This window comes from Hyperolius riggenbachi, chromosome 2 (genome assembly GCF_040937935.1).
Source record: "Hyperolius riggenbachi isolate aHypRig1 chromosome 2, aHypRig1.pri, whole genome shotgun sequence".
NCBI lineage: Eukaryota > Metazoa > Chordata > Amphibia > Anura > Hyperoliidae > Hyperolius > Hyperolius riggenbachi.
The window spans coordinates 100196581-100265809 of NC_090647.1; the positions used below are offsets into that span (position 1 = coordinate 100196581).

Here is a 69229-nt window from a genome sequence, read left to right on the forward strand (position 1 = left end):
TTGCCTTTATGAGTCATGACTGTGGCTGTCAGACTCCTGCAATGCGTTGTGGGACTTGTAGTTTCTTAACAGCTGGAGGGCCAAGTTTGTCCATGCTTGGCTTATATGGACAATGTTTAGACTTGTATACGAGATAAAGCTGTGATTGTTATGTTGATCCTTGCTTGAGCATGCTGTGTGTCATAACACAGTCCTGTATGATGTAATCTGTATGTGTTATATTCTTTTTTTGCCAATAAAAAATAAAGAACACCAAGGTGAGGGGGAACAAAAATCTTTACTTACCTGGGGCTTCTTCCAACTCCTTGAAGTCCATGTGGTCCCTCGCTAAGGCTCTGGTCTCCTCCTGTCAGCTGTTTTCAGTATGCGGAAGCTCGCCAACCCAGGCCGAGTCGTGAGCTTCTGCACATGCAAGCCAGCCTCTGTGAGTGTTCTGCAGCCGCCCGCGTAGTACTATCGCAGTACTACTACGCGTGTGCAGAACTCTCATAATGGCGGGCTCGTAATGCATGCAGAAGCTCAAAACCCATCCTGGACTGGAAGCAGCCCCAGGTGAGTAAATAATTTTTCCCCGCTGACCTCGGTTTTTCTTTAACCCCAACCTATAGCTTCAATTAGTGATCCTCTCTGCACATAATGGTGAACTTCTTCTCTCTTTAGTACAGTGTGGTCTGTGCTAAAGAATATAATGCGCACAGATGGCCCTATGGGTCTTTATCATGGACTTTCCAGCACTCTGCTCAGAGAGGTCCCAGGCTACTTCTTCTTCTTCGGGGGATATGAACTGGGTCGATCATTTTTTACCTCAAGTGGGAAAACGAAAGATGAGTTAGGTATGAATTTTTACTTTTACCACTACCTTTCCTTTACTTTTCCCAGAGTTTTGACTTAACACAAATGGTGAATGTTTAACCTATTCTGGATTCTGCTGTTTGAAATCTAGGGATGGTCGGAATGCCAATTTCCGATTCCGCGGTAAATCCGCATTCCGTCATGTACCGATTACCGATTCCGCTTTCCGCTACCAATTTCCGCATTCCAATGCGGAATTTCCGCCGGAAATCGCGGAAATTCTGCCCAACTTTAACATCGATTTTCTCAAAAACTGTAAGGTCTTTTTGAAAACTTTTTTTTTGCATCTTGTTCACAAGATTCAGTTTAATAAACCCTGAAAATTTGGTGTGCCTAGGACTTAAGGGGGCTTTGCTATTAACCGCTAAAGTCGGCGGATTTTTACAGTAATGTAAAATGCAGAAAACCGGCAGATGCAGATTTTCTGCATTTTACATTGCAGTAAAAATCTGCCGACTTTAGCGGTTAATATCAAAGCCCCCTTAAGTCCTAGACACACCAAATTTTCAGCGTTTATTAAACTGAATCTTGTGAACAAGATGCAAAAAAAAGTTTTCAAAAAGACCTTATAGTTTTTGAGAAAAACGATGTTAAAGTCGGGTGGAATTTCCGTGATTTCCGGCGGAAATTTCCGCGATTTCCGGCGGAAATCCGCCTACGGCACTTGCATTACCGATTTCTGCATTCCGATGCGGAAATGCAATTTCCGATCGGAATTTCGGAAATTGCATTTCCGGGGAATCCGAATGAGCATCCCTATTGAAATCTACACCTGTTTACTGCCTCTTATCCCCACCAAGGCGTAGATTTCAGTCTCCCATTGTAGCCTGCGCCCAATGCTCTCGCCAATTTATTGGCTACTGACCAGCACTCGCCAGTACCATTTAGAAGATCTGGGCCACGATCATCTTCATGCACAGGCACAGTATGAATGAACTCCTACCTAAGGAGGTGTGCGGCCCCAATATTCAATCCGTCAAGCCTTTGTCTGATTTATTTAGGGGATCTGCAAGCGGCAACGGATGAGTGGAAGACTCTTCAGGATTCAGAGGTAAGTACGACTTACCCTGCTCCTGCACAAGTCCCAGAGGCATTAATTACTATTCCCCCTCTAGGTCTTCCAGGTCTGGATGGTGGGGAATAATGGCTTACAGCTATTGTTTGCGGACAAATTACAGTGTTTTAATAGTAGTTTGAGCTCTGTCTTTTGACGGCGCACAAATTACTTAATAAACGCCACTAGAGCCGTAATTCCTATTACAGTCTATGGAGGCGCCAGCTGCGCCCAAATCTCCTGCACTTACTCCTCAAGTACACTTGAAGGCTGTGTGGAAAATTCACACCGGTGTGCAGAATGGGTATCAGTTTATCCAGCTATTGAGTGTAATATAATCTTTCCTCACGCATATTATTTATTAATATTATGCATATTTGCATATTTCTTGTCAGTGTATCTACACACCATATTTATATATAAAAAATCGGATGTATGTGTGTATGTATGTATGTATGTGCCGCGATCACTCGAAAACGGCTTGACCGATTTGAACGAAACTTGGTATACAGATCCCTGACTACCTGGGATGATATGTTCTGGGGGTCTCGCGTCCCCCCTGCACACCTGGGCGGAGCTACAGACAGCCAATCAGATTCCACCCATTCATGCCAATGGAAAAAGTGGAAAAGGCTGCCATTCTCACAGTAATTGAGCCAGAGTCCCCACACTTGGCACAGTTGGTCATTTGGTGACCGAGGTTACAAATCCAGTAAAAGTGGGTGGAGCATAAAACAGCCAATCAAATTTCAGCCATTTGTTTTTAATGGGAAAATGTAAACTGCAGCCATTCTTAGACTGTTAATCGCAGGGTTCTCAAACTTGGCACACTTGGTTACTGGGTGGATGAGATTAAGATTTAGGAAAGTGGGTGGAGCCTACGACAGCCAATCAAAATTCACCTATTGATTTTCAAGGGGAATATTTAAAATGCTGCCATTCTTACACTGTTAATGGCAGAGGCTTCAAACTTGCCACAGTCGGTCATTGGGTGACTGGGGTCCAAATTCACTAAAGGGGTGGGGCCACAAACAACCAATCAGAATTACTTGGTGGATAAACTGCTTCCATTCACACATTTTTGATGCCAGGAACCTGAAAGCTCACAAACTTGGTCATTGAGTGACTGTGTGTCAAGGTTACAAAAAGTTGGCAGAGCCAAAAGCAAATTTCACTGGGAAAATATAAACTGCAGCCATTCTTATACTGTTAATGGCAGGGTTGTCAAACTTTGTACAGTTGGTCACTGGGTGACAGGAATTAATATTCATGAAAATGGGTGGAGCCTACAACAACCAATCAAAATTCACCTGCTGATTTTCAAGGGGAATATTTAAATTGCTGCCATTCTTACACTGTTAATAGCAGATGCCTCAAACCTGGTACAGTTGGTCACTGGGAGACTGGGGTTCAAATTCAGAAAGGAGTGGAGCCACAAACAGCCAATCAGATTTGTTTAATTTAAATGGGTATATACAAATTATTGATACCAAGGCCCCAAAGCTCATAAACTTGGTCATTGAGTGACTGCATGTCAAGTTTAGAAAAAGTGGGCGGCGCCAACAACTACATTTTTTACATGGGAAAATATAAACTGCAACAATTCTTACACTGTTAATGGCAGTGTTCCCAAACTTGGCACAGTTGGTCACTGAGTGACTGGGATTGATTGATTTTCAAGGGGAACATTTACATTGCTGCCATTCTTACACTCTTAATGGCAGAGGCCTCAAATCTGGCACAGTCGGTCACTGGGAGACTGGGGTTCAAATTCGGAAAAGGGGCGGGCCACAAACAGCCAATCAGATTTGTTTAATTTCAGTGGGAAATTGCAACTTATTGATGCCAAGGACCCCAAAGCTCATAAACTTGGTCATTGAGGGACTGTATGTCAAGGTTAGAAATAGTGGGCGGAGCCAAAAACAACTAACTTTTTCCATGGGAAAATATAAACTTTAGCCATTCTTACACTGTTAATTGCAGGGTTCTCAAACTTGACACAGTTGGTCACTGGGTGACTGGGATTGATATTCACAAATGTGGGTGGAGCCTACAACAAGCAATCAAAATTAATCTATTGATTTTCAAGGGGAATATTTACATTGTTACCATTCTTACACTGTTAATGGCAGAGGCCTCAAACCTAAAACAGTCCTTGGGTGACTGTGTTCCAAATTCACTAAAGGGGGTGGAGCCATAAACAGCCAATCAGATTTGTTAGATTGATTTCAGCCATTCTGTTATTGGCAGGGTTCTCAAACTTGACACAGTTGGTCACAGGATGACTGGGATTATTATTCTGAAAAGTGGGTGGAGCCTACAAAAGCCAATCAAAATTTACCTTTTGATTTTCAAGGGGAATATTGAAACTGCTGCCATTCCTACACTGGCAGAGGCCTCAAACCTGCTAGAGTCAGTCATTAAGTGACTGGGGTTCAAATTAACTAAAGAGGCAGAGCCAAAAACAGCCAATTAGATTTCTTTGCTGGATAATATGCTTCCATTCACACCATTGTATTGCCAGGAACCCGAAAGCTCAAAACTTGGTCATTGTGTGTCAAGATTACAAAAATTGGGTGGAGTCAAAAACAGATTTCCAAGGGAAAATGTAAACTGCAGCCCTTCTTCACTGTTAATGACAGGGTTCTCAAACTTTTTGCAGTTGGTTACTGAGTGACCGGGAATAATATTCAGAAAAGTGGGTTGAGCCTAAAAAAGCCAATCAATATTCACCTGTTATTTTTGAAGGGGAATATTGAAATTGCTGCTATTTTTGCACTGTTAATTGCGCAAGCCTCAAACCTGGTACAGTCGGTCATTGTCTGGGGTTCAAAGTCAGAAAAGGGGGCGGAGCCACAGCCAATCAGATTTGTTTCATTTCACTGGGAAAATACAAATTATTGATGTCAAGGACCCCAAAGCTCACAAAATTGGTCATTGAGTGACTGTGTGTCAAGGTTACAAAAAAGTGGGCAGAGCTAAAAACAAATTTTACTGGGAAATTATAAACTGCAGCCATTCTTACACTGTTAATGGCAGGGTTATCAAACTTTGCCAAGATGATCACTGGGTGACTGATTAATATTCAGGGAAGTGGGTGGAGCCTATAATAGCCAATCAAAGTTCATTTGATGATTTTCAAGGGGAATATTTAAATTGCTGCCATTTTTACACTGTTAATAGCAGATGTCTCAAACCTGCTACAGTTGGTAATTGGATCAAATTCTGGAGAGGGGTGGAGCCACAAACAACCTATCTCATTTGTTTGATTTCTATGGGAATATACAAATTATTGATGCCAAGGACCCCAAAGTTTACAAACATGGTCATTGAGTGTTTGTGTGTTAGGGTTAGGAAAAGTGGATGGAGCCAACACCAGCCAAATACATACCCGCCGGGCAACGCCGGGTCATCAGCTAGTTATTGATAATGATGGACATTTTAAGCAGTAGGGTAGCCTGGTGTACAGCATCTGTACTGAACACAAGAACCCCTTGACAACTAGGATTTTCTTCTTATATGACGCTTGTGTGGCTTCCATGTTCTTGGGTCATACCGGTAATAATAGAGCATTAGCTAGCTAAATGGCTGGCTGTACAGGACACCTCCCATAACAGCAACACAGGAACATTAAAATGGACGGTTTCTAATTTTTAGAATGATTGAAACCATTCTTGAAGCAAACACTTCTTTTGTCTTGGCACCAGGTGTTCTTCCCCTGATGATTAGTGGGGGATTCGGTGGGATCTCCTTGTGGCTGGTTGTATTCCCGGTGGATTGTGTGAAGTCCAGAATCCAAGTCCTCTCTATGACAGGAAAACAAGCAGGATTCATGAAGACGTTTGGAACCATCTTAAGAAACGAAGGTATGCTCCTGAGATAAATCAGTATAAACAGGTGTGTTTGTGGGTACTTCAGCAATCACATTCCTGTGTCACTCCACAAAGTCCCCAAAATAAGGAAAGCCCACTGTGAGAGTTCACAAGAAATGCTATAGAAAACCATAATGCACATTGTCGAAGGGGTGTCTTGATACAACCCTTCCTTCCACTCCAATGTGGTCATTAAACACCCTCCAGTAAAAGGACGAGCACCTGGGCGCTCTATTTTGCTTTTTTACAAATGGACCTCATTCATTGTGTGGGATTCAGGGAGGGAGGGGGGTTGGGGGAGTATTTTGAAGCAGGCATTTACTTACCTACAGGCTGCTCAGTAAGATTGTACACTCAACATTGTATCATTATTGGGTGCCTTTAGACTATTGTAGGGACATTAGTCTATGAGTATGGTAGGGATTAGATTGTCAATTCCGGTAACATGACTATGTACTATATAAAATGCTGCAGAGGAGATCTACACTGCATAAATTCATAATAGTAATGACAATGATTGTTTCAGGTGACACTCTAGTGAAACAAGGAAGAAAGCTGGCACATCCAAAATCAATCTTTATTAGTTCCATGTAAAAATATGGCCAACGTTTCGGAGCCGCGTAGGGCCCCTTTGTCAAGGCAATGTTTGCGCTGAGGCAAAGATCTACAGAAACAAAAAGATAATAAAAAGAAGTATAAACAAAAAAACAAAACAACCATTTGTACTATTTCAACCAGATAGTAAAGTGTATGTGCTATTTAATCAATCGAACACAATTCCAGAGTGAGAAAAAAAGCGGGGGATTCCCAAGTAAAACTAAAAGATACCGCAGCCATGTCACTAGCCACATATTAAAATCATGCAGATGCAAGCATGCAGACGTCCCAAACTTTAGCTTAAGATGTGTGACCCTGGAAGCCAGATGCAAGAACCAACCAAACAAGCCCAAGGTGTATAAACTATGTTCCTCATGTCACATGGCAAAAAAATGACAGAGCCCAAAATGCAGTTATGTGCAATTTTAGATTGAAAGCAGTGTCTCAGGCTAAAAGGACAGCGTGCATTGCATGCAGGACACTCTAGTGCAGCCCGGTCTTCAAAGCCCAACGCAGGTGCATGTTTTATGGAAATCCACAGAGGTTGTTAATTAACTCTGGTGAGGCACTAATTATCCCACCAGAGAATATGTGTGGTTTCTGTTGGTGGGACAGGGTTGAGAAACATTGATCTAGTGTGTGCACAGTTGTCCCTCAACAGTTCTGAGAGCAGGAAACGCATACAAAGTTCAACACATCAAGGATGGTTTCTATGAGAGATGAATAAACATTAAATCTGTTTGTTGTCACTTACCCGTATTTTTCGCCGTATAAGACGCTCTGGCATATAAGACGCACCCAGATTTAGAGGGCAAAAATCAGGAAAAAAAGAAAAAACTAAACCTAGGTGTGTCTATGATGCAGGGGTTTCTTAAGGACTTTTTACCTCCCCCTTTCCAGTTACATTACATACTATTACACCACATATGGGGACAGTGTTATGTGCTGTGTCCCCCTGTGCCTGCTGTGTCCCCCTGTGCTGTGTCTCCCTGTGCCTGCTGTGTCCCCCTGTGCCTGCTGTGTCCCCCTGTGCCTGCTCTGTCCCCCTGTTCTGCCTGCTGTGTCCCCCTGTGCCTGCTGTGTCCCCCTGTTCTGCCTGCCGTGTCCCCCTGTTCTGCCTGCAGCCCCCTGTGCCAGTGTCCCCCGTCCCCCTGTTGTGGCAGTGTCCCCCTGTTGTGGCAGTGTCCCCTGTGGTAGCGTCCCCTGTGCCTGTGGCCCCGTTGTCCGTGTGTCCTCCAGTGCCGGTGTCCCCCTGTGCAGGTAGTGTGAGTACACATACATTACCTGCTCCTGCCGCCGCGCTCCTGGCTCCCCGATCCTCTTCTTCCATCTACCGCTGCCCGCTGCTGCCCCCGCCGAACATCGCTGGCCGGTCTTAGCCGCATGGATACGCTATCAGCACACCACGTGCCGGGGTCACGCATGCCGCCGAACAACGCTGGCCGGTCCTAATTATCCGCGCAGGGATACGCTATCAGCGTGCGCCGGGTCACACATGCGTATGCGTGACCCCGGCGCATGTGGTGTGCTGATAGTGTATCCCTGCGCGGCTAATTAGGACCGGCCAGCGTTCGGCGGCATGCGTGACCCCGGCACGTGGTGTGCTGATAGCGTATCCCTGCGGCTAATTAAGACCGGCCAGCGATGTTCGGCGGGGGCAGCAGCGGGCAGCGGTAGATGGAAGAAGAGGATCGGGGAGCCAGGATTGGAGCCAGGAGCGCGGCGGCAGGAGCAGGTAATGTATATAGTGCTTCCCTGCGCACCTCTGCATCCCGAAATCCGTACCTTCGCCGCATAAGACGCACCCACTTTTCCCCCAACATTTTGGGGAAGAAAAAGTGCGTCTTATACGGCGAAAAATACGGTACCTGAGACAATCAAAATTTTAACCACTTCACAACTGAGGGGTTTTACCCCTTCAGCATCCGAGCAATTTTCTCCTTTCAGCGCTCCGTCCATTCATTCGCCTATAACTTTATCATTACTTATCACAATAAAATGATCGATATCTTGTTTTTTTCACCACCAATTAGGCTTTCTTTAGGTGGGACACTATGCCAAGAATTATTTTATTCTAAATGTGTTTTAATGGGAAAATCGGAAAACATTTGGAAAAAAAACATTATTTTTCAGGTTTCCGCCATTATAGTTTTTAAATAATGCATGCTACTATAATTAAAATCAATGTAACCTATATGCCCATTTGTCCCAGTTATTACACCGTTTAAATTATGTCCCTACCACAATGTTTGCACCAATATTTTATTTGCAAATAAAGGTGCATTTTTTTCAGTTTTGGGTCTATCCCTAATTACAAGCCCATAATTTATAAAGTAACAGTGTTATACGCTCTTGATATAAATATTTAAAGATTTCAGTCCCTAAGGTATCTATTTAAGTTTTTTTTTAATTGTAATTTTTTTTTATTTATTTTAATATTACAAAAAAAAATATTGGTAACAATTGGGGAGTGTGGGAGTTAATGAGTTAAAATTAATAGTGTAAATAATGTATGTATGTGAAAAATGTTTTTGGGTGTAGTATTACTTTTTGGCCACAAGATGGCCACATTTTTATTCAGGCGTCCTACAAGCGTCGGAAGGACGCTTGCAGGAAGGGAGGCTGGGAAACTGAGTTTTTTCACAATGGTCGCGCTGCTTCTCATAGAAGCATGCCGATCATTGCGGGGGCAGAGATCAACGAACGGGAATGGATTTTCCCGTTCATTGATCTCCGGGCGAGCGGGCGGCGGCGTGTACGATCGCGGGAGTGCGCGCACGTGCAAGTGGGAGCGCGGACAGCGGCGGCGGGGGGTGCGTATATCTACGCTCCGGGCGGGGAACTGAAGTCCAAAGGAGCGTAGATATACTGTACCCGGGCGGCGAAGTGGTTAAAAACAGATTTTTAACTTTTAAAGTCAAAATAGTGACGTATGGTCTGGTGTTAGTCGAGGAGCAGAAATGCAGACTTCAAACTAACAAGCGTTGATTCTAGTAATACCTTTAATGAAATGAGTCAGAACATGACTCAGTTCTGTATAATGCCTGAAGAAGAAACTTAAGGTTATGAAAGCTTGCAATAAATTATGTAGTTATTCATTACAAATATTACTGGGAATCAACGTTTTTTGGTTTGATGTCTACAAAGTCAAAATACAACTACAAATACAACCTGTCTAAGATTAGAACTGCATTTAGATAGTAAGGTGTGCATCTCTTGTGATATTTCTCACACTTCCAAACATATTTCCCATTTTACAGGGGTGTTTGCTCTCTATTCCGGACTGAAACCCACCTTAATCCGTGCCTTTCCAGCCAATGGAGCTCTCTTTGTAGCATATGAATACAGCAGGAAATTCATGATGCAGCAATTTGAAGTCTAGCTCAAGCCACGGTGGCACAAGTAGACCATCAATATACTGGAAGAGAAGATATACTTATCTTACAGCGTTATCAACATTTCAAGTGACGTGAACTGTCCAGTCAGTGTTAGGATGGCATTATAGTGTTTATGATGAATGTACATCGGTGGGAACCTGCATTTTATTTTATGTAATTGCTCTAACGTGGTATTTTATAATAAACATGATCTTTATAAATAGTTGCTGCTGCTGGTCATTTAAGAGTTTTTGCACTGTTGATATGACTGTATTGGGAACTGCTGTATTGATATGCCTAATGACGGCCCACCAGTTACTAGGGATGGTCAGTGAGATGCAAATAATTTTGAATTGATGCAGCATAGTGCAAATTTTGCATGCAAATTTATGCAGATTGAAAAAGGACCAATCAAGTCTTGCTGAGGTAAAATTTGATTGGTCCATTGTCAAGCTGCATACATTTGCATACAAAAATTGCATAGTCCTGCATCAACTTGAAATTATTTGCATCTTATTGATGGTGGTAACTGGTAGTGATCTACCAGTTACCACTGTCATATAAAAAGTAGAATACTTTAGTTTCAGAAACTCCAGTTGTGTAAGAAGATACTATTTTGTAGATATAATGTGGACAGCCTAACTGTAGAAATGTTTACAGTTAGGCTATCATTCATAAAGCATTTCCGCATGCGGAAATGCTAAAAACAGCTGACTTTACCGAACACTCGGCAAAGTCAGCATTCATAAAGGCTCTTTCCGCATGAAAAAATGACACTACCGAGCAGAGTGATAAATCACCGCCTTGTGCGGTGATTATCGGAACAAATGTAGCAAAATGTTAATTCATAAAGAATACCGCCAGAGGTGCAACGTCGGAAAGTCCCGCTCCCTCTGATGTGGCGATACCAATGTAAGTGAATGGAGGCACACAGACCTCCCAGGCAGCTGCAGCAGAGCGGAACACAGAGAAATGTATCAACTCGGCAGCTTCCGTGTCTCCGCAAGCCTATCGCCTGACTACCGCCAGCCTAGTTCGGGGAATCTCCGCACTGCTTCCGCACATGGATACTTCTTTATGAATGCCCACCCAGAAGTCTAAAACACCGCCAGCTGTGTTTTTCCGCATCGATTCCCCTTACCGACAGCCTCTTTATGAGTGATACCCTTAGTCTTTATCTACTTTGCTGTAAATAACGAGGTCGTGTCATTAAGTTCTCCATACCAGACATTCCCTTGTATTGTTTTGCTCCAAATCCCTGATTGGCCAGCCTGACAAACATTTACTGAGGTAAATTGCCTAGGAGTCGATTAAAATATCAGATGACTGACAGTCATGCTGATTAGAGTTGCTTGTGAGGTCATGGAGAAGAATTTGTTTAACAGATTTGTAGGGTTCCATTAAAGTCACAGCTGAACTTGTTGACTCTCATGTGATCGCTTCTTGGCCCTCCCTTGTGATGACTCGCACTGCCTTCTTGGAGAGAAGACAGCATGAGTAAACACAAGGTAGGTAGTGACGAGTGATCATGTAGTCAACAACATGTTTGAGATGGTTGCATGAAAGAGAAGAAAAGATATTCAATATAAAAAAACACATTTGTGCTTTTATTAGGGCCTTCTTCCACAGGTGGCTGAACTGCGCACTGAGTGAGCAGTTAACAAGCAGCAGACAGCAGTTTCCAGGCAGCAGCAAGCAGTTGCCAGGCAGCAGCAAGCACAAGCAATTGTGAGAGGTAAACAGTCTTTTTACTGCCTATCAACTGCTCATGGAAAAGGGCCCTTAAAATGCACCTGTAGAGAAAAAAGTGCCCCTACTGGGTACTCACCTTGGGAGGGGGAAGAGTCTGGTTCCTGGAGAGGCTTCCCCGATCCTCCTGTGCCCGCTGCCCCCTCCAGGCTACCTGGGGACACCTATGGGGGGGCTTTGAGGGGAGGAGGAGGGGAGGAGGAAATCTAGATCTCCCTCCATTTCTGTGTACAAAATAGCCTGTGAAGAGGGAGATCCGTTTTTGTATTGCCTTTTACTACACCTCCGTGTATCCGGGGTCCATGAAGTCCTGACAAATCTGGTCTCTCCGTTCGTTTTTTCAAAATGGATCCCCCGGATCCGTTTTTTTAAAGTGTGTAAAGACGGACGCTATTGTAAACATTGGTATCCGTGGCTCCGATTTTGCTCCAGGCCCAAAAACAGAGCCATTCGTTTTTAAAACAAATGTGAACCGGCCCAAAGTATACACTTGCTTGCCTTGCCTCCCAGGTTTGCTTTAAACGCTTTAGGATAAAACAGTGGGCATATTTGCTTATGTATAGCATGCAGCTTATTGTAAATGTTCAGTAAATCATTAGGCAGCTGTTACTACACTTATCGCAGAACGATTCACTTTCTAACTTTACTCAGAGATTGACATAGAGATTCAATAAACTAAGTAGGCTGCAGGGGTGATAGAGTCCAGCTTTGATCATAAGAACCTTGAGTTCCATTTAGTGTTTACCGGATGATTCTGAAATGACTGTATTGTCAAACAGGCTAATGCCAACGTGAGGTAAACGTGGTGTCTTTGAGTGACTGCTGAGTCAGAACATTTCATCATCCCCAAGCTAAGTCCAAAGTCCTGTTTAGTGTCAGGATTAGAAGGTCATTGTGTGATACCTACATTTTCATTGTCCTTATGTCACTCATTCACTCTGTTTAAATACATTTCAGTCGTGGAAAGTATTTTAACCTACATGCCCCGCAAATAATGTGAGAAAAGGTACAACTCAGTATGATAATCGTAATCTGCTAACGGTTACGCTAAATTTTGCGTAAAAATTCACAATTACGGGTACGTATTTACGATTTGTAAATTTAATTGAATTCACCCTATACATTCATAATTATGCGTAATTTTGTGCTGACTTTAGCATTTAATAGTAACATGCAATCATCACCAAAAACACACATTTTTCAAAAAGACCTTGTAGTTTTTAAGAAAAACTATTTTAAAAATAGTTTGTTTCGGGGTAGCGCAAATAAGTTAGTAGTGCATGCTACGGCAGTAGCGTGCACTACTTGGAAAATGTACTTGCGCTGCCACACTAAGCTGCACTGCTTGAACGGTGTAGCTTAGTGAATCAACTCCTACTGAATCGTCTGTGAGCTAGATGTAGACATCAAAAGGGCCACATCTGGCTCCCGAGCCATAGGTTCCCTACCCTGGGTCTAAGTATTTGACAGGATCCCTCAGTCAATTACTTTTCTGGAAGTTCCCCAAGCAGCGCCATGCAATTTAGAGCTGCCCAGGCACAAGCGCTTTCTTTTACTGCATATGCGCAGTTCAAAACATGTGCTTGAGCAGTTCAGAATCGCTTTGTACCACTTGGGGAAGCTTCCAGAGAGCTCAGGAGGTAAGATGACCAGGTACGGGGAATGGGAGAAACCCTGAGGACGATGAGCAGAATCTAGACATGCAGGAGGAGCTAATCTAGCGCACTATGGCCTTCACGGGTACTTTAAGAATTTTCCTTGTTCAATTTTGGATTTAGTTGGATTTTAAGACAATACAAACAGTTTGTACAGCAATGTCTAATAAGCTGGCACTGTACACTTTCTGCGTGTGTCATGGTATAGTACATGTCCAGTCGTGGATATGCTCATTGTATGTGTGAGATGCAATTGCATCCATCCTTAGCGTAAGTACTCAACTGAGATTGGAATTGCCCCGGGCCAGCGGGCAGAGGGGCTTACCCACATGCTTGTGGATATGTGGAAGCGACAATCTCGGTTTTTGGAGGTGTTGTTCTACAGTATCCGCCGACTATCTGTGAGTTAGGAGCCGAGGTCTCTTCAAAGTGTACCTGACATTAAAGAAATGCAAGCATTTATACTTACCTTGGGCTTCCCCTAGAGTAGACCATGGGTCTCCTTACCATCCTCCTGGGCTGGCCCATTCGTGCTCCACTGTGCATGCGTGGTCTCAGCTGCATGCCACCCATGCTCTTCAGCCCACAGGAGCTTTTGTCACATGTGCAGATCGCAAAGATTTTAACGGTGCAGGCCCAGAACACTCCCGGCCACGGAAGTGCGACCAAGGATGTATGTGGCCGGGAAACCACATGAGCCATAGTCAGCAACTTCCAGAGCTGGCTGAAGAAGAACAGTGAGGCCCTGGAGTATTGTGAGGGGGCCCATGGCCTTACAGGGGTGTACGTATTGTACGGCCGTTGGTGAGTTGGGTGCTGGGTGTCTCGGCCCGAAATTTACCAACATGCGCGATCAACTGTGTGGCCAATTTCTGACCCGAAATTGGTTGCTTTGTCGGTCGGGCATGCACTTGGCAGCACCAATTTTCATCCAATTCAATTATAATAATCGAATTGGATGGTCGATTGGTTGCTTGGTCGCCTAGTGTATGGCCCCCTTAATTCTTACTGTCACATGTTGAGACTTCTGCTGAGCAAGCTGTACCTGCTTCTAGTCCTGCCCATACACTTGTGTGATGTACATTGTACAGATCAGCTTCTCAGTACTCTACCAGTACCAATCACATCACTGACAGCCTCCTCCCCCGGCCCCTAATCTCCCAGGAATATGAGATATAAAGCGAGCTCCCCCTCCTCCCGCTCAGAGTACAGCACACACAGCGCTCTACAAGTACACGCCTCCCTATAGCATGACTGCTGATCCTGCATGGCCTGTGGGCGGGACCCGGTGACAGCTGAAGGCGGAGCTTCTTCCTGGCAGAGTCATCAAGTGCAGGTCGCCGGTGAGTATGGATGATGGCTTTTGTTTTGTAATGAATATTCGGCATGCACGCGTTCTCCCGTTCCCTCGCATTGCCGGGCTATGTATGCGATATGTGAGGTCACAGTTTCTGCAGAGATTGCTTCCCCCGCAAGGTGCCCTCCTGTGATCACTGTTCAGCCTACATACAGCTCCATATTATCACTCTGCACGTGTGACTGGGACATCCTGCAAGCTCTGTGCAAAGGGCAGCTCGCTGGCTGATGTAACACTGGCACCGGGGCCCCTCCTGTCCGCTGGAACTCGTGCAGCTGTTTGCTATGGCTGCTCTCTGGCTGGCAGCTGTGATCTTCATGCTGCCATGTTGTGTGTTATTTCCTGTGCAATAATACTTTCCTGGTTTCTGAAACTGGTCTGCACAAGCCTGTTAATGTATAGCCTGCAGGGTTGGATTTTACGCCCAAGGTCACTGTCACCAGCTGCCCCCCTTCAGTATAGGTAGCCAGATGACCCTTCCCTCCAGTATGGGAAGATGGATATCCCCTCCTTCCCCCCCCCCCCCCTTCCCTCTAGTATTGGTAGCTTGATGACCCCCCCCTTTACCCCCAGTATAGGTAGCCAGATAACCCCTCATCCTTTCCTCTAGTATTGGTAGCCTGATGACCCCCCCCCCCTTTACCCCCAGTATAGGTAGCCAGATAACCCCTCATCCTTTCCTCTAGTATTGGTAGCCTGATGACCCCTCCCCCCCCTTTACCCCCAGTATAGGTAGCCAGATGACGCCTCATCCTTCCCTCCAGTATGGGAAGCTGGATATCCCCCCCCCCTTCCCTCTAGTATCGGTAGCTTGATGACCCCCCCTCCCCCCAGTATAGGTAGCCAGATGACCCCTCCCCAACCTTTACCTCCAGTATAGGTAGCCAGATGACCCCTCATCCTTCCCTCCAGTATGGGAAGCTGGATATCCCCCCCTTCCCTCTAGTATTGGTAGCCTGATGACCCCTCCCCCCCCCTTTACCCCCAGTATAGGTAGCCAGATGACGCCTCATCCTTCCCTCCAGTATGGGAAGCTGGATATCCCCCCCCCTTCCCTCTAGTATCGGTAGCTTGATGACCCCTCCTCCCCCCAGTATAGGTAGCCAGATGACCCCTCCCCAACCTTTACCTCCAGTATAGGTAGCCAGATGACCCCTCATCCTTCCCTCCAGTATGGGAAGCTGGATATCCCCCCCTTCCCTCTAGTATTGGTAGCCTGATGACCCCCCCCCCCCAGTATAGGTAGCCAGATGACCCCTCCCCCCTTTACCTCCAGTTTAGGTAGGCAGATGACTCCTTTAATCCCTCCCCCCCCCCCCCCCCTTCCTCTTCAGTATAGGTAGCCAGCTCATCTCCAGTGCAGAAGCTTCCTCTTTCTTTCCGTCTCCAATGCTGCCCAAGTCCATAGCCGTCGGCCACAATGCAAACGTGCACAGAGAGCAAGGTGGCTGCTGCACAGGTGGCTGGCAGCAGAGTACCGCAGGAAGGCGCTTGCCTGATCTCCCTGCATTGCAGCTCTTGCAAGCTTCAAAATGCTGCACCAGTTTAGCCTGCTGCTTTGGTGCCCTTGCTCCTGTGGTGCCCTAGGCCATGGCCTAGGTTGCCTTGGCCTAAATCCGTCCTTGATAACCTGGTAAATGTACAACCTGGAACACACCATGCAATGTTCACATCCTATTCCAACAAGTGATCACATCTGGCATCCTCGGATATAGAAGGAAAGTAGCATACACAAATATATATATATATATATATATATATATATATATATATATATATATATATATATATATATATATATATATATTTTTATTCCCATCATTTTTCTGACTGAAAATTAATCAAAAGACCATGCACTCACAACCATAGCGATCAGTATTTCTTATCGTGTCCTATCAGCTTCCAATAAAGGAAGAGGTTGATTTTGAGCCTGGGGGATCAGTCTCTGGCTGTCAGTAGGCTGTTTGCTATTTTGCCCAATCTGATAAATTTTCTCGATTGGAAGTGAAAATCTGAAGTGAAAATTGCATGGTGTGCCAGACCTACTGTGCAGGGCATAGCAGACCCTGCCACTGGACCCCCTCCAGTAGGTACTGTAGTCTGCTCCTGAACTTCCCTCTGCTTGTATACTACAGTGTCTGGTCTTTGATTCAGGGCTGTGGAGTCGGAGTCGTGGAGTCGGGCAATTTTGGGTGCCTGGAGTCGGAGTCGGGAAAAAATGCAAGGACTCCGACTCCTAATGAATTTGTAACTGTAATTAAAATAGAAAATATGATAAAATGTTCTATTTCTCAGATAATAGTCATTAAAAATAATGTATATATACAGTAATAGCTGTGCTTAGTCCACAAAAATGAAATAAACCAATAAAAATTAGTTACTTGTGCTGCTTCAATAAAACAGTCCCCGTATTTTTAAGGTCAGATATACATATCTGATTGTGACTGTATATCTAATGTGTACACAGGAATCTCTTATATATACTAAATAACATCTATGCTGTAAGAATAAAGCCTGATGTGTAGCTGTGTCACTAATAGAGATGGTCAACGAGATGGAAATATTTCTGCATTGATGCTGATTTATGCAAATGTATGCACTCCCTTTGCTCATGAAATCAAATAATTTGATATGTTGTTAAAATTTGGTTTGGTGACTACAAATTAAAGGGTAACTGAGATGGATGAAAAGTAAAGGGTTTTTTTTTATACATACCTGGGGCTTCCTCCAGCCCCCTTCAGGCTAATCAGGCCCTCGCTGTCCTGCACCACCCGGATCTTCTGCTATGAGTCCTGGTAATTCAGCCAGTCAGCGCTGTCCGGCCGCATGCCGCTCCCACAGCCAGGAACATTCTGCACCTGCGCAATAGTGCTGCACAGGTGTAGTATGCACCTGGCGGCGGAGTGTGTGCATGTGTACTACGCCCGACTGGCTCAAGTACCTGGACTCATAGCAGAAGATCCAGGTGGTGGAGGAGGACAACGAGGGACTGAATTTCCTGAAGGCAGCTGGAGGAAGCCCCAGGTATGTATAAAACTTTAATTTCATCTGTCTCAGGTTTACTTTGTTACACAGTAGTACTATACTCTACATATGCACTCCCCACAGAGCTGCAGGGAATCCACTGAGAATGCTGTGCACATTGAACACAGAGGTGTTGTCTGTTTACAATCTCCTCATTCCCCTGCAGAGTACCTGCACATCATTCTTATATGTACCCACACTTACATTGCCTAGGGCCTGATAGATGTTCTTTGTTCCGGTTTGTATCTTTTACAAGTACTCTTACCAAGGACTAGTTTTAGTCTAAAGGGAATAAATATAGTAGTCTACATATCCTTCTCACTTCAGTTGTCTTGTAAAATTCCTAAGCGTTGGCAGTTAAGAGACGAATTTCATGTTACATACTTTTAATCAACAAAATTGTAATATGCAAATTAGAGGAGTCGGAGTCGGTGGAATCCTAAACTTCGGAGTCGGTGGATTTTTGGACTGACTCCACAGCCCTGCTTTGATTGGCAATGGAACTCCAGAATATGACAATCTGAAGTATATATGGACTAAAGTTTTATATAGGACCACAAATAAGATGGCAGTGTTGGATCTACCGGTGTCCTAGTAGGTCTTCTAAGACTGCCATACACCACTAGTTCTCCATATACTACTAGATGAAAAAGTCAATATCCATGTGATATAAGTTGTTTACCTAGATTACCTGCTTGTACCATTTGATGGGAGTATTTTGGGGAGTAGAGCCCTAGATCACCTGGAAAGCCATATGGGGGAGGGAAAGGGAAAGCACTAGACACCAAAGAATGGTATAGGGGAGGGAGGGGGGCCACTAGACACCAGGGAACTGTTTAGGGCCACGAGGGGGACCCACTAGACACCAGGGAACTGTATATGGGAGGGAAGGTAGGCCACTAAATAACGGACCTGTATAGGAGAGGGAGGGAGGACCACTAAACATCAGGGAGCTGTGCAGGGAGGGAGGACTACTAAACATCAGGGAGCTGTGCAGGGAGGGAGGACTACTAAACATCAGGGAGCTATATAAAGGTGGAAGGACCACTAGACATCGGGAACTGTATGGGGAGGGAGAATTAAACCACTAGACATTGCGGTTGGCCCACGGCGTGGTTCCAGTCAGTGTATAATTTCAGCCCACATTGGCCTCGATTCATCATTCTCTTTGAGATAACTTTTTCCATTTTGTTAAATTACCGAATTCGAAGTTTAGCGATTTCTAGTTGTATTCATCAAGGTTTTTCCTCATTCGGTGTGAATTCGATAACAATTCGGTAACCATTCGGTAACGTGTCGATATTTCCATTTTACAGTGGTACTTTAACACAAGGCCATAAGATTCCCATGGAATTGTGGGTAAAAGGCAGTCCTTTGAGCACTACGTAGCAACATTCTGAATAGGGCTTTACACCTGGACCAGGATTCTGGAAGTGGTTGGGACAATCCCACAATTTGATAGGAGCCTTTTGTAAAAAATTATAGTGCAGCTAGCAAATTAGTTAACCCTGACACTGCCTGTGTTCTCTTACAAGATGATTCAAGAGAAATGCAGATGTCGTGTTATAGCAAATAAATCTTTTCTCTTACAAATTTATATGGTTGCAGACCTTATTCTTGCCCTTCTGTGCCTTTGAATCACTCTCAGCTGATACATAACCACTTCAAATAGCTCCATATTCTCTGTCAGCAATGATCTGACAGGAATAACGACAGAGCAGTGAAGGAGATAACTAATCCTAAATGTAACGCTAAACCACGCCCACTTTCTTTTTCATGAATTGCACTTTTTTCCGTTTTAGCGAATCGTTACCGAATCATTACCGAATGTTCGCTAACAGCTGTAGATAACTTTGATGAATCCTGAAATCAGGGTTAACAAATTCGGTATTTTACCAAACTGTTGTTAACAAATTTGCTAAGTGTTGATGAATCGAGGCCATTGTATTTGAGCTAGACACCCATGCCCTAGAGCCTTTCCAGTCCATTCTCTGTGCCTTTGCTCCACTGCTGTCCCCCGCTGAAATTCTGCGCCTTCGGGACTTCTCAGAAGGTTTCAGTAGCCCTCATGCTCTCGAGTGCTTCCAAAAACCGGCACATTCCATACTTAGCACGGATTTGCGCATGCGAAATACAGATTGCTTGTCTTCTGAAGTATTTTTATATCACCATGGAGAGAGCGCTGGACCGAGGGCAGGGAGCGGGGACCTGATTTTTCACCCAAGAGTTTCCTCCTGGAAAGTTACTGGTTAACTTTAGCATATGCAGAGCGTCAAATTGAACCTGTAAGGAATGATGTAACTCAATGGTTAAAGTGACCTGAGCACTGGTAGTTTTTTTTTTTTTTTTTAAATGAACCTCCCCATAAGGGGCCCCTTTTCTCCACCCGACTGGCAGCTTCTGCCGGCTTTTTTAGTTCCCGGCAGTGTCACATGCGCGCACCGCAATGCACGCTAGGAGATGTACTGAGCCGTACTCCCATCCACAGACTACATCTCCCGGCATGCATTGAAGCCATCCTGTGCTTGCAACACGCAGCTGGGCTTGTGTAAGAATCTCATCATTTACTTGTTTGTGGAAGTTAATTTTAGAAGTTTCAATTTACTACAGTTTACTGATTAAAGTGTGCCGAAATAATAAAAGATTCATACATACCTGGGGCTTCCTCCAGCCCTCTCCACAAGGATCGCTCCCACGCCATCCTCCTCCACCCTCCCGGTCTCCCATTAGCAACCCGTAAGTCTGGCAAGTCGGGGCCAGTCGGCGTATACACAGTGCGGCTGCGCGTGCTCCTCGTCTCGCCCCCGTGGCTAGTACTGCGCAGGCGCAGAGCGCTCCCGGCTACAGGATATGTGGCAGGGCATGCGGCCGGCCCATACATACGCAGTGCACCCCGGCTAGCCAAACTTACAGGGCTGCTAATGGGAGACTGAGGAGGATGGCGTGGGGGCGATCCGTGCAGAGGGGGCTGGAGGAAGTCCCGGGTATGTATAAATCTTTTATTACTTCTCATCTCAGGGTCACTTTAAATGATGCAATATTTGAAATGCTTGATGTCCTCTAGAGCCTAGGTTCTCAACATGTGGTACCCGTACCCCAGGGGGTACTTTTGATGGTTTCAGGGGGTACTCGGCTAGATATACAGGGTCTTCTAAAAAAATTAGCATATTGTGATAAAGTTCATTATTTTTTGTAATGTACTGATAAACATTAGACTTTCATATATTTTAGATTCAAATACACACAACTTTTAAAAACACTTTTCTTTTATTGGTCGGATGAAATATGCTAATTTTTTTAGATAAAATTTTGGGTTTTCATGAGCTGTATGCCAAAATCATCAATATTAAAACAATAAAAGGCTTGAACTACTTCAGTTGTGTGTATTTGCATCTAAAATATATGAAAGTCTAATGTTTATCAGTACATTACAAAAAATAATGAACTTTATCACAATATGCTAATTTTTTGAGAAGATCCTGTACTTGACCAAGAATAACAAATTTAGAGTTTTAGAAAATGATACACCTTATTTAAACAAAGCCAAATTAGTATTTTAGCTGATTAAAACCAATCGTAAATGCTTGGAACTTGTTTAGAACCAATTATCATGTACTACGATAAAATATATATTTATCAAGGGGTACTTGTGACAATGTTTACTATGCCAGGGGGTACTTGGCGAGTACAGGGATTTAAAAGGGGAACACACCGATAAAATGTTGAAAAACACTGATCTAGAACATAACCCTGGCCTGTAATGATCACTGTGCTGAAATATCCTTCCTCTCGTTCACCTTTACAAAATGTCAAAGCCCTAGTTCAGCCCATTTTTTAATGTGTATGAGAGTAAAATTGCAGCCATTAGGACTTCACACTGTTCTGTGCATTGCATGTCATCTTACAGGTGAAACTCGAAAAACTAGAATATTGTGCAAAAGTTCATTTATGTCAGTAATTCAACTTAAAAGGTAAAACTAATTTATGAAATAGACTCATTACATGCAAAGCGAGATATTTCAAGCCTTTATTTGTTATAGTTTTGATGATTATGGCTTACAGCTTATGAGAACCCCAAAATCAAAATCTTAGACCATTATATATAATATAATATTTTGAAAATGTTCAATATTCTAGGTTCCAAGCATCAGACTCTAATCAGCTAATTAATCCAAAACTAGGGATGTGGAGTTTTTTTCGTAGCAATTTTGGGTACCTTGAGTCGGAGTCAATTTTATAAACTGAGGAGTCGGATGATTTTTGTACCGACTCCACAGCCCTGTCCAAAACACCTGCAAAGGGTTCCTGAGCCTTTAAAGAGAACTGGAGGTGGGGATCTTAGAGTTAAATCTATACACAGAGGCTGGGTCTGGCTATAGTGCCCAGCCTCTGTTGCTAGTTGAATATTCCCTAAATCCCCCCTGCGCTCTGCACTAGCCCATAAATTACAGCCGTGCTGGCGACACTGAGCCTGTCGCAGCTCTGTTTACCATTCTAGTGCCACTCATGCCGCTCCCCCGCCTCCTGCAGAGCGCCGATCCCCACCCACGTCCCTTCCCTCGCCACTGATTAGAGGGAAGGGACGCGGGGGGGGGGGGGACCGGCGCTCTGCAGGAGGCGGGGGGAGCGGCGTGAGTACCACTAGAAAGGTAAACAGAGCACTACAGCGCCGCTGTAATTTATGGGCTAGTGCAGAGCGCAAGGGGGATTTAGGGAATATTCAACTAGCAACAGAGGCTGGGCACTTTAGCCAGACCCAGCCTCTGTGTATAGATTTAACTCTAAGATCCCCACCTCGGGTTCTCTTTAAATGGTCTCTCATTCTGGTTCAGAATTACTGGCAACGTAATATCACTTCAGCTTTCCTTTAACATTTAATGTAGCAACATCTTACTATCTGTATATATTTAGATGGCAACATAGAGTTGAGCTTTAAAATAAAGTACTCCTGAAAAAAAAAAATTAATAAAGCCCATGGTAGGCTAGATTACCTCCTCCTGAGTGTCCTGATGCTGCTCATCTTCTGGGTCCATCCCATTCGCCATCCCTGGTTCTCTTTAGTATTCATCTGGATCTTTCTGTCAAATACTTTTCTGGCAGTTCCCTCATGGACCACCGTATGATTGAGAACTGCACAGGCACGAGTTCCACCCACACAAGCGTTCTCTTGCACTGTACATGTGCAGGAGTTGGAAGAACATCTAGGAGGCTGGGGAAAAAAAAGAGGACCAGGGAACGGGAGGGACTCTGAAGACACCGAGCAGCATCTGGACACTCAGTAGAAGGTAATCTAGCCCAGGGCTTCCCAACTCTGTCCTTAAGTACCACCAACAGTACCCGTCTTGCAGAAAACCACAACCATTCAAATGTGGGGCAATTAAAGGGAATCTGAAGTGAAAATAAACTTATGATATAATTCATTGTATGTGTAGTACATCTAAGAAATAAAACATTAGCAGCAAAGATATGTCTAATATTGTTTCCAGTACAGGAAGAGTTAAGAAACTCCAGTTGTTATCTATGCAAAAGAGATTATCTAAACTCCACGACTTTCGCAGAGAACTCTGTCTTCTGAAGCTTATTATCTCAAGTGTCTGTCACTGTATTTTGTTTTTTTTTCTGCAGAGGAAAGTTCAAAAGTTTACTAGCCTGCTCTGTGAAATCATTAAGCGTGCTGACAGTAGTGTGTAAACTGCAAATACAGGTAGTCCCCGGTTAACAAATGAGATAGGGACTGTAGGTTGGTTCTTAACCTGATTCTGTTCTTAAGTCGGAACACTGTGCCATCTCTGTCCCCTGTGCCTCCAGTGTCCCCCTCTGTGTCACCTCTGCCCTCTGTACCTGCTTATACAAGTTTGAAAGCCATTTTTTCTTTGAATTTTTTGAAATCAATTTCCTCAAAAACTACTAATCCAATTTGGAGAAAATTGTTTTTTTTACTTGTTCCCATGGAAACACAGAATCCATGCCGTTCGTATCGGCGGGTCGTTCGTAAGTCGGGGACAACCTGTATTAGAGAATGATGTAATGTTATAAAAAAAAACTATGTAACTGAAAATAAAAATATAAAAATATGAGACTATTTTTTTCTTTGCTGCTAATGTTCTATTAATTATCCATACTACACAACCAATTCATTATATCATCATTTTGTTTTTGCTTGCGTGTCACTTTAATGTCTTTGCAGAGCTGATTACCATGTATACTTTAGTATAAGCCGAGTTTTGGGGTTCCAAAAAGTGGGAATCATTGCTTATACTTGAGTCACACCCAAACTAACATTCTCTCCTGCAACCTGTATGTATATACCGCTAAACGGTAGAACAGAGCTGAGTGGTAACAGCTGTCCCCCGCCCGTCGTGGGATACGTGAGCTGTGTGTGTGTCCTGCCCAATCATCAGCCAGCCACAGTGCGGCGGCACGCAGAGCTGATGTTTTTCCCCTTCCCAGCATGTGTAGATCAGTGCGTGCTTCAAGCTCACTGAATGCTTGGAATCCTCCTGAGGTCCGCGTGTATGCAGCAACAAGGTCGGGGCCCGCCAGCTTTAGCATATGCAGAGCGGTGAGGGTTTCGCTCTCACCGCTGCTTTGGTTCTGTCTCCTGTCACTTTAGTCGCATTGTAATGATGTCTGCAGTGGCACACAGCCGCCACTAGAGTTTGTCATTACAATGTGACTAGAGTGACAGGAGACGGAACCAAAGCAGCGGTGAGAGTGAAACCCTCACCGCTCTGCATATGCTAAAGCTGGCGGGCCCCGACCTTGTTGCTGCATACACGCGGACCTCAGGAGGATTCCAAGCAGCACGGATCGGTGAGCTTGAAGCACGCACTGATCTACACATGCTGGGAAGGGGACAAACATCAGCTCTGTGTGGCTGGCTGATGATTGGGCAGGACACACACAGCTCACATATCCCACGACAGGTGGGACACATACAGCCCACATGTATCTCACTGCTGGGGTGGATTGATAGCCATTACCGTATAGCTCCACTCTGCCTATGTGGGTAATGCACTCGGGGTGGGGGAGATTAATACTTTGTTGTGAAAATTAAAAAAGGTTTCAGCCTCCCCGATTGTCTTTAATTTGCCAAAGCTAGTCTGTCACAGCTTGCTGTGAGGTGACAACCATCTGCAGCCCAAACCTCCGTGCTGATTGTCCTTTTTAAAGGGGTCTCTCTAGAGTGTGGATTTCCAGTCCCCTTGCCCTGTCAGGATCCTATACATCTCACATAGCATTAGGCCATCACAAAAATTTCCCTTGAAGTGACACCTGCACCGCGCCATTTTCTATACTCGAGTCTAACTTTTTTTTTTTTTTTAGGTAAAAGTCGGGGGGGGGGGGGGGGGGGTCGGCTTATACTCGGGTCGATGTTATAATCTAGTATTTACCTCTGTGGATTGCCACAAAAATGCACTGTTGGTGGTACTTGAGGATAGGGTTGGGAAGCCCTGATTTAGCCCATCATGGGGTTCAGGGGTACTTAAAGCATATTTGCAGGCCTGAGTTGGTTTTCAATTCTTTGACACCCCATCTCCATTATAGATTATGATGAAGTGGCTATAACTTTCTCTATCCTAGATTGAGACAACCAATCAGAAACATGGCACCAGACCCAGCCATCCAGGCTGCTATAGATCTCACGGCTGGAGCGGCAGGTGAGTCCTTGGTACTTTGTCAAGTTACCTGCACACCATGATAATACTCCCATTATCATAGGAGTTTTCTCATTGTAATGATCCTGAAATGCTGTTGTAGCAATGTGATAAAAAATAATAAAGGTGTCATCAATTTGGTTTGCATACCTGAAGCACTGATGTACCACTGTGACCCCAACCAAACCTAAAACTGAAAAAGCAAAGTCTGAAGGTACTATGTTGATTAGTGTAAATTATAAGTATTACCTTTTAAAATCTTACTTTTCAGCTTGGAATTGATTTGTAGTTGTGCTTAGTGCGCCTATTCACCAATGTATTCATGTTTAAGACCTCACCTGCTGCCTATTACCTGTTAGCAAAGTTGAGGTCCTGCAATTGCTGATACTCCCTGCGAGGTACAAAATCCCACCTCTGCATCTAGTCACATGGTTTCTACTACAATTCTTCCTGGTTTGGGTGTCCCATGACCTCACATGACTAACATGCCCAACACCTAAAACTGCAGAGGAGTGAAAGCAAGTCTTCTGCAGTTCCAAACAGGCGTGATCCACAAAACAGGTTGTCTCTCTACTAGCACATTGCTTTTTTTACACTGTTTATAATCACTTACAATCCTAATTACTTTTAGATTATTATTGCATTGTTTAATGCAGTGGCGGACAAGTCAACAGTGGGCCACGGTGCATAATTATAGGGGGCCCCATACAAGTGGGTGTGGTCATAAAAGATCCTAGATGGATCCAAAAAGTGTCTTTAATATAAAAGTATGTCCATGGGCGTTCTCAGAAAATTTTCCATGGTGGGATGGGGGGTACATTGGGGTATAACCGCCGCACTGAAAAATAGGCGGACAGGATGTGGGTGTGGTCACAGGTGGAGCTAAATTTACATGAATTTAGCAATGATGGGACATTAGACTAGGACTATGGAAGGGATCAGATTGTGAACACCTCCGACACAGGTGCCCCCCAGTTTAGTTAGTGACAGGGACCCCCCATGTTTAGTGACAGGAACCCCGCCTAGCTTAGGTTAAAACAGGTGCAAGTTCCCTTCTGAAGGACATGCCTCTGTGTACCCCTGCACCGATCTCTGTCACCCTGCCAAAATGCAGCTTTTGGCAATCTTGAGGGGGAATGGGTGTTCCTAGCAGGTGAGGCACTCCTGCAAAACGCCCACTGGTGGCCTTCCTAACGCCTCTTCCCCAGCTCTCATTGGACAGCTCTGCCTCTCCCCGCCTCCCTGCATGCAGGGTCTTGACCTCAGAGGTCACCGAAACAGAAAATAAAGGATTGCTGGCTGGAATTGAGGCTACCTGATCCGGCTAGCCCCCCGATTCAGGTAGCATGATTTTTTTTTTTTTTTTTTTTAGGTTTACTTTAAATAAGATTACAGCAGAAATCAGATTGAATATTGATTGGAACACTACCACTGCTGGCTTGTATGCAGTGTAAAGCTACTAGTACTCTATCAATTGCACTTCTCTAAAACCAACATGTTAATGGTCTTTCTTAAATCCGTTTCAATTAAAGACCATTTGAGAGAGCTTTTATTTATTATTATTTAGTATTTATATAGCACTGACCTCTTCCGCAGAGGATAAAGTCTTGTCACTAACTGTTCCTGAGAGGGGCTCACACTCTAATCCCTACCATGGATATCCATCATAGTCTAGGGCCAATTTAGGGGAGCCAATTAACTTATCTATATATTTTTGGGATATGGGAGGAAAACTGAGCACCTGGTGGCAACCCACACAGACACGGAGAGAACATAAAAACTCAGTGCAGATAGTTCCCTGGATGGAATTTAAATCAGGGACTTAGCTGCAAGGTGAGAGTGCTATCCACTGTTAAATTGAACATCTAATCAGATTCCTTATAGAGAACCCCAGGTGGCTTGTAACAATGCTATTTGCACACAGAGGCTGGGTCTGCATATAATGCCCAGCCTCTGGTGCTATACAGTGCCCCCCCCCCCCCACCAGGCCCTCCCTGCGCTCTGCCCCCATAAATCAAATGCCGTGCTAGCGACACACAGCAGCGTGTCAGCAGCAGGCTGTTTACATCTGCCCTATTACTCTTGCCACTCCCCCGCCTCCTCTATGTCTCCGCGCCCTGCCTGCGTCCCTTCCCTCCAATCAGCGGGGAGGGAAGGGACGCTGGTGGGGAGGCAGGGGGAGGGGCAAGAGTGTTATCACATAGGCAGATGTAAACAGCCTGCTGGCGACACGCTGCATGTCGCTAGCACGGCATTTGATTTATGGGGGCACAGCAGAGCTCAAAGGGGGGGGGGGGGGGGGTGCACTGTATAGGAACAGCGGCTGGGCATTACATGCAGACCCAGCCTCTGTGTGCTAATAGCATTCTTACAAGCCACCTCGGGGCTTGTACTTTCTGTTGCCCATACAGTTATCATATTTGTTTATGTGCATAAGTAATTTTGTCTGTTTACAAATTACATTTCCAAAGGACAGTTTATCTGCTCTGAAAGCTGCCATTGCATTTTACTGCATAGCTGCTGTATTTATATATTAAAGCCTACCTAGTGATCACTTCCCAGCTCTTTCTGCTTCTCAGCTCAGTACAGCTCAGTATCTGCAGTTTGCGAATGTTTACTAAATGTATCTAACAAAGGAATGTAAACAAAAGATAATGTTCTGACAAAGGAGTGTAAACAAAAGTTAATGTTATCACATCTTCGGATGAGGCCAGAAGCTTTCCACTGAAGAAAAAAAGTACTGTGTTTATCTGTTTCAATGCTGTTCTGCTACAATTTTTGTGGAAGTAGATTTCATACTGTAAATCTTTTAGAGCAAGGAGGAAATGCTGAGTTTCATACTATTTTAATGTGAAGGAAGTAAAGAAACATATTTGTGATTTTGGAAGCCTGTGGTTCTGAAGGTAAAATCCGGTGCATCAAGCTTGCAAGTTTTTCAGCAACATTCCAATATATCATACTACATAGTAATTTTATTTGTGTAGGTGGGACAGCATGTGTTCTGACAGGACAGCCATTTGACACAGCTAAAGTGAAGATGCAGACGTTCCCTAGCATGTACAGAGGGCTGATAGACTGTGGAGTGAAGATTTACAAACAGGTGGGCTTCCGAGGATTCTACAAAGGAACAAGCCCGGCCCTTCTAGCCAACATCTCTGAAAACTCTGTGCTTTTCATGAGCTATGGCGTTTGCCAGGGGGTTGTCCGGAAACTTGTTGGTTTAGACAGAAATGCAGCACTAAGGTGAGTGTTTAGTGTACCAGAGAGAAAGCACCATCATGTATTTTACCATATATATCAGTGGGAACATTAGAGAAAACACTTACCGTGCTCTCTTTCATCCTTCACTGCTCAGCCTGCTTGTTATCAGCCCTGATAAAATCCCTGAGCATTGTCTGGATTTGCTCAGGAAGCATTATAGCTGAGTCTGTCTTCTCTGATGTCTTTTCAAGTCCAAGCCTGCCCCCTTCTGGCTCTGCTTTCCTGTTCTGTATACTCGCAGCATCACAGAGAGCTGGGGTGGGATGGGAGGAGCTGCTGATGTAAGGGTATATTGAGAATTTTTTTTTTTTTAATCTATATGACTATCTTATAATAAGAGGTTTCTTGAAATGGTGATTTCATTTTGCACAAAGCCCACTAAATAATATGCTTTTCTGATGAACTGTGACTTGCATGGAATTTTAGTAAAAAAAAAACACAAAAGCTCCCCAGAAATTTGATAAGATTTGGTCGGGTTGGTTGGATACCCCGGGTCTGCCTGATTTTTCTCTAATCCAGGATAGATTGTTTGCTGGCCTAGGTTAATTTTTTAATCTTAACCACCCTGGCGTTCTGATTAAATCGCCAGGGTGGCTGCGGGAGGGTTTTTTTTAAATTAAAAAAAAACTATTTCATGCAGCCAACTGAAAGTTGGCTGCATGAAAGCCCACTAGAGGGCGCTCCGGAGGCGTTCTTCCGATCGCCTCCGGCGCCCAGAATAAACAAGGAAGGCCGCAATGAGCGGCCTTCCTTGTTTTGCTTACATCGTCGCCATAGCGACGAGCGGAGTGACGTCATCGACGTCAGCCGACGTCCTGACGTCAGCCGCCTCCGATCCAGCCCTTAGCGCTGGCCGGAACTTTTTGTTCCGGCTACGCTGGGCTCAGGCGGCTGGGGGGACCCTCTTTCGCCGCTGCTCGCGGCGGATCGCCGCAGAGCGGCGGCGATCAGGCAGCACACGCGGCTGGCAAAGTGCCGGCTGCGTGTGCTGCTTTTTATTTGACGAAAATCGGCCCAGCAGGGCCTGAGCGGCAGCCTCTGGCGGTGTTGGACGAGCTGAGCTCGTCCAGACCGCTCAGCAGGTTAAGACAGTTGTAAAGTCTAATACCACCTGTTATCTTGTATGTTTTGTGTCTGATAACTGCCACTCTTTATTATTATGAATAGGCACAATAAATGTCATTTACTATTTTTCACTTTGGTACGAAAACTGCTTAATTGTCAAGATGTGATTCTGAGGGGATTTTTGAGAATTATTTTATAATGCTCTACTGGAAATGTGATATATCTTCATGTTAATTGTATTATGCTATTATGTTTAATAAAGGCTGTTTTTAAAAAAAAAACAAAAACACAAAAACCGGCACACCAGAGTGGCGAAAATACCAGGTATAGTATGTATTTTGTAAAATCTATCCGGGGATATATTTATTTTGTGCCAAAGCGTTCATCTCTGGTTTCCTTTAAGAATTAAAATCCATTCACACGCAGGTAAGTAATTTTAATTTTTTAGATTTATTTAGAAGTCGCGGCCAGTCTGCGCAAGAGGAAGTGCGCGCTCTACGTATCTTTCCAGCGGCCGGTGGAGAGTTACATAGATGGCGCACTTCACTTGCACAGACTGGCCGCGACTGGAGGAAGTAACGGGACCCGGTGCTGGAGAAGACTGAGGACGGCGGTGTGAGAGCGATCCGTGCTGATGGGGCTGGAGGAAGCCCCAGGTATGTATACATCTTTTATTATTATTATTATTGATCTCTGGTTTCCATTAAGGTGGCCATAGACTTAAATATTTACAGCAGATTCGACCATCAGATAGATTTCTGGCAGATGCCTGTCAAGTCGAATCTGACAGGAATGATGTGTGCCACACACTAGGAACAGATTTCTGAAATCTATTTGGAAATGTACTGAAAATCGATCTAAATGCATTATTGGACCATTAGATCCAATGCAACTCTATGGGCCATCTCGACCTAGATCTTCCATCCTATCAGATCGATCGACAAATCAATCGCCAATCTATTTTCGATTGAATCGATCGAAGGCTGAAATTGACCAGTGTATGGGCCCCTTTAAGGCCTTCATTTTTAAGACTGCATTCTAAACAGCAGTCACGACAAACTGTTTTATAATCTGTTTTGCTGAGCTGCAAAACAAACAGATGTAAAAACCTTTTGAACATTTTAGTGCTAAACCTTATCGACAGGCTTTCCTCACTCATATAAAACTCTTTTGGCTTCTATTTACTTTTCAGAAAATGCGCTGAATTTACCAAGCTGCTTCAAGCTCATTTGCATAAACAACTATTTTTTGTTTAATGCTTACTGTACTAGTACACAGCAAAGGTATGACTAGTCCTGTATATGTGTTTATCACATCATAACACATGTCACTGTAAATTTGTTAATAGTACTGTATGGTGGGTTTGCTTTATGCAGTTTTGAAGGATTCTGGAATATTGTAGTGATATCATGATTAATGATAGTGTTACCTCATTGTATTTGCAGTGACCTTCAGAATGCGACTGCCGGCTCATTTGCCAGTGTCTTTTCTGCCCTAGTTCTGTGCCCGACAGAGCTGGTGAAATGCCGCCTCCAGGCCATGCATGAGCTGCAGATTTCTGGCAAGATATCACAGGGCCAAAAGTAAGTTTATATGCATAAATTGATATGCACACCTCAAAAGATCATAGCACAAATTTATATGTAGAATGTGTGCTTAACCAGTCACTGGCATAAATAGAAATGATGGGCCCCCTTGCGAAAATTTGGATGGGTATAATTACTACCCCATTATTGTAAAAAAAAAAATAATAATAATTTTTTTTGTCCTGAGTACCTGACAAAAGGTGCACTTGGGGGAGGGGTTGTATGGGGGTTGCAGGGGAGGGTGCGCAGGCAACAGGGTAAATCGTGAGGGGAATCGAATTGCCAGAACCATGTGGCCGCCCTCCGCAGCACAAGCCGTGTCTCTCAACCCCTCCACCTGCATAGCTGGCAGTCCTGTGCAAGCACACAATAGCAATATTTACCAACATGTCTGACTGGTAAATGGGAAAATGATTCAGTGGAAGAATTCACTCTTTATCAAATGACAATCTGATCATTTTGGAATATTGCACCAAGTGTACACTGTGTTAAGGTGGCCACGCTTGATACAATAAAATGATCCAATTTTACGGCAATTCAATAAAAGCGATCGGTTGTCCCGAAAAAAATTCAGTTTGGTGTTTTTTTTGTTGTTTTTTTTTCTTTATTCGTTCCTATTTTTATTCCATATAAGTTGATCGGGAGTGGTGGATTTTTCTGATTAATTTTGATGAAAATTGACTGGTGTGGGGTAGATTGTCAGTTTCCTTATATATACACCCAAGCAATATTCTCAGTTTTCAGTCCTCTTTATTTTCGTAATTGGGGAAAAATTGAACATGTGTATGTGGTACATTGGTCAGATTTTTTTAATTGTTACAATCTATCAGAAAAATTGATTGTAATAACCTTGAATTGAAAAGAAATTTTAAAAATTGTATCGTGTGTGGCCACCTTTAGGCTTCATATAAATAACTGGACATGTCTTTCCTGCAGGCATAAAGCTGAAATCAATGCAATAAGATAAATCTATTTGGGCCCCACCCTGAGGATTAACTGCCGGTGTAATCATGTGGCTGATTCTTCCTACAGGAGCAAAAGATTGGATTAATGGCACAGTTCCCCTGATTGATCTTACTGGTGCGGGCGTGTCTCAGCCCTTCCTTGCGGAGCAGTGCTTTTCGGCGCTGCTAGATTTGGGCACAGCCAGCGCCGCCAAAGACTGTAATAGGAATCGGTCTATAGCAGCGCTCAGTGAGTAACGTCGGCGCCGTCAGAAGACGGAGCCGAGGTTGCTTAAAAATCACAATAATTTGGCCTCCAGCAATAGCTGGAAGCCGAATTATTTCATTCCCCACCATCCATGGCGGCCTGGAGGGGGAATAGTAATTAACACGGCCCAGACTTGTGCAGAAGCAGGATCAGCCTTATACCGGCTGTATCCTGCGCCCAAGTCTACCGGCGCCGATTTCAAATGTACTCCTTCCTTGGCAGTCAAGGACCAGCAAAGTAAGAAGCTGTCAGCAATCACCTGACCCATTCTTTTCTAAAGGTGCATACACACGCTATAATAAAGTAGGCCTAGGGGTCTGTTTGTGGCTGTGTCCCTTGAGAATCCAGCTTATGTACAGGTGTCCCCAAAGATATGCACATTGTTTGCTTCCTTATTATTCCCACCGTAAGCTTCGCTGTCTTTCACCACAACATTGTCCATTCCTTCCTCATAGAAACTGTACACAGCATTCTGCTACTGAAGCAGGTTATTTTGGTGCTGAGCGCCAAACCCCGAACCTGGTCTCTGTCATGGCACCAATGCTGCGTTCCCCACGTAATGGTAATTCATGGCTGTGGTGGTTGCCAGACCACGAACCCTCTGAGTTGCGACAACTCAGAGGGGTTAATAGTATTTAACGCCACCAGGGTGTTTAGTGGCAGCCTGGCGCCAAAATGCCCGGCGCCAAAATAATATGTGCTCTTCTGCTTTAGCACAGCATTTGACCCCTTAACTCCAGCTCTAGGAATCGAATCCTGATCATTTCGGGTGACAACCATTGTACATGTGTATGCACCTTAATTGCAACCGTTACTTCAAATACCCTTTATATACTCTAGTATAAGCGACCCGAGTATAAACACACACACACACACACAATTTTTACCTTACAAAAAAAAAAAAAACCTGGAAAATTTTTTGACACGAGTATAAGCCAGGGGTGGCAAGAGCCACAACACCACTCACAGCCATGTCCGGCCACGACCATATATTAGAAAAGCAGCATAAATTCAGCAGATTGCAATAATAAGACAGAATTCAGGCCTACAATGGAGATGGACATGCAAATAACTCCTGTTGCGAAGTTTAAGCTGGCATAAAGATAAAGCAAGGAATGCAGAGCCACATAGTCATGTATCTAAAACTTGACATAGGAATGCAAGTATTCTCACCACTCAGTAGACACTTTCACTGTATGCCTTCCAAGGCTACAAATTGAGATGAGGTTTAGCTGGGACCTCCTCAGATAAGCACCACTGTGTATATAGTGGGGGTTACTCAGAGTAGTGACTCGAGTATAAGCCGAGACCCCCACTTTTTTGCCCCAAAACTTAGGCTTATACTCGAGTTTATACAGTATTTTTATTTTCCAGAATCCCATACAGATATTATTTGATTGTTGCATGATCTGATCATCTGTGGTCGGGCAACAACCTGTCCAGGTCTGATACACATCTGGCAATTTTTTTTTTTTTTCCTAGATGAAGAATTATTTCTATTGTCTGTATTATGTTGTCCCCATATTGCATTGGGAATACTTTATTCATTCTCTTTATATGCACTCTGATAACTGACCTGTAGCGTGTGTGTTTTCCCATGTGTTGGCTGCCTTGTAATGCCTGTGCTTGTGTCAGTACAGTGTGGTCGGTCGTGAGGGCCATTGTGCAGCGAGAAAGTCCCCTTGGCTTCTTTCAGGGTCTGACCAGCACGATATGTAGAGAGATGCCAGGATACTTCGTCTTCTTCGGCGGATATGAGCTTAGCAAGACTTTTTTTGCTTCAGGTGGAAAATCAAAAGATGAGCTGGGTAAGGAATGAATTGTAGAACTTAAGAAGCGTTGTGATAGTCTGGGGCGAAAATCTATTGTGTACAGCAGGGCTGTGGAGTTGGAGTCGGGGCAATTTTTGGGAGTTGGAGTCGTTGATTTCATAAACTGAGGAGTCGGAGTCAGATGATTTTTGTACAACATCCACAGCCCTGTTAAGTATTAGACTAAGGAGTTGTAGTCGGAGTCTGAGCCTTTTTGGGTACCTGAAGTCGGAGTTACAGTCGTGGTTTCATAAAACGAGGAGTCTGAGCTGGAGTCGAAGATTTGTGTAACGACTCCACAGCCCTGGTGTACAGGTGTCCCTCAACATAGCTGAGGTACCTGGTGGGCATTCATATATAAAAGGCACCTGTAAAAAAGGGCGTGGGGTGATTTCCGCTAGTAAAATACCTGTAAAATCTTTACCGATATTTTACTATGTCCTAACCTAACCCTACTCTCACACAGAACCTTCCCTCTACAAATGCATAACCCTAAGACCCCCCCCCCCCCCCACTCCCCTCTACAGATGCCTAACCTAAAGACCTCCCTCTACTGATGCCTATCGCTAAGACCCCCTCTGCCGATGCCTAAACCTGAGACTGCCCTTCTACAGATGCCTAACTCCAAGATCTCTCTCTATTGATGCCTAACCCTAATTCCTCCCTCTACCTATTCCTGGCCCTTACCCCGAACCCCCGCAAAGCCGTAATTTGCGTCAGAGTAAAGATGGGCGTACAGAGTTGGCAAAGGATGGCCACTATGCATTGACGCATATTTTATCGCAACTATTTTCCGACGTCTCCGTGTACCCACATTTTTCTGCTTTGCCACAAATCCCAGCTTTTATAATGGACATGGGGAGGTCACTCACACTGCACTTTACTTGATTCCAATACTTTCTCCTTTGGGCTTGGTATAATTAGATCCGAATGCAGGACCCCGAATATGAACATCAACACTACTGTAAAACGATTGGAAGTAGCAAAAAACATCAGCACAATGCCTAAAAATGGCTTACTGTTATCGGTTTTTAGGCATTGTGCGTATCCTATTTTGCTACTTGTGAACATTTTGGCTTGGCTAGCCTTGATCCTGCTCTCTCTGATTGGCATTTTGTAGGGGCAGAGCGGTGTTCACTTGTCTTCCTGAACAGCACATTTGCACAATGTAATTGTTTCAGTATACAGCTTTCAAAAGATCAGTTGTTTCGGGCAACAGAAACTGTAAATAGGTTTAGTACTTCCATACTCCTCTCTTCTGTGGTAGTCCAGGTAGTGACAGGCCTTCCTGTGCATTGATTCAGTGGCACATTTTAATGTGATGGCCTGACAGCACTGTGAACTGTTTTAAGGTATGTCCTGCCCAATTATACCTACATAACTTGGCTTCTCCCACATGACTAATTAGCTGCACAAAGCAGGAAGCATTGCAGCTCTGCTGTAATCACCAACATTAATCCAAAAAATGTCACATCCAGAAGAAATTGTCCTGTTTCTTATCCCATAACAAAGTTTTAACTGTATTTGCGGATTCAGCAACATAAAGAAAATGTTTGTAGAATGCCTTATAATGTACAAATCTGATTCAAGGGGTTTTTGTTTTTTTTTTACTCAAGAGAAGTGAATTGTCCCCTTTTTTTTTTTTTTTTTTAAGCACTCCCGAAATAAAAGGGATAGGGAGGCGGACATATGTATTTGCTTTTAAACAATGCACATGCCTGGCTGATATACTGTGCCTCATTTAACCATAGACCCCGAACAAGCATGATGATCAGATGTTTCGGACTCATGTGTGTCTTAAACACTACTGCAGCCAAACAGAACAGCAGGACTGCCAGGCAATCTGCATTGTTTAAAAGGAAATAAATATGGCTGCCTCCATATCTCTCGAAGTTCAGGTTTACTTTAAAGGGGGCCTGGACTCTTTCACAGGACAGAAGGAAAACAATAAGAAATGCACCCTGTATGTATTTAGAGCGTTTAGCCTGTCTAAATCCCCCTGATCTGTGACTAATCACAATGTAATTTGATCTCTCAGCTGTGCCAGCTGGCTGCCTCTGCAGATCAGTTAATTGGCAAACACAGGATGTTAACCCTATATCTGCCTCCATGAAAGCAGGAAGTAGAAACACTGCAGATTTATTGCTGGATTTGTATCAGCTGTAACAAAGATGTTTTTTATTTTTTTTAATGGGAACCCGAGGTGAAAGTGATATGCTGCCATATTTATTTCCTTTTAAGCAATACCAGTTGCCTGGCAGTCCTCCTGATCCTCCGTCTCTAATACTTTTAGCCATTGACCCTGAACAAGCATGCATATTAGGTACTCTGACTCAGCTCACTCTGTTTTTACTGGATAAGCCATATGCTTGTTCCAGGGTTTTGACGCTACACATGCCAAGAGATCAACTGGCATTGTTTACAAGGAAATAAATATGGCAGCCTTCATATCACTGTCACCTCCGGTTCCCTTCAAAGGTGGTTATGCTGCTGCTAATCTTTTAAAGCAGAGAGGAAGTTCTGAGTTTAGGTCCGCTTTAAGGTATCAGTATTGCTACATTTTCCAGCACCGTCAATGACATTCTTCCACTTACTGTTGTGCTAATCCAATGTAAACATGTATGTGACCTTTGTTGCAGGTCCATTAGCCCTGATGATAAGCGGCGGATGTGGAGGCATTGCCTTGTGGCTTGCAGTATATCCTATAGACTGCGTTAAATCCAGGATTCAGGTCCTCTCCATCACAGGGAAACAAGCTGGCTTCATGGGAACATTTGCAAGCATTGTGAGAAATGAAGGTGTGTGTAATCTATGCATAACCACTTAATTACCAGTGGTCTCTGCCCCTTTAAAGACCAGAGACCGGTGGTACAATAACGACGGAATACCGACGAGTCGCCGCACAAACCCGCCATCCACGATGCATGCCGGGATCCTCAGGACATCCACTCTGCCGTCTTAATGACGGCAGAGCCATATGAGCCGGTTAGGAGCCGCTTTCATTGGCTCCTGACCGTGTCTGTCGATGTAAGCCTATGGGAGTTGCTTACATTGATAGACAGGTCCAGGAGCCAATAAAAACGGCTCCTGACCAGCTTGTATGGCTCTGCCGTTATAGAGACAGACAGAGCAAGTGAGCTGCAACGGGACACGGCGGGGATTCAGCGGCAAGATCTGCGGGAGCGACGAAAACGGGGGATGCATGCTGCAGCGGGGATTGAAATCTATCTATAAGTCTGATTGGCTGAAGGTACTTGCACCTGATTGGTGCTTGAGCTCACTGGTCACTATTTAAGGGTGAATTTTGTACTATGTAAGTGAGATTCGATTCTATCCAGCTTCAGAAAGGTTGACCGAAACAGCGAGGTTGTCGCTGAGTGGATGACTGTCATGCTGCGATTTTAAGTAATATTGATGGTGCTGACTTGACTGAACAGGAAGGGGATTAAAATCTACGCCCTGCCAGCCAGGTAACCACCAAAAACAGGGCGTAGATTTCAATAACCTTGATCCTTAACCATTTATGCCTCCAGGACGTAGTATCTACGTCCAGGAGGCCACATGCGCGCTCCCGCGGCCGATCGCGCGTGTGCACGCGCACTCCCGGCCGCGGGTTCGGTAGCCCAGGAATCAATGTATCGGGCTATGGTGCCCGATCACTGATTCCTCTCCCCTGCTGAAAAAGCGACAGCTTCTCTCGGAAGCTACGCTTTTTCTGAAGCTCTGTCCCTCTAAGCGTACATTGTACGCTTAGAGTGACGTCATGTAAACAAAATCGAGATTGCCATCTTGTGGCCAAAAAGAAAAACTACAAGTAAATGGAAAAAAACATTACAATACACAAATATTTCCCCAAATAAAACTATTTATATCCCACCCTCCCAAAAATACCCACATAAAATGTTTAATTAAAAAAAAACAAAAAAAACATTACTATAAAAAAAAAAAACACATAAATATTTACCTAAGGGTCTAAACTTTTTAAATATCTATGTAAAGATGAAATATTTCTCTCTATTTTTTTTTTTTATAAGCTTGTAAATAGTGATGGATGCAAAACGGAAAAAATGCTCTGTTATTTCCAAATAAAATATTGTCGCGATACATTGTTTTAGGGACATAATTTAAACGGTGAAATAACCGTGACATATGGGCAAATACAATACGTGGGTTTTAATTATGGAGGCATGTTTTATTTTAAAACTATAATGGCCGAAAACTGACAAATAATGAATTTTTTCATTTTTTTTTTTTTATTCTTACTGTTAAAATGCATTTACAGTAAGGTAGCTCTTAGCAAAATGTACCCCCCAAAGAAAGCCTAATTGGTGTCGGAAAAAACAAGATATAGATCAGTTCATTGCGATAAGTAGTGATAAAGTTATAGGCTAATGAATGGGAGGTGAACATTGCTCGGATGCATAAAGTGAAAACGAGTGAAGGCTGAACTGGTTAAAGAGAAACTCCGACCAAAAATTGAACTTTATCCCAATCAGTAGCTGATACCCCCTTTTACATGAGAAATCTATTCCTTTTCACAAACAGACCCTCAGGGGGCGCTGTATGACTGATATTGTGGTGAAACCCCTCCCACAAGTAACCCCTACCACAAGAAAAGTTCGACCTTTTGGCAGTTTCCTGTCTGTGAAACTTGTTGCAATGTGGGAAATAACTGTTTACAGCTGTTTCCAACTGCCAAAAACCATGCAGCAGCTACATCACCTGCCAACAGTAAAATGTTCACTGGAGTTCCTCTTTAAGTAGATAAACCGCAAGAGTTCCTGACTGTATGAATGTGCACAAAGCCTGATGTCCCCTGGAATTCATTATTGTAATCAGAGATCCCTTTCACTTATGGCTCTAATGTTAAGCAGGAATTTGGGTGCCCGTTAAAATGTATTATGAATATTATCATCTCTGTAGTCTCTGTGTTTTCCATTTTATTTATTTTTGGTGTATTTGCAGCAGGGGTTGGTTAATGTTAGGGTGTGCGCCAGGGAAGGGGGTGCGGTTAAGGTTAGGCATCAGGAAGGGTACTTTTAACATTAGGCATTGAGGAAGGGGAGGGGTTAGGCATTGGAGGGGGGAGGGTTCTGTGTGAGAGTAGGGCTAGATTTAGCTGTAGTAACATATCGGTAGTATGTACTGATATTTTACTAACAAAAGCTAACACTCTAAAATAGTCAGATATCAGTAAATGTTTCCTATATGCTACTGTCAACTATATCCCAGTGCCCAAGTTAGGTCCTTGATTACAATATTGAATCTCAATGAATGGCTACTGAGTAACTCCACCATAGAGTAGTATAACAGCACGTATAAATGACTGTACAAGACCTGTCGACCAAAACTTAAAGGGTACCTGAACTGAAATAACAAGACTGTATACTAAAATGCTGCAGAAGATGTCACAGCTATATAAATACAAACTAAATACATATATCCTGATGAGATGTGTATGTACAGTCCCAATCCTACTTAGAACTAGCCTGGGCTGCTTCTTTTTACTGTAATGGTTAATAATTCAGAACTTTAAATTACATTTCCTCCGCTTTCAGACTGTAGTATAACTCTCAAAGAAAAATAATTTGCAATTGTAAATCTCCTGTGAGATTGAGAAAATCCCATCTTAATGGTGGGAACAGATAGCTAGTTAATTAGTTAAAGATATAAGGCAGTGCTGGACTGTGGACAGCCGTGTCACTTGGCTGTCCCCCGGAGAGGCTGAAGAGCGATCAGCTCTCATAGGCTGATGCCCAGGGGGGAGGGAGGAGCTACAGTATAAAAAAAATAGCAACATGTATTTTTAAAAAAGGACAATAAAATGAATAAAAGAAAAACAAATGCCTGCAGCAGCAACAGGAAGCTCTGTTGGTGGGCAGAAAAAGAGGGGGGGGGGGGGGGGGAAATCACTTGTGTGGTCAGTTGTGAGGTCTTAAAGCTGCAGCGGCCTGAATTGTAAAAAAATAGCCTGGTTACTAGGGGGGTGTAAGTCTGTGGTCCTTAAACACTTGAGGACCGCAGTGTTAAACTCCCCTAGTAACCAGGCCATTTGTGCCTGCCTTAAAGGGAGTCTGAAACGATTCCTAATGCACTCCCCCCCCCCCCTTTCTCCCTACCAACAGACCTGTCTGTTGGTGGGGTCTAATTGCTCCCCCAATGTTTGTTTGGTTTTTTTTTTGTTTGTTTTTTTATAAATATTTATTTTATATTTAAATAAAATGCTGTATTTTTGTTTTATTTTTACAACCCTCCCCGGCCAGCCAATCACTGCGATCGGCGCCTATCACCGCCGATCGCTTCTTTGTCCCTCAGGGGGACAGCTGGGTCACACGGCTATCCCCAGTACAGCGCTGCCTTAGATCGCAGCGCTGTACATGTATAATGCAATTGCCGCTGGAAGACTGAAGGCGGAGCCTTTCAAGCAGGGATGTGCGCGCTACTGCGATCTCCTGCTAGCCCCATAGAAGGCCGTTCACGCCAATCGGCACATTTATCAATTTCTCTGTCCATCCTAAACACTGGCATGGGTGTGGCCTTCTAGAACTGGAGTTCGACACATTAGATGGATCCCTTTCGGTTTACAAAAATTACTTGAAGGGTCTCCCGATGTGCAGGCTACCGGTGTGTAACTCCTCCCCTTGCAGATGTACCGCTTCCGTGGCACTCTGTATCTCCTATACAGAAAGTGTCATGGCACTTGGCTGCAAGGGGGCGGGGCTGTACGCAGGAAGCCAACACTTCCAGGGCTTGGGGAGAGACGTGAAAGATAAAGACCCTGCATGTCGTTATAACTTCTTACCTGAAGGGGGTCCATATATTGTATAATTTTGGCTGTATAGTGTCTTTAAATATAAATGTTAACCTTTTAATACAAAATAAAACTGTGGTATTCCAGGAAAGTCCCATTTTGGGTTGTAGATTGTTCCTTTCATCAGTTGATTTTCACTTCAGGTTTGCTTTTGTTACTGTTTCGTGACTTTGCTACATGCTGGGCAGCTTTGCTTGTTTGATTTTAGTTCTGTTTCAAAACACTTGAAAAGCTCATTTGTTTCCTCAGTTATTTCCAGTGTGTCAAACAATTTGTTTGCTCCCTTTGCAGGAATCCTGGCTTTGTATTCCGGACTGAGTCCCACCCTGATCCGCGCATTCCCAGCCAACGGTGCCCTTTTCCTGGCCTATGAGTACAGCAGAAAGCTGATGATGCAGCAGTATGACTCCTATTGACTTTCATCTTATAATGTGAAATAGTGTGCAGCGTCTCGGGGTTAAGGGATAACTCTGCAAGCTGCAAACCTTCTCATGTCACTTGTGTGGTGGCTGGTGCTGAATTCCTGTCAGAGTTTGTGTAGGTAAGAGATGATGATTCAGCTGCCTCATGCAGACTAGACACGTGGGAACGTTTGGTCTGCTTAACACTCCAATGCTTGACACTCCAGTATTTGTCCACTAACCAAATACCACATGTGGTTTCCTGCCACCAGTTTTATTTACCACATTTTGTGTGGGGTAACTAAAATCTGATTTATTTTTATTACATTTTATGCCTCACCAAAAAAGGTTTTTTAGCACTTACTCAAAATTATTTTATTGGTTTTATGCTTTACGGTGAACATTTTCAGCTTCTGACCGGGGCGTAACTACAGGGAACAGACTCTGCAACTCCAGGGGGGCCCAGAGCTGTAAGGGGGCCCCAATGACTACTTCACTCCCTTCTGATAAAGGGGTCCATCCTTCAGATCAGGATTTTGTGGCTACACTTGTTATGGGTGTGAAGATAATGATGGCCACACTTGTTTTATGCCCCTTGTGAGATGGGCCTCCGGGCTTTGAGGGTCACAAGGGGAAGGCTAGGGAAACATATGGGGCAGCCCATCAATGTTCTGCTGGGGGGCCCATGATGTTTAGTTACACCCCTGCTTCCGCCATTTTGTATCTAGCAGGTTTTCCTCTACCCATTGCCCCGGGGGACTACTGGATGTATCAGTTGACTTTCATCTTTAAACTTCCACATTCGATTCTGTGATTGCATTTGTTTCCTAATTTTTGTATTTATAAAAATGCTATTTTGTTAAATCCTTATTCTCTATAAATATAAATCAGCAATAGCTCAGTGGAATCAATCGGGCACTCCGAAGCGATTAGTTTGGGCACAGGCGGCAAGCTGCTTCCTCGGCAGGAACGTAACTTGCAATAATTGCGGCTATGGTGCGCCACGGTGCTTAGATTTGGCGCCAGTCGGCAATACAGTAGGAGGAGGGTCAGTGTTAGGTGTAACGGCACTGAGGTTTTTTTTCGCAATTAAATTTGCATCAGTATGCAAATTTTCATGCAAAATTTTTTTTTAAGACTGGCTTATGAAATAAATGCAATGGGAATTTGCATGCAATGTGCAAATTTATGCTTCAAGAAGTAGAAATGCGGGTGCAATTTTGCTAATTTTAGCAGAACTGCAATTCTCCCTTGACTTTCATCAGCTGTGCGGCGACAGTGTTTTCACACATTGCAAAATGCAGGAAAATTTAAATAAGTGTGAACCCTGCCTAAGTGTGAGAGAGGTTAGGAGAGAAATTTTTGACGCGAGGAGTACGTGATTATTATTGATTTTTAAAGTGCCAACATATTCCGTGGCGCTGTACGAAGTAAAAAAAAATATCGTATAATATCGGGAATATGACAGATATTAATACTATCGGCTACTCGCACCAGACTCATCACTGTCTATACTTAATGTACACTGGTACTCATAGAACCTGTTCACAACAATCAAATGTGTACTTCCTTGTTCAGCTGAACATTACCAACATTGCTGAGCATGCTTCCAGTATGTCCAGAGTGAGGGTGACCAGATAAGACATCGGGTCAAACCAACAAACCCCGACACTCCAGGTCACCCCAGCTGGCTGTAGCAATCCCTGTAATCATCATTCATGCAAACCTTTACATTCCTATGGAGAGGGTAGGCTCTGGATTTCATAGAGCTTTCCGAGTCCTCTCTCCATCCCCTCGTTCCATCAATGTCCCCCATTTAAATTCTTTGCCTTCGAGGCTCCTCGAAAGGCTTTGGAAGCACTCTCGTCCCTAAGCACTTCCAAAGACAGGCACATCTGTACTGTGAAATGGGAGATCCACATTCACTGTGTAGACTGCAAATACTTTATTATAAGATCAGATCCAACATACAGACATCACTACATGGCTCAGGACCAACACGTTTCAGGCTATGTAGTCCTTAAAGTAGTGGTAGGGAACCTATGGCTCGGGAGCCAGATGTGGCTCTTTTGATGGTTACATCTGTCTCACAGACAGATCAGTAGGGGTTGAGTCACTAAGCTACACTGCTCTAGCAGCGCAGCTTAGTGTGGCAGCGCAAGTAACATTTTCAAAGTAGTGCATGCTACTGCTGTAACATGCACTACTAGCTTACTCACACTCCCCCAAAACTAATGGCTTCTCCAAATGTCCCACTCTGGACCCTATCAGGCCCAGTGACTTTGTAGGACGAGATCCCCGCACTTTGATTGCCCCAATAGGCTGCTTGTCACTTGACAGCCTACTGTGCCAAAGTGCCGGGATCGCATCCTACAAAGTGAATCAACCCCCAAGTCAGCTAGCTAATTGTACAAGTTGTCAATTGCACAATGCCCAAACAGGGCTAGACCATAAGTACCAGAAACTTGGTCAATAGTAGACCTATCCCATGTACACAACAATATGATCGCTGTAGTAATACATGGGAGGTTTCCTGTCTCAGGTAATGAGAGATAAAAGACTGTATATGGTCAGTATTGGTATGAACACTAAAGGGTGAGGGTCTTTGCTGATCCCCCCCCCCCCCCCCACTGGTCAACTTGTATTCCCCGTGGGGTGTAGCTATCTCTGCCCCAGTGTCACCAATTGAGACCTACATCACAGTACAATTTCCTCTAAAAATTAATACCTATATAATGAGCACAATTGTGGCAGAAAAACACTGGGTGCAAGTTCCCCTAGTACTGGGGTGTGGTTTGCTCGCACACAGGTCAATGTAGATCAGCCACACTAGTTGCAAAGGACCCCATAGGGGTCAAGGATATAGGTAATCCTCCTTCACAGAAGGTAACTGGGGTAACACATATAAGTGGGTGCATGAGTGTCAATATTTACAGTGCTCTCAACAATTGTTTCACCCTAATACAGGGCGTCAGGAGAAAATAGTGCACAACATTAAAAACACAGTACAAAGATATCCCCACACCAAGTGTCAAAGTTTCCCCCAGCAATAGCCCAAGTCAGAGCTAATCGAGCTGTCAGCTGGATGTGCTTAAATAGCCACTACCCTGCCACACCCTATCTATCAGGTCCACCCCTTGCTTCTAAATTATCCATATTGCCTGTTGTGCAAACCTACCTGTTTGCACAACCTCCCCATAGGGCTGCCCCATCCACAGCATGAGAGAACGGTGATGACACACTTACTCACTGCTCTCCAAGCCTCATTCTGGCTGCTGGTGTCATATCCTGTGATGTCATATCCCTTAGGTTGCCATGCGTCCCTAGCAACGTGTATATCCAATGCGGACGCTGGTATTGTACAAACAGGTTGCCATGCGTCCCTAGCAACGCGTATATCTAATGCGGACGCTGGCGCTGTATAAACAGATCTGCTCTCGCCGTCCTGTTGGCGAGAGCATGACCCTGGCAACCTGAGGCTGCATTTCCACTTGTGCGGTGGGAATCGCTGCGGCAAAAATTCGCATGCGGATGCGAAACTCGCATGCGGCTCTATGCGAACCCCCATGCGAATTTGCACATGAACCCGCATTGATGACGATGCACGCGAATTTAACCACGACAGTGCCGGTGCGATTCCCCACTGTTTACATGCGAATCCGCATGAAAACCCGCACGAAAATCCGCACACCCAAACCGCACGCAAATCTCCCATTAAATACATTGCATGTGATTCGCATAACGGCATGCGAATCCCGATGGTCCCGCCATGCGAATCTCCTCTGCACAGAAAATGCAAAGGAATCCTGACAAGTGGAAACAGCCCCACCCACCTGCATTGCCATGCGAAAAACGCATGCGAATTCGCGATAGTGGAAAGGGGCCCTAAACCTTCCGCATGGAGCAGCCCTACAGCGTACAATTGAACGTGCACGATAAAAGGGGGGGGGGGGGTAGCCCACATCACCAACATTTGTTGCAAATATTACTACATATGCCTAGCATTCATTGCAGATGTCACAGCCTATGCACTAACCATAAGCATTCATTGTTTGTTTGCATATTGCATAATTATAACGTTTGTGTATACAGGGTGCATGGAGGCAGATGCTCAGTATATCTGCATCTGTCATTTCGCAGTATTCCCCATTGGCTGGTCATATGCATATACATAAGGCTCTCTTTGCACTCAATGATAATGACAACATATAGGGGATGTGAGGGGAAGGAGGATACGCAATATGCACGGGTGGACAGATCAGGCATGCATCAGGCTAAAGATGTACAGATTTTATTAGGGGAGATGAAGTTGTGGTGTGTATGTGATTGAATGAACAACCAGTAGGATTTATAAAAAAACATCTAACAGAAAAATCCTCATTAAGCCCTTTAGGGGCTAACTTATCTAGCCGGAAAATCCACGCTGCCTCCAACTGCAGCAACTTTTTGTCTAGATCACCCCTTCGGACACCACATTTCCATTGCTGTAAACCCCAAAAGGATATCGCGTGTGGATTATCGGTATGCTGCAGGTTCATGTGTTTTGATATGGGGGTGTCCCTTTTGTGTTTTATATTCCCCATATGTTCCAGGACCCTGTCCTTTAAAGCTCTTGTGGTCTTTCCCACATAGAGCAGATCACAGTTACATCTTGCGACATATACCAATCCTTTGGTATTTCAGTTGAAAAACGATCTTATGGTGAAACTCCTATTTGCGGCTTTCGAAACGAAGTTTTTGACTGTGGGCATGTGGTTACAGGCCTTGCAGTGGCCACATTTGAATGACCCATTTGATTTTGGGGGTAGCCACGTAAGGTGGGATGTCCTCTCTTTTTTAGTTGTATATGTGCTGTGCACCAACATATCCCTCAAATTTTCGCTTCGTCTGTACGTCACTGATGGTCTGGTTGTTAGGAACTTGGTTAGATGTTTGTCTTGGTGTAGAATTGGCCCATCCCTCTCTAAAATCTTGAATATCTGGTGGGACTGATTGGAGAATGTCCCTATCATTCTGATGCATTGTTTCCCGGTGTTCAGGGTCTTGTTTTTGGACACTAGGGTCTCCACACGTTTTGTGGATTTAGCCCTATAGTATGCTCTGTCCACAACATGTTTAGGGAAAACTCTCTGGGTAAATCTCCTGCTTAATAATACACTTTCTTCTTCAAACAATTCGTCAGTGGAGCAATTTCTTCTCGCCCTGAGGAACTGACCCACTGGAATCCCAGTTTTTAACGACTTTGGATGGGCGCTATTCCAATGTAAAAGTGAATTGGTCGCAGTACTTTTGCGAAATATTTTTGTGTTTAAACAACCACTGGGACTTTTGTTGATCTCTATGTCCAAAAACGTGATAGTTTGCAGGTTTATCTCATATGTAAAGTGCATCCCAACGTCCTTGTTGTTTAAAATCTCCACAAAGTCTATAAATAGTTCTCTGGGGCCCTCCCATAATATCAAGATGTCATCTATAAATCTGCCCCAGAAGACAATGTGTGATGTAAAGAATGTAAGAGCATCAATGAACACCCTGGTGTCCTCCCACCAGCCCAGGAACAGATTTGCATATGAGGGGGCACACGATGTCCCCATAGCACTGCCCCTGAGCTGATGGTAGCACTTGTTGCCAAATATAAACGTATTGTGCGTCAGAAAAAATTTCAAAGCGCTCAGCAAGAAATTAGAATGAGCGAGTAAATGTGTGCCCCGTGATCGGAGGAAGTATTCCCCTGCCTGGATGCCGAGATCATGTCTAATATTGCTATAGAGCGACTCGACATCCAGGCTTGCCAGATACGTGGTCTCTGATACATGGACATCCTGTAGTTTGCAAAGGACATCTTTGGTGTCTTGCAAGTAAGACGGCAGGATCTCTACAAAAGGTTTCAAGAAAGAGTCCACATATTGGCTAAGGAGGTCAGTTAGATTCCCTCTCCCCGATACAATGGGCCTACCAGGAGGATCTGTCTGGTGCTTGTGAATTTTGGGTAGTGCGTAAAATGCTGAGATGATCGGATGTTTGATCGACTTTGAGCATTTCAAAATCATCCTTGTCTAGGGCCCCTGTTGACCGTCCCTTTTCAAGTAGTATTTTTAATTCTTCTTTGTGGGTGTTGATGGGATTTGATCGTAGTAACCTATACTGGTCATCTGTGTCCAGAATTTTATTACACATCATCACATATTTATCTGCATCCATCACAACAATATTTCCCCCTTTGTCAGCGGGTTTAATCACAACATTTTTATTTTGAGTCAGGTTTAACAAAGCAGCCTGCTCATCCTTTGTCAAATTACTGTGATCAATTTCATTTCTCTGATGGACCTTCTCCCCCAATTCTCGTAGATCTCTAGTCACCATATTTACAAACGTTTGTATATGGGTATGTTGTGAAAAAGTGGGACAATATGTGCTTTTGTTGTAAAGGTTACTTTTAGGAGTCATTTCCCTCTCCCCGGCGTTTTCCAATAACAGATCGTTAAGAGCTTCAAATGCTGCCCTATCCAACTGATCAGTCCTCCTGTCTTTTGCTGACTGTGTTTCATGTGTGTTGATGAGCGCTAATTTTCTAGCGAAGAGATGTATATCTTTCACCCATTCAAAAGATGAGAAGTTTTTAGTTGGTACAAATGACAGACCCTTCATTAGCAAGCTGATCTGTGTGTCATTTTAAAGTGACCATAGAGAGGTTGACGACTTTCAACATATCAATCGGATCATCTTCTCTATTTACCAGTGATGTAGGGTTTTTTCCTTCCTCCTGCCTGTATATCCCCATTTGTCCCTGTTTCTCAAAGTGGGTTTCGGGGTCTGATCTGGCGTTATGATCCCTTTGTCCGGGATGTCTATAGTTTGCTCTAAAAAACTGGCCCCTTGATTGTTCACAGGGCGGGGTAAAGTGTTAGGAGGGTTTTTCTTATTTTTGTGTCTTTTGTTAGGGGCCCCTTGTCCTTTGGGGGGGGGGGTTCCCTCTATTAATAGGTTTGTGTGTTTTAACTGATGAATCGGATTCCGTATCTGATCGTGCTTCACTTTCGGATTGTGACTCCTCCCCCACTAGTGTGGGGGCTTTTTTCACAGCCCAAGAGTAAACCTTGTTCTGTCTGAAATCGTCCCTATCTCTCTGTATCTTCCGTTGTTTCCTAGATTTAATTTCTTCCCGATACAAATTAATTTTAGACTCCAATTTGGCCTCTAAACGGTCAAAATCAGGATGTCCTGACGCTTCAAGTATTAATTTCTGTTGTGCTTGTAATTTTGTTTTAGTTTTGTCTAGGAATTTATTTTCAAAATCTCGCAGATATTGCATTTGTTCTAAGGTCTGTCTAGTTTTGAGCTCCTCCCAGCCAACGGTGCCCTTTTCCTGGCCTATGAGTACAGCAGAAAGCTGATGATGCAGCAGTATGACTCCTATTGACTTTCATCTTATAATGTGAAATAGTGTGCAGCGTCTCGGGGTTAAGGGATAACTCTGCAAGCTGCAAACATTCTCATGTCACTTGTGTGGTGGCTGGTGCTGAATTCCTGTCAGAGTTTGTGTAGGTAAGAGATGATGTTTCAGCTACCTCATGCAGACTAGACACGTGGGAACGTTTGGTCTGCTTAAAGGGAAGGTTCAGGGAGGGGATTAAAAAAATAAAAATACATTTTCACTTACCTGGGGCTTCCTCCAGCCCGTGGCAGGCAGGAGGTGCCCTCGCCGCCGCTCCGCAGGCTCCCGGTGGTCTCCGGTGCCCGACCCGACCTGGCCAGGCCGGCTGCCAGGTCGGGCTCTTCTGCGCTCCATTTCCTGGCACTTCTGCGTCCCACACCGGCGCGCTGACGTCATCGGACGTCCGCCGGGCTGTACTGCGCATGCGCAGAACTACTGCGCCTGCGCAGTACAGCCCGGCGGACGTCCGATGACATCAGCGCGCCGGTGTGGGACGCAGAAGTGCCAGGAAATGGAGCGCAGAAGAGCCCGGCCTGGCAGCCGGCCAGGTCGGGTCGGGCACCGGAGACCACCGGGAGCGGCGGCGAGGGCACCTCCTCTCTGCCACGGGCTGGAGGAAGCCCCAGGTAAGTGGAAATTTTATTTTTTTAATCCCCTCCCTGAACCTTCCCTTTAACACTCCAATGCTTGACACTCCAGTATTTGTCCACTAACCAAATACCACATGTGGTTTCCTGCCACCAGTTTTATTTACCACATTTTGTGTGGGGTAACTAAAATCTGATTTATTTTTATTACATTTTATGCCTCACCAAAAAAGGTTTTTTAGCACTTACTCAAAATGATTTTATTGGTTTTATGCTTTACGGTGAACATTTGCAGCTTCTGACCGGGGCGTAACTACAGGGAACAGACTCTGCAACTCCAGGGGGGCCCAGAGCTGTAAGGGGGCCCCAATGACTACTTCACTCCCTTCTGATAAAGGGGTCCATCCTTCAGATCAGGATTTTGTGGCTACACTTGTTATGGGTGTGAAGATAATGATGGCCACACTTGTTTTATGCCCCTTGTGAGATGAGCCTCCGGGCTTTGAGGGTCACAAGGGGAAGGCTAGGGAAACATATGGGGCAGCCCATCAATGTTCTGCTGGGGGGCCCATGATTTTTAGTAACACCCCTGCTTCCGCCATTTTGTATCTAGCAGGTTTTCCTCTACCCGTGGCCCTGGGGGACTACTGGATGTATCAGTTGACTTTCATCTTTAAACTTCCACATTCGATTCTGTGATTGCATTTGTTTCCTAATTTTTGTATTTATAAAAATGCTATTTTGTTAAATCCTTATTCTCTATAAATATAAATCAGCAATAGCTCAGTGGAATCAATCGGGCACTCCGAAGCGATTAGTTTGGGCACAGGCGGCAAGCTGCTTCCTCGGCAGGAACGTAACTTGCAATAATTGCGGCTATGGTGCGCCACGGTGCTTAGATTTGGCGCCAGTCGGCAATACAGTAGGAGGAGGGTCAGTGTTAGGTGTAACGGCACTGAGGTTGTTTTTTTTTCGCAATTAAATTTGCATCAGTATGCAAATTTTCATGCAAAATTTTTTTTTTTAAGACTGGCTTATGAAATAAATTCAATAGGAATTTGCATGCAATGTGCAAATTTATGCTTCAAGAAGTAGAAATGCGGGTGCAATTTTGCTAATTTTAGCAGAACTGCAATTCTCCCTTGACTTTCATCAGCTGTGCGGCGACAGTGTTTTCACACATTGCAAAATGCAGGAAAATTTAAATAGGTGTGAACCCTGCCTAAGTGTGAGAGAGGTTAGGAGAGGAATTTTTGACGCGAGGAGTACGTGATTATTATTGATTTTTAAAGCGCCAACATATTCCGTGGCGCTGTACGAAGTAAAAAAAAATATCGTATAATATCGGGAATATGACAGATATTAATACTATCGGCTACTCGCACCAGACTCATCACTGTCTATACTTAATGTACACTGGTACTCATAGAACCTGTTTACAACAATCAAATGTGTACTTCCTTGTTCAGCTGAACATTACCAACATTGCTGAGCATGCTTCCAGTATGTCCAGAGCGAGGGTGACCAGATAAGACATCGGGTCAAACCAACAAACCCCGACACTCCAGGTCACCCCAGCTGGCTGTAGCAATCCCTGTAATCATCATTCATGCAAACCTTTACATTCCTATGGAGAGGGTAGGCTCTGGATTTCATAGAGCTTTCCGAGTCCTCTCTCCATCCCCTCGTTCCATCAATGTCCCCCATTTAAATTCTTTGCCTTCGAGGCTCCTCGAAAGGCTTTGGAAGCACTCCCGTCCCTAAGCACTTCCAAAGACAGGCACATCTGTACTGTGAAATGGAGGATCCACATTCACTGTGTAGACTGCAAATACTTTATTATAAGATCAGATCCAACATACAGACATCACTACATGGCTCAGGACCAACACGTTTCAGGCTATGTAGTCCTTAAAGCAGTGGTAGGGAACCTATGGCTCGGGAGCCAGATGTGGCTCTTTTGATGGTTACATCTATCTCACAGACAAATCAGTAGGGGTTGAGTCACTAAGCTACACTGCTCTAGCAGAGCAGCTTAGTGTGGCAGCGCAAGTTAAATTTTCAAAGTAGTGCATGCTACTGCTGTAACATGCACTACTAGCTTACTCAGACTCCCCCAAAACTAACGGCTGCTCCAAATGTCCCACTCTGGACCCTTTCAGGTCCAGTGACTTTATAGGACGAGATCCCCGCACTTTGATTGCCCCAATAGGCTGCCTGTCACTTGACAGCCTACTGTGCCAAAGTGCCGGGATCGCATCCTACAAAGTGAATCAACCCCCAAGTCAGCTAGCTAATTGTACAAGTTGTCAGTCAGTATTTCTCCTGTCTGGCTTTCGGGGAAAAAGCTGATGTTGCTGAAACCCAAGAGAAGCTGAAGACGTGTCTGACACGTCCACTGCCCGGCAGATCAACTGTAGACACATCACCATGGCAACAGGGACATGAGCCCATGTCCCAGTTTGTATGGCTCTCACGGAATTACATTTTAAAATGTGGTATTTATGGCTCTCTCAGACAAAAAGGTTCCTGACCCCTGACTTAAAGGGAGTCTGAAGCGATTCCTAAACAAAAAAACAGATACTTGCCTAAGGAGAGGGAAGGCTCTGGTTCCTATAGAGCCTTCCCACTCCTCTCATGGTCCCCGTTCCAGTGCTGGCTCCCCTGTTAGCTCTCTGCTGTGACAGGCTTTGTAAGTCTTCAGGAGCCAGAGTGCTCCCAAAGACGGGCCACTACGTACTGCGCATGCGCTAGGATGCTCTCTCGCGCACTCACACATGCGCAGTACAGAGCCACCCATCTCTGGGAGCACTCGGGCTCCTGGAGACTTGCGAAGCCTCCCGCGGAGGTAGATTTGAATGGAGGAGCCTGCGGCGGAACGAGTTGACCTGGAGTAGACCGGGAAGACTCCATAGTATGGAGCCTTCCCTCTCCTTAGGTGATTATCTGTTTCTTTGTGTTTTTGTTAGGAATCGTTTCAGACTCACTTTATCATGGGTATGCCTGAAATGCGCTAGTGTCTGAGCCGTGTTGTGATGTTTGTTGGATCTGATCTTATTATAAAATACTGTATTCACAGTCTACAAGCCTAGACTCAAGTGTGTGCAGAATGGATCTGCTTTTCTTGGGAGTACTGAATGAGGGAAGTACTTCCAAAGCCTGCATCAACTCGGCAATATCTGCATCTCATTAACTATCTCAGATACTGGGTAGACTGTTTACAAATTAAGGGAAGAATTAAAACATGCCAGACATCTGCTTCCAATCCAGGAGCATCAACTTGTAATTGGCATGTTCCTTACAGAAACCCAGGAACCAGTCAGACCAAATTATCAGGCATTTAATCCCTTCAAAGCATAGAAATGTCATTAGATTTGTTTTTATTTAGTCTACTGTGTTAAAGAGGAGCTGTTAGGTATAGGGTCTCAGAGAAAATAAACACATATATCAGTAGCTAAAGATTGGCTGTACTTACATTACATATGCATTTCACTGTCCACGTTTGGATTTCACAGAATTTGTATATAGTATATGCAGAGATAGATGCTCCTGACAGCTCATGGCAGGCTCCATGTTTGTGAAGCCAAATGTGTCGTCATGTCCTGCCTGCTTCTGATCACAGATAAGCTCGTTCTTGAACAACACGGTGTGCAGTGAATATTAATGAGCCATGTGGCTAGGAACAATAGCTGACTCCTGCAGTGTAGTCTGCCCGAGATTTATCAGTGCTTCGCGCTGGACTGATTAGAAGCTCCTGTACCGTCCGTCTCATTAGCAGCCGAGGGGAGGGCCCCAGAATGCTTTGCAGTTTAGCTGCGGCTTGCGTCTTTATGGGTCTATAACAGACTTTAAGATAAGCACACATCAAAGGTAACTGAAATGTTTATCTTCACTAATGGCTTTTGAGCTTCCTTCTAAACTGTTTAACACAGGAGAATAGAGGTTTAAATTAGCTTCTGCAGCCTGACAGTTACTCTTTAAATGTTTAAGCATTATTTATTAGGAATGTTGTAAATGTTGCCATGACACCAGTGAGTAAATGTGCTCACAGGAACACACTCCCCCTATTTCTGAGAGTATTTCAGTAAGTTGTTCATCCATAAATATTAAAGTGGTCTGAAACTCATAATTTCTTCTTTCCTCTAAAAGGTTCCTTACAGCCTTAAACCTACTAGCACAAACAAAAATTGTAGCAGAACAGCATTCAAATAAACACGGCACTTTGTCCTGTAATGGAAAGCCTCATGGAAAGCCCCTTCAGCTTATGATCCAATCTTAAAGAGGAACTCCAGTGAACATTTTACTGTTGGCAGGTGATGTAGCTGCTGCATGGTTTTTGGCAGTTGGAAACAGCTGTAAACAGCTATTTCCCACTAAAGTTTGAACTTTTCTTGTGGGAGGGGTTACTTGTGGGAGGGGTTTCACCACAATATCAGTCATACAGCGCCCCCTGATGGTCTGTTTCTGAAAAGGAATAGATTTCTCATGTAAAAGGGGTATCAGCTACTGATTGGGATAAAGTTCAATTTTTGGGTGGAGTTTCTCTTTAAGAGGAGATGACGGTTTGTTTTTGTTTACATTCCTCAGTTGTTACAATGTGTGTAACAACTGAAAAGGAGCTCTCTGCTTCAAGCATACACACAGTTCTGATGATATCACTAGGATATTTAAAAATATAATAAAGCTTGAATAACATGCAATGGCAGCATTCAGAGAAGATATACTGTACTTTGGGAACTTGTAATTTGCAAACAGACAATATTGTGCACAAAATCAAATATAATAACTGGATGGGTAATAAAAAGAAGCAAATACTTTTTTTGAATGTTATGTCAGAGTTTCAGACCACTTTAGGATTGGATGGGTTTGGTCAGATGAGTTTTCGTTTTAAATCTGCTTATTGTCCAAATGATGCAAGTTAAGTGTTTTTACAAAAAATCAGTAGAATGGCGTGAAACACAAAAAGTGTATATAAAACACTATATTGAGAAATATAAAATGTATTTTTGTACTGTTTACAATGCACTTTTTTCAATTGTTGTTTTAGGATTATTACAATAAAACGAACCTCCAAAAAGCAGTGTTTTTAGTCTGTGGTTACTGAGTCTCGGTACTGAATTTGTACCCATTGCCCCGCCCTTCCAAAAAAAACAGGTTTGCCAATACCTGCCATACCATATGATCAGAGATTTATTGAAAGGATAACTGAAGTGAGAGGGATATGGAGGCTGCCATATTTATTTCCATCTTAGCAATGCCAGTTGCCTGGCAGTCCTGCTGATCCTCTGCCTCTTATACTATTAGCCATAGACCCCGAACAAGCATGCAGCAGATCAGGTGTTTCTGACATTGTCAGATCTGACAAGATTAGCTGCATGCTTGTTTCTGGTGTAATTCAGACATTACTGCAGCCTAATCAACATGACTGCCAGGCAACTGGTATTGCTTAAAAGGAAATAAATATGGCAGCCTCCATATCTCTCTCGCTGCAGTTGTCCTTTAAAGGGAACCCGAGGACAGAGCCATATGGAGGCTGACATATTTATCTCCATTTAAACAATGCACATTGCCTGGCTGTCCTGCTGATTCTCTGCCTCTATTACTGTAAGCCACAGACCCTGAACAAGCATGCAGATAAGGCGCCCTGACTAAATTAGCCGCATGCTTGTTTCAGATGTATGATTCAGACACTACTTCAGTCAAATAGATCAAAAGGATGGCATGCAATTGGAAAAAAAGGAAATAAATATGGCAGCCACCATATACCTCTCACTGAGGCCTTGTTCACAGTGCGTTCCGTTCTCGTGTCCATTTGCATTGGGTTTTTAAAAAAAAAAATGTTGGAGGTGTCTTTTTTTTTTTTTTTCCGATTCCCGACGCTTGGGTGGGCGATTCATTTTTGTGCTTAGCGGTTTTCTAAGCGTTTTTCTGAGCAGTTTTGTAATTCACTCCCTTACGCAAGTCAGAAAGTAAACTCTTTGACCCGGAAAATAATAAATATAATTTATTTATTCCTAACAACGCAAGCGTAATCGCCTTAATGCTCGTTTTTGTACGCATTCAGCAGTTTTTTTTCCTATACCATCCATTGACGCCCCGAAAATGGAACACTCACCGCTTTCATAGCCACACCGCGAACGACCCGCGCTGATATGAAACTTCTCATAGACATTCATTGGCCACGCGGTCGGGGACGTTTTTGTTAAAAACCACAGGTGGCCGAAAAAAAGACAAACGTCTGCAGTGTGAACAAGCTCTTCAGGTTCTCCTGAGCATAGCTGCAATTTTTACTGCTGCACTTTGTACTGAGGTGCGCTAGAGGGAGCCCTTTCTCTGGAAACTCTAGTAAGGAATAGCATGTGCAGACGCTGCTCTGGTTACATAACACCTGGATTATGTAAATCTGACATTATGTTATGGTCTGAACTCCACTTCTCACCAGGGACGTTGTTTTCTCGTTTACTTACTGTGATCATATTATGCTTACCTAGATTTCCAATCCCAAAACATATACCAGTACCATCCACCGCAAACTGGCTGCACTGTGTGTGATTGTAGTGTAGACATTGGGCACTTTCTCTTTCAAGCCCTGATTAGATCATTTCGATGATGGCTGAAATTGCTGCAGAAAGGGTTTCAGTGGCATACACATGAATAATGTGAATAGATCAAAGTAGTTTTTAGGCTAAATAACTCCTTAGGGTGAGAATGAAAAAGAAAATACTTTCTCTCCACTTGTCCTTTAGTAACCCCAAATAAGCATTGTTGCCAACTGGACCAAAATAGAAAGAGTAACTATAGACATATAATTCAGCCATAATTAATATAGCGCAGTATGGATACAGAGGCGCCAAAAGGATGAAATAATCTAAAAAGTTTAAAACATGAGGAGGCAGTGGTGGACTTACCACCTTCAAGCAGACACAAAAATTGCCAATGTATTTGTCAAATACAACAAGTTTATTTACATACTCCAGGGGCAATGCAACACGTTTTGCAGGTTTGATCCTGCTTCATCAGGCAATAACAATGGAGCAATAGCGTATGTGGTCAGTAGAAGAGCCAGGCACCTATGTTTTGTGAGTATAGCTTATTACTCTACTTCATTTCAACTACCAGTACATACTACACTATATTTGGCTCTTGGTGTCCCTACTCTGTATTCATTATTAATATAGATCATTCTACAAAAAAGCAGTACTTTTTTGAAGAGAGAAATAAAACAAAAAATGGTTCTTCATTAAAGGTGGATGGAAACCTATCAAATAGCCTCTGTCCTAGGTCCCCAGAGGGACAATGAAGTAGACTCATAGGACTTCATGGACGACGGGCTGGAAGACGCCCCAGGTTAGGCTATAGATTTAACCACAATTCAGGTTCCCCTTTAACCACTAGATACCAGCCATCCCGAAATCTTTTATCCTCGTGAGACCCTCTTGTCATCCAACCTGGTCACCTCATTTTACGCCGTGTAGAGCCCTATGGAATATATTGGCACTATATAAATTAAAAAAATAACTGTGGACAGGGTCAAATAATGGGCACAACATTAAAGAGACTCAGACGAATACAATAATAGACTTATACATACCTGGGGCTTCCTCCAGCCTCATCCGCATGGATGGCTCCCACGGCGCCATCCTCCGCTACCTCTATCACCGGTACCAGGTCCCGTCACTTCGGCCAGTCAGGGCCAGTCCACGCAAGCGTAGTGCACTCTCTCCGTACTGCGCAGGTGTAAGGCAGGCACCGGAGACACAGAGGGAGTCGCTGCGCATATGGAAAACTGGCCGTGTCTGGCCGAAGATACGAGACCCAGTACCGGCGATTGAGACGGCTGAGGACAGCGGCGTGGAGCGATCCATGTGGATGTGGCTGGAGGAAGCCCCAGGTATGTATAAATCTATTATTTTTAAATCGTCTGAGTCTCTTTAAAGTGTGTAAACCTAGCTAACATACTGTAGCCACCTCCTGTACCCATGCCATAGCTTCATACACCAAGAAGCATTACTGCTCCTAGTGTTAAAGAGACTCTGAAGCGAGAATAAATCTTGCTTCAGAGCTCATAGTTAGCAGGGGCATATGTGCCCCTGCTAAACCGCCGCCGCTGCTATCGCGCCGCTAAATGGGGGTCCCTTCACCCCCAAACCCCCCACTGCAACACTTAGTCGCAGACTTGGTCGCTCCTGGAGGCAGGGCTAACGGCTGGAGCCCTGCCTCCAGTCGCGTCTATCAGCGGCGCATCGCCGCCTCTCCCCTGCCCCTCTCAGCGGAGATACACGCTGACAGACGCGCGTGGGGCAGGGCTGCGGCGGTTAGCCCTGCCCCAACCAGGAAGCGCTCCCCCGCTGCACCGAGGGGATTTGGGGGTGAAGGGACCCCCGTTTAGCGGCACGATAGCGGCGGTTTAGCAGGGGCACACATGCCCCTGCTATCTATGAGGTCTGAAGCGAGATTTATTCTCACTTCAGACTCTCTTTAAAGGGAACCTTAACTGAGAGGGATATTGATGTTTCCTTTTAAACAATACCAGTTGCCTGCCAGTCCTGCTGATCTCTGTGGCTGCAGTAGTGGCTGAATCACTTCAATCACACACAAGCATTGCAGCCAATCCAGTCTGACTTTACTCAGAGCACCTTATCTGCATGCTTGTTCAGGGGCTGTGGCTAAAAGTATTACAGGCACAGGATCAGCAGGAGAGTCAGGCAACTGGTATTATTTTAAAAGGAAAAATCCATATCCTTCTCAGTTTAGGTTTCCTTTAAGGTGGCCACTAACTATACAACTTGATGAACGATCGTTTACATTAATCTGATCGGATTGGTTAGATTTTTGTCCATTAGTAGTCCCAAATGATCATTTCCAATTGTTCATACGAAGAATTGTACATAAACGATCTGGAAATTGTAACATTAGTGGCCACCTTAACCACTTTCAGGACCGGGTGCTTTTTGCCTGATCTGTGCAGCGTGGGCTCTCCAGCCCACAGCACAGATCAGGTTTGCAGCATGGCGATCAGACTCCCCTCCCCCCCTTCCCCGCCCTTTTTTCCCCACTAGGGGGATGTCCTGCTGGGGGGGGTCTGATCGCCACCGGCTGCTTGTGATTTGCGGGGGGGCTCCTCAAAGCCCCCCTCCGCAGCGATTTCCGCCCTCTCTGCCCTTACCTTCCTCTCCCTCTGGTTGTGGGCTGCGCAGGACGGATATCCATCCTGCGCCATCTAGGATAGGCTTCAGCCTATCAAATGCCGGCGATCCCCGGGCCAATCAGAGGCCGGGGATCGCCGATCTCCTTTACGGCGCTCCTAAACAGCAGCGCCGTATGATGTAAACAGCGGGGATTTACATTTAGCCTGCGAGCCGCGATCGGCGGCTCGCAGACTGTTGACGGAGACACCCTGCGTGAACTGACTTGGAACGCCGCTCGTACAAAGCGGCCAGTTTCATGTAAAACCACTAATGACCAGCCGCCGCCTATCGGCGTTAGGCGGTCGCTAAGTGGTTTTAAAGCAAAAAAACATAAACCTATTTAAAAAGAAAACACGCTAAAATGTCATGCACAGTCAACATACTGTATGTAAATTTTACTGGGGGCTAGGCAAATTACATACACATTACATAATGTAGGTTAGGTAGTTTGCATAACTCTACACAATGCATACATTGCTTGTGTGATGTGCATTATGCAAACACCCGTTCATTGAGTGTGTGGCATATACAGCTCTTTACACACACAAAAATATTGTACAACTTAAAATAAAACACAGAACAGTAAGATGAATGATACATATAACTTCTAGAACATTTGCAGCCATTATGTTCCTGTTTCCATAACGATCTGCAGGAGTTCAGGGCAGCAAGAACTCCCTAAACCGAGAACTGAAAGCTGCAAAAAGGGCCTACTCTGACAAGCTGGGTCTTAGTCTCCAGTCCAACAACCCACGGGAGGTATGGAAAGGCTTTAGAGTGTTGACGAACTTCAAAGGCCCTGCACATCATGCGCCCCCAAGCACCCAATTGGCTGCAGAGCTCAACGAGTTCTACTGCAGATTTGAGCACCAATCTGTGCAGCTAGGGGCCCCTGCACCCGTGCCAAGGGTTGCTCCTCCCCTCTCGTCTCCACCGCCGGATCACGACCCCCCCTGTGCCAGTTGTGGTCCAGGAAGCGGACGTTCTGAGACTCCTCCGCGAAATCAACCCAAGGAAAGACGCCGGTCCAGACGGTGTGTCATCAACCTGCCTGAGAACCTGTGCAGATCAACTTGCTCCCGCCCTGACCCCCATCTTCAACAGGTCCCTAGCGGAAGGCAAAGTACCCTCCTGCCTCAAAAGATCTCTGATTATCCCAGTTCCCAAAAAGCCAGGGAACACAGAACTTAACAACTTCAGGCCTGTAGCCCTTACCCCTGTCATCGCAAAGATCCTCGAACGTGTTGTTCTGTCCCTCCTGAAGTGCTCCACTGATGCCCTCCTCAACCCACACCAGTTCGCGTACAGAGCCAACAGGTCCGTGGAGGATGCCATAAACATCAGCCTGGCATACATCACAGAGCACCTTGACAAACCAGACTCCTATGCCAGGATCCTGTTCTTGGATTTTAGCTCAGCGTTCAACACCATCTGCTCGGTCACCCTGCTCGACAACCTTAGGCAGCTTGGAGTCAATCCCACCCTGTGTGCGTGGGTCAATTACTTTCTTTCCAACAGAACGTAGCGGGTTATGCTCGGAAACTGCTCCTCCCACGAAAAAACCGTAGGGGCTCCGCAAGGGTGTGTGCTGTCCCCGCTACTTTTTACTCTGTACACCAACAACTGCACCTCAACTGCAGACTCTGTCAAAGTCATCAAATTCGCAGACGACACCACTATCATCGGCCTCATCCACAACAGAGTTAAGCACACTTACCGAAGCGAGATTGAGAGGATCAGCAATTGGTGCAACGGGAACCAAGCTTGTTCTTAATGCGACAAAAACTGTTGAGCTCATTGTAGACTTCAGGAAGCACCCCTCCACGCTCTCCCCAGTCCTCATTGATGGAAATACAGTCTCCAGGGTGTCCGACGTACGGTTCCTTGGTACAACCATAACTAAGGACCTTAGGTGGGAGCAAAACACCTCCAGGATACAGAAGAAGGCCCAGCAGAGGCTATTCTTCTTGCGTCAATTGAAGAGATTCGGTATGCCACGCGAACTGCTGACCAACTTTTACACCGCTACCACGGAATCAATACTCTGCTCCTCCGTCATTGTATGGTATGCAGGGGCATCCACCAAGGACAAGTACAAACTCCAAAGGGTAATTAACACTGCGGAGAAGATCATAGGATCGCCCCTGCCACCACTGGACCTCCTACACAGCGAGACTGGAGTCGAGGACTTCCAAGATTTCACAGGACCCCTCTCACCCAGGGAACCGCTACTTCGAATGTATGCAAACAGGCCGACGTTACAGGACCATCTATTCCAGAACTACCAGGCGCAGGAACACATTCTTCCCTCAAGCTGTCCTCCACCTGAACTCCAAATCCTCCCTCCGTGACCGTCCGTAGCGCCTAGCCCCTAGCCAATGCTCGGATCCCTGAACTCTCACCACTCTGGGCAGTACTGCTCTTCACTCTAGCTGCCAGTGCTCTCAATTGAACTGTCCCCCAGTTTCTACAATCTATGCTGCTATACCTGTCTCATTGTATATACCTGTCTGTTCTTGTTCTGTCCATCATGTAAAAAATGTCTATGCCATGTGTACCACAATCAATTCCTGGCACGACAACTGTCGTACTTGGCGAATAAAGTCCATTCTGATTCAACCACTTGCTCATGGAAAGAGACAGAGGAGAGTGCTCCATCCTGATACTGCTAGACCTTTCTGAGGCTTTGAAAGAGTTGACCATGATATCTTGATAAGCAGGCTACAGGAATACTGTGGCATTGATGGCATAGTTCTCCAGTGGTTGCAATCCTTCTTGAGTGGCAGAACCCAAAAAGTGTCTGTGGGGCCCTTCCTGTCCACCTCTGTACCACTTAAAGGGACCCTGAGAAGTAGATATAAATGAAATTGGTACTAATCTGGGGCTTCCTCCAGCCCACCGTAGGCCGTGAGGTCCTCTTGGCTCCTCTCCTGGTCCCGCAGGTGACTTCATTACCGGCCGGCAGGACAGTCCTGCACATGCGCGGTTCAGAGTTAAACAACCACGCATGCGCAGGATTGTCACGCCGGCCTCTGTGATGACGTGTAGCTTCACCGTTCAAGAAGTGTTGGGCCGACACTCGGCCCGGGTGTCGCCGGTAATGAAATCGCCAGAGGGACTGGGAGAAGAGCCAGGAGGACGCCGGATGACCTTGCGGCCTACAGTGGGCTGGAGAAAGTACCAGGTAAGTACAAATTTCATTTATATCTACGGCCAGGGCCGGCCCGCCCATGAGGCGGGGTGAGGCGGGTTCCTCAGGCGGCAGGAAGTGGAGGGGCGGCAGCAGGAGGCATAAAGAGGAAGTGACTGGCCTGGTTTTTGCCGCCTTCGGGAGAGACTGCTCAGACTGGAGTGTGTGCTGGTTTACTGCCACCCCCGCCCGACCCGCCTGATAACCTCAATTTGGCTGCAGACTCTAACTGCAGTGAAGTCTGCACACTGAAGCGTCAATCGTGAGTGACTGACCCGGTGAACAGTGCAGGCCAGCCCTGCCATGTGACGTGCTGCCTGCGGCCCACCCACCATGCCGGACTCCGAGTCCAAGCTCTGCCGCCTACTAGGCCTCTGTGAGGCTGCACCTGCACGCTGCTTAATGGTGGGTGCCAGACAGAATACAGAACCGGAAGCCCGCCTTGATAGTAGTCACGGTCACTGCCCGTGACCGTGACAATGAGCCAGCCTTTGCCCCCCAGCCCCGGCGAGATGGAGTAGCAAGCTCGCCGCCTGCAGCTGCCCGCCAGCGCAAGATGATGGATGCTGGGCCTGGATCATGCCCGACGCCTGCCCTCCGCTATCGCCGCCGCTGGACCCCATCATCGCCGGTGAGTCAGTTTGCTGCCCCAGGCTCAGGCCGCTCTGTCAGTGGCGGCGCTACACTGGGGCTTGCCGGAGCTCAAGCCCCAGCTGGCAAATTGTAAGCCCAGCCACCACAGAGGGCCCGGAGGCGCTGAGAGGACTTTTTTTTTTTTTTTTTTTTAAACCCTTATCCCCGTCCTGCGACTGCTGCCTGTAATGTACATGTTTACAGCCCCCCCATGGGGGAGAAGGAGGGGGAACATAAGAGACATGGGGGAGAAGGAGGAGGGGCATTAGAGACATGGGGGGGAAGGAGGAGGGGCATTAGAGACATGGGTAGAAGGAGGGGGGACATTAGTTACAGAAGGAGGGGGGACATTAGAGGCATGGGGGAGGAGGGGGGCATTAGAGGCATGGGGGAGAAGGAGGGGGGGCATTAGAGACATGGGGGAGGAGGGGGGGCATTAGAGACATGGGTAGAAGGAGGGGGGACACTAGAGACATGGTTAGGAGGGAGGTGGCACATTAGCGACATGGAGGAGAAAGAGGGGGACATTAGCGACATGGGGGAGAAGGAGGGGGGACATTAGCGACATGGGGGAGGAGGGGGGGCATTAGAGACATGGGTAGAAGGAGGGGGGACACTAGAGACATGGTTAGGAGGGAGGTGGCACATTAGCGACATGGAGGAGAAAGAGGGGGGCATTAGAGGCATGGGGGAGAAGGAGGGGGGACATTAGAGACATGGGGGAGGAGGGGGGGCATTAGAGACATGGGTAGAAGGAGGGGGGACACTAGAGACATGGTTAGGAGGGAGGTGGCACATTAGCGACATGGAGGAGAAAGAGGGGGACATTAGCGACATGGGGGAGAAGGAGGGGGGACATTAGCGACATGGGGGAGGAGGGGGGGGGGATATTATTAGTGGCATGGGGGAGAAGGAGGGGGGACATTAATGGCATGGGAAGGAGAGGGGCATTAGTTTAATGGGGTGTGTGCAGTGTGCGCCGATCTTTGCTACCTCCAGTATAAGCTATTACTCTGTGCCTGTACTGATAGTAATCCAGCTGCAGGGGTGTGCTGATCTCTGCTGCTACCAGTATGTACTGTATTAGCTGTTACTCTGTGCCTGAACGGATAGTAAACCAGCTGCAGTGTGTGCTGATATCTGCAACCTCCAATATGTACAGTATCAGCTGTGATTTTGTGCCTGTACTGATAGTAATCCAGCTGCAGTGTATGCTGATATCTGCTACCTTCAATATGTATAGTATAAGCTCTGACACTGTGCCTGTACTGATAGTAAACCAGCTGCAGGGTGTGCTGATCTCTGCTGCTTCCAGTATGTACTGTATTAGCTATTACTCTGTGCCTGAACGGCTAGTAAACCAGCTGCAGTGTGTACTGATATCTGCAACCTCCAATATGTACAGTATCAGCTGTGATTTTGTGCCTGTACTGATAGTAATCCAGCTGCAGTGTATGCTGATATCTGCTACCTCCAATATGTATAGTATAAGCTCTGACACTGTGCCTGTACTGATAGTAAACCAGCTGCAGGGTGTGCTGATCTCTGCTGCTTCCAGTATGTACTGTATTAGCTATTACTCTGTGCCTGAACGGATAGTAATCCAGCTGCAGTGTGTGCTTATATCTGCTACCCTCAATATGTATAGTATAAGCTGTGACTCTGTGGCTGTACTGATAGTAAACCAGCTGCAGGGTGTGCTGATCTCTGCTGCTTCCAGTATGTACAGTATAAGCTATTACTCTGTGCCTGTACTGATAGTAAACCAGCTGCAGTGTGCGCCGATCTTTGCTACCTCCAATATGTACATTTTAAGCGGTTTGCCATATTATCTGTATTTTGGAGGAAGCTCTGCCAAATTACGTGTATTTTTGGTGAAATGCTGTCATATTACATGTATTTTGGGGGTAAACACTAAGGCAGAGCTCAAACTCATGACCATGCCCACATTCTGTTGTGTGCCCATGCCCATTTTTGGGCGTGAGCCCTGCCTGCCAGCCATTGAGCCCCTCCAAAAATCTGAAGCTGGAACCGCCACTGCGCTCTGCTCTGCCTTTCACGGTCCGTCGGATTCATTTTTTTGTATTTTGTAATGTGACGTCATCATAATGATGATATATAAATGTGGTAGTCAGACTTACTGGTATTTATTTTGGAATGTGTGTTAGACAGACTGGTAGTGTCTAGTGGGTGTGGTATTGGTATATGCAGGCCAGGCTGCATATACAGGCTGGGGCTCTGCATTGCAGGGGGGTGTATATGTCATCCTGTTGCTGGTAGTGTCTAGTGTGGTACTGTATTGGTATATGCAGCCAAGCACTACCCCCTGCAATGCAGGGCCCCAGCCTGTATATGCAGGGCCTGCACATCACAAGGTATGTGATAGTTCACTGTAGATCAGAAACTGAAGCTGTCTTCTTTAATCTTGTTTTAAGGAAAAGGGGGGGAGGGGAGAGGGGGTCGGCTGGGGGGGGGGGGGGGGGGGGGCGCCTTCATGATCTTTGCCTCAGGCAGCAGAAAGTCCAGGACCGGCCCTGTCTACGGCGCAGGGTCCCGTGCGCCAGGGCTCAATCCTTTCTTCCTGCGTTTCACAATTTACATGTTACCACTTGGAAAACTAATCTAAAATCATGGCCTGACATACCACTGCTATGCTGATTACACCCAACTACTGTATATCTTTCCTTCAAACCTGGTGTGACAGACCCAACTCCAGCTATAAACGACTGCTTAGCTGAACTACAGCAATAGATGAGTAACAACTGGCTGAGGCTAAATGCAGTCCTTCTGATCGTAGGGCAGCACATGATAACAAAACCACTTAACTTGCAGTCTTCACCACTGGTAACAGAAGGCACAGATCTACACAGATCTGAGCATGTGCGCAGCCTGGGAGTTCTAATTGATGGGGATTTAAACTTCAAAACTCACATCTCTGCTGTGGTGAAATCATCCTATTTTCACCTGAAGAACATTGCAAATATCAAGCACCTCATCCCCCCATAAGATCTGCCAATCTTAGTTCATGCCTTCATTACATCCCGTCTGGACTATTGTAATGCTCTACACTGGCTTTCCAAACAAGGACTTCTACCACCTACAGCTGATACAGAATACTGCTGCCAAACTGTTAACTAACCAATCTAATTAAGTGTCCATCTAAAAACTTTTTACCCCAGAGCCTGTCATGCGTCTGCTACATTATGGAACTCCTTACCTCAGCAGATCAGGACAGCTCCATCTCTGGACATGTTTAAATCCAGACTGAAACCCCACCTGTTCCGTTTGGCATTTGCAGAAATATAATTTATGTGAATACTTCATCCTACTACCAACTACTAATTCTGAGATAGCCTAAGCGCTTTGAGTCCTATTAAAGAAAAGCGCTATAGAAATGTTATTGTTATATACTGTAGGCTAAAGAGTCCCCCTCATGTAATTCTTCACATTGTAGTCACTTTTTATACTGCCACCATTAAAAGTACCCCTATTGCAGTGCCCTATTACAGCGTCTTTAAACCTAGTGCACTTACTGAATAATGATCCTATCGATCGTATGTCCTCCATTATAGGGCTCCTTCATAACAGAGTCATCCATTATAACTCCCATGTCATCATTGCGTCCTTTGTTACAGTGCGCTCTGTTACAATGTTCTCCAGTATAGAACCCCACTTTTACACCCTACTACTCTACAGCCTGTGAAAAAACAGATTGGCACCTCTCCTGTCCCTACTGAACCATTTCATCTACCACTCCTCTGAAGCTGCCCTCTCTGCTAATCCCTCCACTGGCTGCCAACTACCCAAAGCATCCAGTTCAAACTCTTAACCCTATCATATGAAGTTCTACATAAGTTGTCACCTACATTTCCTCATTAAAGGGTCTCACACAAGGAGAAAAGATTCTGGGGTGGACTGTTCCTGAGGTCCTCAAGGTCCTCTCCGTTCTCCCGCTGGTGGGTCCGTTAGATGGACGACCCGAATGGCAGTAGCTGCAAGGCCCCGTCTGTGCACACACCTTCATCGCGCTACCATCGCCGAGAGAATATTGCACATGTGCGGTTCATTCTTTCAAGAACCGCTCACTGACATCAGATGTGACAACACTTCAGATGGCATTGCCTTCTTTCGTTGGCAAGATTAAGAAACTCACTGAATGGTCAGATATGCACATTGATTGACAATTTGCTTGAAATTGAGTTAATCTCGGCTCCTCAATGTGGTGCATTTATCAATATCCTTTTGACCAATTCTGAATTTCGACATCGATCACATACATCGAATTGCACATGGATCGAGGACCTATCAAGCTGTGTATGCCTACCCTTTTGATCAGTGAGTTTCATAATCAGCAAAATTGTGCAACAGTCGCCTGGCCAGATTGATGGAAAGGCCATGAAAGCTTGGGCTTTGGGCGGCAGCTGGCCAAGGGGCGGCTGGACATGGAAGAGCATTGCTGAATATGGAAGAAGAGGCTGTCAATGGAATAGAGGAGCAACACATGGAAATGGAACTGCTGCCTAAGAGGTCTGTATATAACTGAAAGGGAATCTGAAGTGAAAATAAACTTATGAGATAATGATTTGTATGTGTAGCACAGCTAAGACATAAAACATTAGTAACACAGATATATGTCTTATATTGTTTCCAGTGCAGGAAGAGTTAAGAAACTTCAGTTGTTATTTACGCAAAAGAGTTTTTCTGAGCTCTCCGACCCAACTTGGTCAGCTACAGTGCTGTTTTCTGAAGCACTTATCTCAACCTGTCTCTCACTGTTTCTTGTTTAAGGTTTTACTGCAGGGAAGTTCAAAGGGTCATTAGCTCTGCTCTGTTTCATAGTTGAAAATATGGAGTGTAGTTTGTAAACTGCAAATATTAGAGTATGATGCAATATTGTAAAAAAGCTATATAACTGAAAATAAAAATATGAGACTCTTTTCTTTGCTACTAATGTTCTATTCATTATCCGTATAAGACATACAATTCATGCTTCAATGTCACTTGAAGGTGGCTGCTGTACATGAATGATAGACATGGAAGAGGGGGCTGCACAAGGAATAGGAGGGGGGTGCTGCACATGGAAGGGAGCTGCACAAAGCTTGGCCTAGGGGAGGAAAAATTTTAAATCGGGCCTTGACAGTCGCCACAAGCAAAGGAATATAAATGCAACAAATGCTAGACTGAGTTCACAGAAACGGACAGCTTTCTCTTCTCTCACATAATCCACACAGATAAGATCTTTATATGCTTTTGTTTATGTTACTGGGATTCCTGTCGGTTCCTTCTAAGCTGCTGTTAAACCTGGATACACCACCATTATTATGCAAAGACAATGCACATAATAGAAAGCTTTTTGTTATGTTCCCCTATAAATCTTTACAGTGTTATTGCATTGGGTTTCAGGCACAATTTCCCTGCCCAGTTAAACTTTCAGTTTATGCTTCAATGCCTGGGGAAGTGAGACAAATGTTCATTGTAAATGTAATGTGGCCAAGAGAACTGTGTTCTCCGGAAACTGATGACGACTCAAAGCACACCTGAACTGAGAGGGATATGAAAGCTGACATATATTTATTTGCTTATAAACAATGCAGATTGCCTGGCTATTCTGCTGAGCCTCTGCTTCTAAAACGTTTAACCGTAGACCCTGAACAAGCATGCAGAGCACGTTTTTCTGACTGAAGTCTGACTGGATTAGCTGCATGCTAGTTTCAGGTGGGTGAATAAGACACTACTGCAGCCAAAGATATCAGCAGGATGCCAGGCAAGCAGTATTTTCTTACAAAGGAAATAAATATGGCTACCTCCATATCACTCTCAACTCCGGTGTCATTTAACCACTTAAAGAGGAACTGTCGCAAAACTCTTAAAATTTAAAACGCATACAAATAAGAAGTACATTTCTTCCAGAGTAAAATGATTATGAGCCATACATTACTTTTCTCCTATGTTGCTGTCACTTACAGTCGGAAGTAGAAATCTGACACTACTGACAGGTTTTGAGTTAGTCCATCTCTTCATGGAGGATTCTCAGCATGGCCTCTATTCTTTATAAAGACATTCCCTGAAAAATATGTGTACAAAGATGCTGGACAGCCTCCCTGCTCGCTGCACATTTCTTTGGCTGTTGGACGGAGCAACTGCCATTCACTAAGTGATTTTAAAGATAAAGAAAACCCTGATAACCCCCCATGAGAAGATGGGCTAGTCCAAAATCTGTTGGTAATGTCAGATTTCTACTACTTACTGTAAGTGACAGCAACATAGGAGAAAAGTAATTTATGTCTCATTTTACTCTGGAAGTAACGTGCTTCTTATTTGTATATGTTCACATGTATTTTTAATTTTAATCTTTTCGCAACAGAGGTCCTTTAAGTCTATTTCAGAAGCTCCTCAAGTCTAACTGGACTTGTATAGTCGTCCAATGTTACTGCAGCGGGCGCGCATGCAAGTGTTCCCCGAGGCAATCGCAGTGCATGGAATGAATGGACATGACCCCGGCCTCCTTCCTTCAGAGGATCTTCCAACCCTGGACTATTGCAATGCTCTCTATGCAGGCCTTCCAAATATAGACCTACATCGCCTGCAGCTAGTACAGAATGCTGCTACGAGTCTGTTAACAAGCCAGCCCCACCATTGCCACCTAACACAAATCACTGCACTGGCCATCCATAAGATGGCGAATCCTTTTTGACATGCTAACATTCATATCCCTACACACCCTAATCCCTTAATACCTGAAGGATTTTTGCAACGGAATGACACCTCCCACAACCTCAGATCAAAAGGATCCAATAACTTGACCACCCCCCATAGTTAAACTAAAAACCTTTGGAGCCAGAGCTTTCCGTTGT

At 44.9% G+C, this 69229-nt stretch overlaps 2 protein-coding genes across 3 annotated transcripts in view; both read left to right on the forward strand.

The window, feature by feature from the left end:
* Positions 1 to 9975, forward strand: part of LOC137545651 (mitochondrial ornithine transporter 1-like) — a 35990-nt gene extending 26015 nt beyond the window's left edge. For both annotated transcript variants that reach the window (XM_068267110.1, XM_068267111.1), the window contains exons 5-7: positions 661 to 833; positions 5614 to 5772; positions 9636 to 9975. In XM_068267110.1, coding sequence (XP_068123211.1) covers positions 661 to 833; positions 5614 to 5772; positions 9636 to 9757 — 454 coding nt within the window. In that variant the 3' untranslated portion in view covers positions 9758 to 9975. The remainder of the gene's footprint in view (positions 1 to 660; positions 834 to 5613; positions 5773 to 9635) is intronic.
* A 4464-nt stretch (positions 9976 to 14439) lies between these two features.
* On the forward strand, positions 14440 to 43934 carry LOC137543983 (mitochondrial ornithine transporter 1-like). The gene is made up of 7 exons (XM_068265038.1): positions 14440 to 14499; positions 25122 to 25198; positions 28180 to 28438; positions 30967 to 31104; positions 33955 to 34127; positions 36770 to 36928; positions 41233 to 43934. The coding sequence occupies exons 2-7, from the start codon at positions 25144 to 25146 to the stop codon at positions 41355 to 41357; spliced, it is 909 nt and encodes a 302-aa protein (XP_068121139.1). The 5' UTR covers positions 14440 to 14499; positions 25122 to 25143; the 3' UTR covers positions 41358 to 43934.
* Positions 43935 to 69229: the final 25295 nt, after the last annotated feature.

What these genes read in the sequence shown, in the direction of transcription:
- LOC137543983 (XM_068265038.1), top strand. Translation starts at nt 25,144, where the DNA reads ATGGCACCAGACCCAGCCATCCAGGCTGCTATAGATCTCACGGCTGGA. An exon ending in GACAGAAATGCAGCACTAAG is followed by an intron (nt 28,439 to 30,966) that starts GTGAGTGTTTAG and finishes TTGTATTTGCAG; the next exon opens with TGACCTTCAGAATGCGACTG. An exon ending in AAGCATTGTGAGAAATGAAG is followed by an intron (nt 36,929 to 41,232) that starts GTGTGTGTAATC and finishes CTCCCTTTGCAG; the next exon opens with GAATCCTGGCTTTGTATTCC.